At 45.8% G+C, this 71,915-nt stretch overlaps 1 protein-coding gene and 1 non-coding gene across 3 annotated transcripts; both read right to left on the bottom strand.

Moving 5' to 3' along the window:
* Positions 1–14,460: 14,460 nt before the first annotated feature.
* TRNAV-UAC (transfer RNA valine (anticodon UAC)) lies at positions 14,461–14,533 on the bottom strand. The gene has a single exon. It is a non-coding gene; the product is annotated as a tRNA-Val (tRNA).
* Positions 14,534–33,903: 19,370 nt separating this feature from the next.
* On the bottom strand, positions 33,904–36,925 carry IRF2BP2 (interferon regulatory factor 2 binding protein 2). 2 transcript variants are annotated; one of them, XM_028104557.2, is made up of 2 exons: positions 35,723–36,925; positions 33,904–35,075 (listed from the first exon to the last, which is right to left on the bottom strand). In XM_028104557.2, exons 1-2 carry the CDS (start codon positions 36,717–36,719, stop codon positions 34,360–34,362), a joined length of 1,713 nt encoding a protein of 570 aa, XP_027960358.1. In that variant the 5' UTR covers positions 36,720–36,925; the 3' UTR covers positions 33,904–34,359. The 2 variants fall into 2 exon arrangements, with proteins under 2 accessions (XP_027960358.1, XP_027960357.1); XM_028104556.2 differs by having other exon boundaries at positions 35,675–36,923.
* Between the last annotated feature and the right edge of the window lie 34,990 nt (positions 36,926–71,915).

Here is a 71,915-nt window from a genome sequence, read left to right on the forward strand (position 1 = left end):
TTCCTCTCCCACTCCCCCTGCTTGTGTTCCCTCTCTCGCTGTATCTCTCTCTGCCAAATAAATAAATAAAATCTTAAAAAAAAAGAATATTTTGGGGGCCTGTTCAGCATCTTTTGGGGAGGAAGAGCTGCTCTTCTATTCCACAAGGTTCCATTAGAGCTATAGATCAAAGGGTCTTTGGCTACAATCATCCTGTACCCCAACCACAGAGCCTGAGGGAGGACAGTCAGAACTCTTCCCCTTCAATTATTGTATATACAACACGAGAAAGAATTTTTCTACTGAAGTTGCTTATCTGGGGTGGCCAGGGGCCATATTTCCCATGGTGGGGACAGGGCCTTCCTTTGCTGGAAAAGAAAAAGATCTATGGATAATCAGAAATAAAATATGGATGGCTACTTAGAATTCCTAGTTCCAGCTCAGAGACCCTGGTTCTCTTTGTTACTGCTTCAACTCCATGATCAACCTGGTACTTCAACTGTATAAACCAAGAGCCTCATATTTGTGTGACTGTGAGCTCTGCATTTTTTGCTTGCAATCAAAGAAGGGGGAGCTGTAGACAAAAGGCGCACAGAGGTGAAGTAAATTACTTTTAGTGAATAAAACAGTATTAGAGACAAAATTTTGAAAAGTCAAGTTAGAAGGAAATCATGTTAGAACCAGAACATACTTGAAAAAGCATTTCGTGCAAACTCCTCATTTTGCAGATGTGGAAACTGACTTGCAAATGGACAAGGTAAATTGCATGGTGTTAGGCAACTGGCTGGGGGTGGGCTCGGGATTTGGCTGAATTCAAGTGGCCTCCCACTTTTCCTGGACTCTTCCTGGCACCTGCCCTACCTTCCCATTTAGGTAGGTGGATAGGAGATGAGTGCATTGCAGATGAATGTATAAACAATGGGTAGATAAATGGGACAGATAAATTGGTAGATGGACAAATAGAGGCTAATAGATGGAGAGATAGAAAAAGATTTAGCAGATTTAATTGTATAATAAAAGCCATTGGAAAATTGAGATTAAGCTAAGAGATGGCATAGTCAAAAAAAACACCAGACTAAGAAAACATTCCAGATTTTACATATGGTCCTGTGCTCACTAGCTGTGTGAACTTGGGCAAATCCTTGAGCTTCTGTGAATCTCAGTTACACGCATAAGGTGGTCATAAAAACATTGTGAAAAGCACACATGTGAATCTTTTGCTAACTGTGAATTTTTTTAGGATTTATTTATTTATTTTAGAGAGAAAGAGAGAGCGCATGTGAGCAGGGGGAGGAGGAGAGGGAAAGGAAGAGAGAGAATCTCAAGCAGACTCCCTACTGAGCAAGGAGCCCAGTGTGGGACTCAATACCATGACCTTGAGATCATGACCTGAGCCAAAACCAAGATATGGATGCCTAGCGCCTCTAACACAGTTCTGCTTGGTTTTTTTTCTTTCTTGTAACCCATTCACATTTCCTACCATCTTGGAAGTGTCCTCTACTTAAAAAAAACACACACACACACAAAGAAGAGAGACATTAGATCCCTACTTCACACAATCAAAGAAGTTGATTCAAGTTACATTTCAGATCCAAATGTCAAAAAAATAAAATCAAATCAAAAACCAAAAAAGAAAAACCTCTCAAATTTTCTGACCATGGAGCAGGGAGAGATTTTTTAAAACTAGACCAACCAGAAAAAAAAGTACATGACCCATAAAAGAACAATTGATAAATTAAAATTCATTAAGCTTTGAAATGTCTGTTCATCAGAAGGTCCCACTCTCCAACTCCAATTTAATTAAGTTAAACATGTGTTGGTGTGCGTCCCATTTGGGCATCACCACCCCTGACGTGAGGTGCTCAGCCAAAGGTTGTCACCACACTCAGGACGGCAATAATTTAGGATGTCATCGCCCTGGAAGGATCTTACTGTTCCTATCAGGGCTTTAGCTAGATGATTTAGGGACTGGGAGATGGAGTTTGGGGGAATGTGTGCAAATCCTTTGCTACCAATGGAAAAAGAATTTAATACACATGACCAAACAGGTGTCATGAACACCCTGAGGGAATGGAGTGCATCTTCTTTCTTTCTAGATCATAAGAGCCTTGGACAGGATCTGACACAAAAAAGACCCTTCATATGTGAAGGGACAAAAGATAACATTGTCCTCACTCAGAGGAGAGAGCTATTGCTTAGCTCAATTTCACCAGGGACTTCTTACCCTTTCATGTTCATTACTCTGTGGCTGTCTTCTCCAGGCTCTATTGGTTATGAACATTATATCCTCCCTCCCCCAAAAAAGCAATCAGCAGAACACCCCAACCACAGTGACAGTTTGCAAATTACTTCCAACCTTACGTGAACATACCTCTCGCTTCTGTTTTTGGTCTGACCTCCCTAACGCTTAGACCTCATGGATGAGGACTCTGGCTCCCAATATTTGTCTCATTCCTCTCTCCAAGTTCGAGAAATGATTCGCAGCCGTGAGGCCTCTACCCGCCACCGTCCGCAGAGCCCTGCTTATGATGGGCCAGCACGACACACTTCACAGGCATTGTCTCATTTAGTCTCAGCAACCGATGAGGTAAGCACTATTTTTGTCCCTATTTGACAACTGAAGAAACTGAGGGACAAAGAGGTGAAGTCACGTGCCCAAGGTCACGCTGCTGCCATGTGGCCGACTGAAGACCAAGTCACCTGACCCCAGAGCTCTAACGCTTACCACTACCCTTCAACTACCTCTCCTTAGGCTGTAGCCCTTTGTTTGGGCCTCTTGGATGCCCTATGTCCCTCAGCTGCAGGCTTTCACCCCCTCTTAGCTTTGATGAGCTCAGAGCTCTAGGTGATAGCGTTCCCTCTATCAGCCTGCACCCCAAAAGTCTCAAAAGAGATGAGACGAATCCTCAGAAAGCAGATGATGCTGGGGTGTGCCTCTGAGATCTCTCCTTCGGGACAGAGGCTCTCATTCCCCCCAGATGCTGGAAGAGTTGGCTGCTGACGGCTCACAACTGAGACTCTTTCCAGGAACCTCTCCTGCCTGATGGGAGTCACTAAGATCCCCCACCCCACACACCCACCTTTCCAGAAGCAGGCAGCCAGTGATTGGTGGATGCAGCATGCAAGCCCAGCCTTCTAGCCTCAGCTGGGGCCAACTCCAAAGGGCCATCCTGACTCCAGAACGATTGCAACTACTTTAGAGTTTCAGTCCTCCCTGTCCCTAGGTCAGCTTCCTCGGCTCTTCAGCAGGCCTTAGTCCCAAGAACACTCTCCAATAAACGTCCTGCATGCTCCTTGCAGCCTCAGACCCAGATTCCCAGGAATCCCTCCAAACATAGAAGTTAATCAAACATCTCTGAGCAATGCTTTATCTCCTGATGGCAGAGGGAGGCCTCATGCAGGCTGCGGTCTCAAATCTCTCCCAGTGTTCCAGTTTTCCTGCCCACCTGGTCTCTGGCACTGCTGTGTGCATACTGGCTCTTTCTTTTATTATTTCAGTTCACTACAATTTTCTGGTGTTCACTACTGTGTCTATGGGATTCACCTACACCTACAGCCAACAACAGGGCTGTGCTCTTCCTACAACATCTCCCCTATCCCTGACAATGCCTGGAGTGCCCCAGCCTGGGACCCAACTCATGATGATCATGCTCTCGACATAGCCTGCACCTGTGGGTAATGGACATGCTTGCAATTTTCATGCATAAAACATAAACAGACACAGACAGGTGTAGGAGTCTCGCTGGGTCTTGAAGATGGAGTGTGTCCCTACAGGTAAACCCAGAACTCTTTGGCTAGTGTCCCATCTTCTCTCTTAGCTTGGACCCTCGTTTCTTCCATTATCAAGATGCCATCATACATTCTGAGAAGCCTCTTTGTCTCCTACTTCTTTCACTTGAATCTGTTGTGCACTCCACTGCCAGATTTATGTTCCTAAAGGAAGCTCTCACCATACTCCTCCCTGCTTAACCACCTTTGTGCTGCCCACTCCCTACCGAAGGAAGCCACGCATGTCATCCTAGCATCCCAAACCCTATCCGACACAGCTGAGATCCCGAGGCAGCCAGCGTTTCGCTTTGTGATGTTGCTCATTCTCTTTTGTTCAAACGCTCATCAGGAAACCTCAGGATCCATGCAAAGAGCTGCCAACAGTTTGGACTATACTTCTCTAATAACTTCGGCTCAGTCTCCCTTAATTTATGGTCGTTTGTATACTTGGCTTCTCTTCCCTCCAAGATTATGAGCAGCTCGGGAGAAGATATACTACCAATCTTAGTGCTAGGACAGTGTCAGACACATAGTAGGCTCTCAAGAGAGATTCACTGAAGTGACTTATCATCTCCCAGGGGAAACAGATTTATTCTCTTCCCTTTCTCCCTGCCTTTCTGCCAGTCTTTATATTCCTGAAGCCCATTGATGTCGACGTTATAGGATATAATTATTTAGTCATATTAAACAGAAAACAACACATGGCATATTGAGACGCTGCCCTGAAACACGCCTTGGGAGAAGGATGATTTGAACGCTAAGGTAGAGCGGAGGGAAAGGAGGTCACTGCTTTAACCTAAAGCGAGAGAATGTGCAATTTTGAAACAAAGATATTCAAACAGTGAATTAAGCCGAGGGTTGGGAGGAGTCCTATAAAGTAGGCTAGAAATCAAAGATACAGGTGGTAAATGTATTAATTTTAAAAAAAAGCTGAATATTTTTCTGAAGGAATTCAAAGCCTAGTGCACTGCCTTTTGTCCTTTACTAGACAACTGGACACTGGGCCACTCCTCCTGGCTTGTGGGGTTGGGCTCAGGGTCTGGCTCTGGGGGCCCTGACCATCTCTCCCGGCCAGTTCAGGTTGCTATCCTATCCTGCCCCAGGCTCCTGAGTCCCAGCTCCGCGGACAGTGACATCATTCTATCACAGCACAGCCTACAAACATCCCTGCCTCCCGTTCAAACACATCCCCTTTTTCCATGGAGTCTTGTTCCCCTGACAAATGTCTGGAAGCTTCTGGTGGGAAGTCAAGCTCAACTGACCTTCAGAGATAATGAAAAAAGGGTAAGACACAAAGAGTTTCTTAATGAACACAGTAGTGGCTCTGAGTTGCATTTGGACCTGCTGACTTATTCTTCCCCTTCCGAGCTTTGGCCCTCAGCTCTAGGTCATGGGTATTTCCCTCCAAGGGCAGCTCTGTTCCTGCTGGCTGTCAAATTCTGGAATTGGCCCCGGTGGTGAGAAAGGAGGGAGCTTCTCTCCCCTACTTTTCTAACAAACTGTCAAAACGGACACAGGCCTGGTGTTTAAACCTCAAGCCATCCAGGATGGGTAAGGTATTGAGAAATGCTCTGGAATAGATTCAAAGTCAATGAGGGGACAAATGTGGATAATGGTAGTTGCAAGAAGGATTTGCACACTGCAGAAAATTTATCCCAATACATATCTGTCTATAACATCCCTTGTTTCTTTATTGCAGAGTTACCTTTACAAGAGAGTCTCTGATCCCAGACTCAGACACGTATCAGTGGAGACCCAGTGGTCACTGTAAGCACAACAACCTGCAATCCCCAACATCCACTCTTGTGCCCAACACTTCTCAGGCTCCAGGGCCACCTCCTTCATCTCTGTCCTTGAAGGAGAAGGCACTGCATCTGAGTACCGAGTACCGAGAAGGTGTGTTTGCACCACTGCTGATTTTGGAGATGACCATGACTTTGCAGTGTACAGAGGATTAGGGCAGCAGAAATGCCAGGATAAGAAAAAAGACAAATTCTTTACCTTGTTAATTCTTTCCCTCCTATAGCAAGGGTGTAATAAATTCTTGCATGATGAAGAATTACTTCCCAATAGTGCCAAAAGTCCACCCTCTTCTTTTCACATTCCAATTCAGGGTTCTGGGGGTACACGGAAAAATTACACAGTATGCCTAAAAGTTGTGCATACATTTCGGCTAACATTTTGCAATATCACATAACTTAGATTTCTTTAATTTTGTACACAAATAGATAGAATATATCTGCTGTGCAAAAGCAGTTCTTAACATTAGCAGCTAAATGAACTTTGCTAGAATTGCAAATAGTTTTATTTTTCTAAAAATACACATGGAGGTGAAATTAAATCTTTAATAAATATCTTTTAAAAATGTTCAGATCTATTTAAATAATTTTATTTTAACTTTTGATATTCACTAAGTAATTTGTATTTTGCATTTCGGTTGCAATGGATAATTTTGACTATTCTGGAAAAAATCAGTTTTTTGAAAACATAGCTAAAATAATTAAATTTCGAGCTTCTCACATTAACGTTAATCTACATATTGATTAAAATATATTCAAATTTTGTACATTTTAATATAATTACATTTATTTTTAATCTGTTAGATTATTGCTATCAAAGGAACACAGATTGTGACAATCTTGATTATAAGAATATAATTAACGATTTTGCCGAAACGAAGGCAAGAAAATGAATCTTTAAAAATAAATATATAATCATTTGTAAATTCATTTCTTTATTCTTATTACTCATCCAAACATTGCTTGCCAAACAACATCCCAGACAGTCTTGCAAAGGATCAGATTCCTCCCCCTTTGATATTTTGCTAATATTTAGTCATAGAAAAAAATATAGCTCTACAAATACTTTTATATTTTGTGTTGTGAAGGCATATCAAGGGGGAGGACAGAATATTTTTTAAATGGTTTATTGGCTTGACTTACAACTTTCAAATAACTAGACATACAGCACAAGAGCACCAGGCCCGGGAAGGTTGGGAGTAGGCAGCTCTCCAACCTCTCTGGCTGCTGAGCAAACCGTGTTTTCTAACTTTATTGAGTAGCTACACCTGGACGGGCACCCTACTAAGTGCTCTCATGTACGTCCTTCATCCTGGCCACAGGCCTTTGGAGGTAGGCACCGTTCTGATTTAGATGGGGAGGCTGGGATGCAGGGAGGGAAGTTACTGGCTCATGGTCACAGCGTGATGACCAGATGAGTGGTCCCTCACCCTGGCCTCTGGGACTCCAAACCTCTCTGCAACCATCCCCGCCACTTCCTGCTTCCCCACCTTCCCTCCCCCTCTCCGTGGCAAAGGCTCACAGGCCACATCTGTTTCTTGTTTACTTCCTAGAGATCCTCTGATAAATGCTTTAATTGTGTCACCTGTTATATACCTCTTTAAAACTACCTGCATCAATACATCTGTTATGGATTTCAAGCTCATTAAGTAATCTAAACACGCCGTATGCCATGTGCAGACACTTGATAAATTACATTTTTGCCACCATTGTATTTGTAAAACTCGTGAAACAGCTGAAATGCTTAATACATTTCACTGCATTAAGAACTGAATTAATAAACACTGGTATAACCATTCGATGGAATATCATACAGGAAGTGAGAATATTGGTGATGAAGGCTACCAAAACATGGAAAACACTTAAAACAGATACAACGGTAAGTGAAAAAAAAAGAAGCATATAAAATTACACATACCATATGTCAGAATTAGGTAAAAATTAGTATATGCACGAAAACAGACACACAGGAAAAGAAAAAGACAGAAACTTACCACTAAATGCTAATAGTGGTTGTATTTAACAGTGGTTATTAATGTACTAGAGTGATTTTTTTTTCATTTATTCTCTTTTATCTTATTTTTAAAATGGTTTGGGATTAGGTTAGTTTCATACTGAAAACATATTATTTGTTTAGAATGCATTTTTTTCCTGCAAATAATGAGGGATTTTGGCTCAATTTCGTATGATCTGTGCTACCACCTAATCATTTGCATGACATGCCTATCTCCCTGGCTCTGTGCATTCTTCAAGATGAAAGCTACCCTGGCCGAGAAGGCTCTCCGTAAGTCTGCCTCTTGTTGGCAAGATGCATTTTACAGATCAAGTACTTTAGCCTTTGTCTTATAAATTAGGAGGAGCAGAGATGAAAAGGACCGAGGGTCTTGAGGTTTTAATACAAACTCTGCCAACAGAAAAGTTCTATCACTTTCTAAAGGCAATGCTGTCCATCAAATGCTCCCCAGGGACATGGAACCGCACCACTTGGTCAGAGAGCTCCAGATAAAAGCAGCTTGTGCTCAGAACGCCTCCTCTCTGTAGTGACCAGTGCCTCTGGGCACGTCATATCTCCCAGGCCTTTGAGGGAATTCTGGCATCCTCATAGGGATGGGCCAGATTGGGAGCGAGCCTTGAGGGCCATAAAAACATCTGTGAGTAGCTAGGAAGAACCCCTCAGAAGCTGGGATGAAGGTTTCTTTAAAAAGCCCTGCCACGAGCCTGCGTTACACATCCGCTTCACCTGAGCCTGTCTTGGGTTTTAAGATCAAGATCCCTCACCCAGTGGTAAGTGTCAAGAACAGGAAAGACTTAGTCAATGGAAAAATCAAAATCTCTGCTGTCTCTTCCCATTCTTCCCCCCTTCTTTCCTTCCTTCCATCCAAAAACCCACTGTGTGCCAGCTACTGTCCCAACACCGAGGACCCAGAGTCACATTAGACATGGCGGTGGCCTGGAGGAGCTTGAGGTCCACCCCTTCCCACTGAGAGCTTGGTCCTGGGATGGCCCAGAAGCTTGTGGGAAATGCAGATTCCCCCCACCCCTGCCCCACCACAGACCTACTGACTCAGAATCTGGATTTTTAACAGATTCCCTAGGTGACAGACAGGCACACAAAAGGCTGAGAAGCTCTGGCCAACAGAGCTCTGGGAAGGCAAGCCCAGTGTTTTTCTGAGTAAGGTTAAGAGTGGACCGTGTTACTTAGCTGGTTTTGCACACATCATCCAGAATTACAGGTGAGTGTTGCAGGGTGCATTGCTGTCCTCAATCACGAGGACAGTGATCACCTGTGGGAGCGGAGAGTCCCTGTGGGAGGCTTTGTGGAGGGGACAGGCAGACAGGGAAGCGGAGGAGAGAGGAGGAGGTAGGCATGAGCTTCCGTGGAGGAGCAGCCAGGGGACCGGGAGTGCTGGCCGAGCACATGTACACAACAGTGGACGTCCTGGGCCTGAGCAAACAAGTTTGAAGGGATGCCTTCCTGGTAGCCTCATCTGAGCAGGATGTGCCTTCCCTTTCGGGCTGAGAAAACCAAATTGCTTCCCGTGCTTTGCCTCCTGAGCCTGCAGATGGCCTCTCAACAGAGGAAGGCCTTCAAGGGCCCTGGACTCTGCCAGGGGCATGAGGAGCAGGAAATCCAGTCCCTAGTCCTGCTGAGAGAAGGATCCTTGGGGGCGGCAGAGACTTGCATTTTTTGTGTGGGGTTGTTTTGTTGTTGTTGCTTGTTTTGTTTTGTTTTGAGAGAAGGAAGTTTTCTTTGTGCTCAGGTCAGCCTCCCCTCTACCTACATAATTAAACTTGAGACAATACACAAGTTTCAGAAAGGATGCTTCAGGAATAAAAACGATGTCGGAGTTTTGACCAAGCCTACACAGTTCTTGCGTGCCTCCAGCCCTTCTCGGTGACAAGAAGTGGCAGAAGTATCCAAGTTTGGAGTCTCACCTGGGTCTCCAGAATGCCCAGACACTGTCCTGGGCATGCCTCATCACACAGGTGTTATAAAGAATGCCTGTGATCTTTCCTTCCTTTTGGCCCTCTGACTTTCTATTGCCTTGGGTGGAAACCAACGCTTGGCATTGTAAGTTATTAGGCAAGAGAGGCAGAGGTGAAGATTTATGTCTTCCTTCCGTCGGAAATTATATATATGGACAACATATTTCATATAACCTTTCATAGAACATACTCTGTATTTTTTTGGCACATGCAGGAAGAATTCAAGTACATTTGTTCTAGATGGAAATAAAAACAGTGAGTTTCTTCTTCCCATAGTTTTTGAAGAAACAATTTATAAGGTGCCGATCTCTTGTATATGAGAGCTGTACTTCCCAAACTAAACACAGAGCATCAGGAATCAGTTGAAAGAGGGGCACCTGGGTGGCTCAGTCCGTTATGGTCCCAGGGTCCTGGGATCGAGCCCCGCATCGGGCTCCCTGCTCAGCAGGAAGCCTGCTTCTCCCTCTCCCACTCCCCCTGCTTGTGTTCCGTCTCTTGCTGTGTGTCTCTCTCTCCAATAAATAAATAAAATCTTACAAAAAAAAAAAAAAACTCAAGGTGCCAGCAGATTTGGTTCGGGGTGAGAGCCTAACTCCTGGCTTGCAGATGGCTGCCGTCGTAGTGCGTCTTCATGTGGCACGGAGAGCGAGAGAGAGAGAGAGAGAATTTGAGCGAGCTCTGGTCTCGCTCACTCTTCTTACGAGGACACTAATCCCGCCTCACCCTTGGGGCCTCACCCTCAAGATGTCATCTGAACCTAATCCCTTCCAAGGACCCCACCTCCAAATACCATCATGTTGGGGGCTAGGGAATCAACATATGAATTTGGGGGGGGGACACATATTCAGACCATAGCAACTTCCAAATGTTAAAGACAAAGCATGAACTAACACTGCCACAGAGGTTTTCAGAGCCCTGCACAAGTTACCCGATAAATATTCGTTTATGCACCCACAAACACTTCCCGGCTGTTAGTTAACATCACTTGGACACAAGCAACATCGACTCACCCTTATACATAAAATCACAGCTTCCCGTTGTCTCTCCATTCAAGAAAAACCTCTTCATGTGGCTGACAAGAACATCTGAAATTCAGGTTTGTTGCTTTTCCAACCCAGCTCTCACCACCCCCTCTTGTTTTCTTTCTCCGCAACCTCACGCACTCTCTGGAGTGTGGGACGCTGCCCCTGGCTTGTGTTAGGGCCTGTCTTTACGACGGGGCAGGTGGAAAGTTGTGCGGAGAAGGCGGGATTTGAGTTGGGTCAAAGGACAAGTAGAATTTCCATAGGAAGGGCCGGTGGGCGCGCACACACACACAGGGCGTGTGTGGCCAGGGAGCAGTCTTGGAGGAGCGAAAACCTAACGCTTGGGCCGAGAATGGACAATCTTCTATTTTACAGGGTTCCTGGGCAGCTAAACATCGACTTCCTTACCAAGAGGAATCGAGTCTAGCTTTTCCTCGAAGGTAACTCTGAGGGCACGTGACTAATGCAAAGCCTAGAGGTTAGGCTTCCTGCCTCTTCCTCCAGTGTGTGCTCTGGAAAGTTTACTTGATATTTTTCTCTGTTGTTTTCGCAGAAGAGGAGCCCATACATCTCCCCCAGGCTCCGCCGGAGTAATTTTCAAAATGTGTACAAAACGTCCGCGACACAGCAGGTAACCATCTGGTCTCTGAGCCAGATGTGTGCGTGCTCGCGTGGCTGCGGGCGCGGGCGCGCATGCGTGTGTGTGTGTGTGCGCGCGCGCGCGCGCGCGCGCGCGCGCGCTGGTCATGCTGAGTTGGAAGGGGGATGCCGCGGGACAGGCTGAGTGAGCTGCGTTCCCAAACATGGGCAGTGCCTCAGTTCTGAGGCTGACACACCACAGTGGGGTGCATTCCCGGGGAGTGGCTAAAGCCAGGGTTCCCTTTCACCCACTGCAGACAGAGCGTAAAAATATCTCCAGTGGGCACTTTTCCCAAACGGGCTTGGGGGGAGAGGAAATTCACTTTCAGGAGAAATACTGCCTATTTAAATAAAACGAAGTCCCCTGGAGAAGGGGTGGGGGTGTCAGACTTAACTGGGGTTCATTTCCTAGCGTGTTTAGGAGGAAAAGAGTGCCTGGTTGCCTTTGGGAGACCTGGGGGGAAGGTTGAGGTCCGACACCGCTCTGCAGGGGAGGGAGGTCGACCCAGGGAAGGTGAAGTTCTCCTCTGGCCAAGTTGCCAATTCCTCTTGTGAGGCCTGGGGCCAGGCACCCGGCAGCTGGCTGTCCCCACCCCGCACGGGGACAGCTCTGGACAGAGCCCCAGGCCCACCCTAGCTCCTGCTTCCTGCGACAGCCACTCGGGTGCCCACGCCTCAACCAGCCTTATTTTCAAGCCACCCAAAAATAACAACATTTGATATGAGGCCTCTGAAGGCTTTGGCTAGGGTCATGTTTCCAAATTCTTGACTCAAGTATTGTAAATGAGAACTGCTTTTCTTTTTTTTCCAGTCAGGCTATTCCCCCCCCCCTTTTTTTTTCTGGAGATGTTGGGAGAACCCCAACCAAGGAATCAGTGCTTAATGGGTCACAGGGTATAAATAGTAGTGTTGAGACCATAACACAAGGCTCTTTGTACTATCATGCAACTAAACCCAAAAAAAAAAAAAAAGAAGAAGAAGAAGAAGAAAGAAAGAAAGCTTCTAAACAGACCAGTTAGCATACCAGCATGGGGCTCTGTGGGGGTGTGCGGCATTGCTGAGCACAAGCTACATTCTATATTTGTCCACTCCAGCCTTCCACTACTGACATCTATTTACAGCCTCGCAGTGTACACAGGATACCCTATTCACGAAATAGGTACTCACACACACACACAAAAATCATTCCGTATATATTTTTGTGCTGCTGATAGTCCATAAACATAAATTAAAACAAATAAAGTCAACCCCAAAGGGAGAAACCTGAGCTCTGGGCTCACCTCCCCAGCCCCTAGCTCTGTAAAGGTCAGTGGGTAGGAAGCTCTTCTCATCCGTAAAATGGGGACAAACATACCTGTTCACTGAAAGTTGGCTCTAAGTGATATGTGCTGTAGCTTTGAAAATTAAAAGATGGAATCTGGGGGCTTCTTTGCTTTGAGGCACTCTTTAAATACGAGATATTATTCTAATTAAGCTAAATTTTCATCATGGGGTCAGTGCTTTGATGAAGTTAAATGGGATGATCCAAAGTATTTATTAATTTGCTACCAGTCATTGTATTTGGAGACCCTGAGGGATCCTGAAAATTGATTAATTATGACAGCCCTGACGGTGTATTTCTGGGTGATTATGGCAAGCCTTGGGTGGTATTATAAGGGATGCCAATTTTCATGTGACAGTGAAATTCATGGCTCTAACATGAGTACTATTATACCAGTAGAAGGGACCAGGCTGAGGGACATGTGACTTAGCAGCTGACAAGTGCAATAATTCTCAGAACTCCGTGGCTCAGAATGTGTGCTGGCTACTAAGAACTGGGATTTTAGAAATAGAAAGTTCAGATTACAAGCCTACTGGGCAGAAACTTGAACTGGTGCTGGCCACATGCCCTGGGTACTCGGGGGTGGGCCAAGGTTCTGGCCATTCAGCATCCTCTGTTTGAATTCTGAGCCTGTAAGCAAAAAGGTAAATAAATAAAAATAAAAAATCTTCTTTGGCAAAGAGCCTCTTTCTTTTGTGGGCTCTCCTATAGGGCTCCTTGGGCAGGATTTACCTCTGGGCTGCCATGATCTCAACTCCCCATCTTTTGGTGGGTGGTGCGTGGGGTGGGGGGGACGGGGTGGGAGGGAACACTTTTGTTCAAGTTGTTGGATTAACCAGGAAATGAGCCAGAGAAAAAAGCAGTGGGGGGCTGAGTGGGGTTCACGCTGCACTGGGGAGGTAGCTCAGAGGTGACTCCACCTGTTAATGAGGTTTAGTGTTTCAGTGGCTGGTATTTGAGTCAGTGGCCAGGGGAGAGAAGCAGAGAAGGGTACAGACAGCATTGCTTAGTCCTAGCGCTCCCACAGAACCTGGATACAGCTGCGCTCTGATACCAGGGACCAAGGAGCACACGTTGAGTGCCTACTAGGTAGTGGACACGGTGCCAACAAGCACTTTCCACAGATCATCTCATTCAAAGTGCACAGACTTCCTATGGGACTGTGCTATTCTTATGCCCAGTCCACACACAGGAACAGAAGCTTAGAAGAAAGTGTGTCCAAGATCACACAGCTAGTGACATTGTGGAGGCGGAATTGGAACCCAGACTTCTTGATATCAAAACCTAGGCTATTCCTGACTTGGCTAAACTTCTTCCTTTCCCATACCTCTCAAGCACAGCACAATGCAGCCAGGATTCATGCTATCTTAGGGGTGAAGTCAGGGGAGCCTCCAAGAAAAAAGGTCACAGTACCGTACAGACCCCAGGACCGGCCCTGGAGGAGAGGGCTCCTGGACTCCTGCTCCGCTCCATGCTCTCAGTGCCCTGCAGCCCTGCTGGACAGAAATCAGGAATATCTGGCCCTGGACCTGGGGACCTTCGGTGCGAGATTTCAGCTTATTCTCTGTGCCATAAATTGATAAAAAGAATACCTGCATTTCGGGACGTTTGTACATACCCAGGAAATAGTATTTAAAAGGATTCTGGGGGCATCTGGGTGGTTTAGTCGGCTGAGCATCTGACTTTGGCTTGGGTCACGGTCTCAGGGTCCTGGTCTTGGGCCGGAGTGGGGCTCCCCTGCTGGTGAGGAAGCTGCCTGTCCCTCTCCCTCTACCCCTCTCCCTGCTCGTGCTCTCTCTCTTTCTCAAATGAATAAATAAAATCTTTAAAAATAAATAAATAAAAGTAAATAAAAGGATCCTGATTGGCAAAGATGAAAATAAGCCTGTTTTCTTTTGCTCAATTTCATCCTCCCACTTAAATGGGGACTAAGGCAACTTTGGGGTTCCCCTGGGGATCAAACCCAGGAGCTTCTGCATGTAAGGCAGATGTGCTAACCACTACACCATGGAACCTGAACATTCAGCCTTTGCTTTAAAAAAGCATGTACAACAAACAATCACCCTTATCCATGGTTTCACTTTCCCTAGTTTATTACCTGCATGGGGCCAATTGGTGGGGAAGTAAATGATCTTCCTGACACGTCAGTGGCCTGATGCCAGGTCACGAACCCACGTCACTCACGTCACTTCATCTCATCTCATAGGCATCTTATCATCTCCCGTCATCACAAGAAGTACAATAAAATGTTTCGAGAAGGGGATCACATTCACATAACTTTTATTACAGTATATGCTTATAGTTGTCCTACTTTATTATTGTTGTTCATCTCTTACTGTGCCTGATTTATAAATGAAGTATGTATTTATCATAAGCATGTATGGATAGGGAAAAAACAGCATACATGGGGTTGGGTACTATCCTCGGTTTCAGGCATCCCCTGTGGGTGTTGGAAGCATCCCCCTGGATAAGGGGGACTGCTGTACTCTGCATCCTAGCCTCCCAGGGGCTACCCTGGTTAACTTCCTCAAGCTGCTGTGACCACAGCCCTAGACTCTTATATGGCGAACTTTGAGACACAAACTTCTCACCCTAAATCATGCCAACTTCTGCTCCTGCCAAGAATTTCTGAAGAAAGATCAGTGCCCTGAAATCTTTACTGCCCCTTCATCGATGCCAATTCAACACAGCATCCCTCAGTAAACACCCGAAGAGGTTATCTCGGATGCTTTCCTTGGATTGATTGCTCCTGTTTTCAGATCCCCCGGTCTGCTCATCTCTGCCTTCCCGGGGAGACTGAGAGCCTCCCCAGTGCCTGGAGCCAGCACAGCGCCTGGTGCCCGCGAGTGAGCGGGTCGCGCTCCTTGAATGGGGGCCACAGCGGCGGAGTCAGCCAAGCAGCAGGGCCCGTGCCGCACAGGTGCAAACACGGATCCTCAGCCCTAACTGGTACCTCGGCAGCCTGGCCCGCTTCCGGTCAGAGGTGCTTTTGCATCATCTCCTCAAATCCCTGCCTGACGCCTGGGGGCTGGGGAGGACGGGACAGCTCTGATTTTTGCCCCAAGGTGTGTCCCAGTCTCACATCAAGTCATTCTTATTCTCTTATCTAGGCATTTGTCATCTGCCAAGACAAACCCTGCTCCAGTTTGCAGAATTGAGACATATTCGCAGCCTTGGAGTCATCTTCCACGCCCTCCTTACCCCTGCCCGAAATCAGATCCGTCTCCAAACCTTATCAACAAATCTCTTTGAAATTCTCTCCTGGCTCCTTCTCCTTCCTAGCAGCCACCCTGGTCCAGTTCCACAGAAGGGGAGTAATGTGACAGCCTGTCCATGGCCTTAACTCCCGGGCCCCTGGTTCTTCCGTTCTCCCTCAGTACCCGGGCCAGGGCTGGCTTCCTTACGGCCTCCCTATGCTTGAGTCTCTGGGCCCTTGGAAGTCCCACCTTCCCCCATTTAGTCAAGTATGATTCCCCATTACCCCCCAGTAATTAACCTGCAGTGAAAGAAGTCACAGATTCTTCTTCTTGATCTCAAAACACTTGATGCTAATTTCTGCTCTCCCTGAGGTCCTCTTGCCTCCCCTCTGCTGTGCCTCCTCTTGGGCCTTGCTGGTGTTCGTCCATCTTCGGCATGAAAACCTCCTAGTCCCTTCCACCCTTGTGTGGCCCATTCTCTTCTTGGAACTGCACACCCAGAGTGTGGACCAGGCCCCTCTGCACCTGCCTGAACGCTGTCTTAGAGCAGATCCATAATTCAGGGTGCATTGCTTGAAATTTCCAAATAGATTCTAATAGGGTCTGAATCTTATTTATCTTGTGTTCCTCACAGTACCTTGGGAGGGAAGAACTTATGGAAGCTGGTGCTCAGGATTGATCTGTGCTGAGAAAAAGTAGGAACGTGTTAATTAAGAAGTGGGCGACATGTCTTCTTTGGGGAAGAAAGGGCTTGCCCTGGGGATTTTGTTGGCGCTAGCTGCTGCTGCTACGTATTTTCATTTCTGCTTGTTCTCTCTCCTTCTCCTTCCCCTTTTCCTTCATGGTCACCTGCTCTCTCTCTCTCTCTCTCGTGGGCCAGTCCTTTTACGGTAGGCTACAAGACTGCTAGATCTTAAAAAAATTACAACAATCTAAAATCCTCAGTGCCTTCATGTATCGTTTGTCAAACGAATTCATTCATGAAGCTTCTGGTACCTAGAATCCACAAAAATCCCATGCCACCGAAGCCGCATACCTCCTTCTTTGTTCTTCATGCCTAAACAATGGCCTTGCAAGGTTTTAGTCCTAAAGCACTTGATCTGTTGCTATTTCTTCTCTGTTTTCTCCTCCTCCTTCCACCTCTATCCTATCCTATTCTATTTTCTTGTGTCTTCTTAAAAGTGATTTTGAAATAAAGTTCCATAATTATTCATTATATTCATTGGACATGATCATATTTGCTATAGCAAGAGGCAGTCCACGGAGATGGATCAGTGGGAAATGGGTGACGTAGGAAATGACCTCTGTATCGCCTATGAAAAAAATTCAACATATTAATAGGAGCTGAGATTGTTGGTGCATTTGTTATTAGAATTGCCGAAGGTGATTATATATATACATATATATATTTCTAAAAATCACCTTACCTTCTGGATTGAAGTTGCAGAGTCAAGATGTGCGTGGGTACTGATCTCTCCCCTAGAGCACTCTGCGTTGACTTTGAACACCACCGACCACCTACAAGGGGGCGGTCAGTGGAAGCTAAATAATAATGCTGCACCTTGTTGGCTCGTGCTGCTACAAGCCACAGTAGAGCCAAGGAACCTATGGGAGAGCCCCCTGAGAAACCCAGGTAGAATACTGGGAGAGGAAATGAGAAATAGACCACAGGATACATAGTTCCATGCAGAGACACTGTGTGTTTTAAAGCTAATAATTTATGTTTTCTTTGCGATAGCAATTCCATATTTTATTCAGCATAGCAATCACCACAATTGATTCATAAAAGCAAAATTGCCTAATCAATGGACTAGAAATACAGTCGCTGTGAATATAAATTCTTTCCTCTTCTAATGATCCCCAGCTAATCATTTCAGCTCTTCTGGCTCGTTTTCCTGATTAAACCGGGAGAATAAAGACAACAGGAACATGTGACTCCCACATTAGCAAACTAAGCATGAAGAATGAGAATGAACCCGTGGGTAAGCAAAGGGTTTGGTGGGATTTGTTTAATCCATTCCATGGCACATCTTAACTAATATTCCCTGCACTGGCAGGGCCCCCGAAAGTGTTACCCTGAAACGCTGAACACCAGTGGTAAAAGAAGATGGGATTTAGGGTTAGAGGGTCTGGATTTCAATGGAGGCTTCACCGAGTAACTTTCAGCAAGGTGCAACTTTTCCTTACCTCAGTTTTCTGTTCTGCAAAAGGGTTTCTGATGCTCTTGTTTCAAAGACCTGAGAGAAGCAAAAGGCCTTGTAAATCACACAGCATTACTGCGCGAGTGTTCAGCAGCTTAATTGTTTTTGCAGCACAACTTAGAAAGCTATGCCTGTTTCTGTAGGCAGCACCCTCGTCTGATCCCAGCGACGTTTTGCCCCCAGTGTGTCTCTCCCTAGCCCGGAATGATATCCAGGCACAACTCTGCTGATTTTTTTCTCCTGAAGTCTCAGGTCCAACTGGTGGTATGCCGCTTCCTTCAGCACAACATTGGCACATATCTGCTCAAGCAGGGGAAGATTCTCCTCGCCCGGTGGCTGATGGGAGGGCCAAGTGCACATGGCCAAGCTGGGCGGGCCAACAGGCACGCCCCATCCACCCGTATGAGGAGAACACTGCACAGGAAGGATGGGTGGACTTCTCAGCAAGGGTGCAGCACGATCCTTCCCCTGGCATTCTGTGTGACGCGCCTGTGCCAGTAATTACAGTGGCATCTTGGTAGAGAGGGAAGTGGTACAGACAGAGGGAGGAACGGGAGAGGCATTTTATAGTTTGTGAAGATATAAGTCTTGCCACTTATAAAAACAAATTACAGGGGCGCTTGGGTGGTTCAGTGGGTTATGCATCTGACCCTTGATCTCAGCCCAGGTCTTGATCTCAGGGTCGTGAGTTCAAGCCCCGTGTTGGGCTCTAAGCTGGGTGTGAGCCTACTTAAAAAAAAAAAAAAATTACAGATCAAAATCTCAGAGGCAGCCCCCTCACCTGGGCTGTCCCAACATGTCTTCAAGCCACCTTCTTCCTGCATTCTCTGTCTGGGCCACGCCATCCCTGTCAGCAGGGCGTGAGTCACTCTCCTCAGCTGCTGGTGGCTCCCAGTGGCATCCCACAGCTCTGCCCATGTCCTCACAGTTGTAGAGCTGACTGCTATGAGTTCAGTTCTGGTCATCGCTCCCTCAATGGCAGACAGGCAGACCGATTCAGAGCAAAGAAGTCTGAAGACACGCACATTGACCAGTCTTCCGGCCTACCGGCCACCACCCTGCCCCTTCATGCTGGACTAGCTCTGCCCTGACATCCAGGCAGGGAAACCCCTGCTTCCCAGAAGCTGTCCTCTCCTGGGATGAGGGCTGCTTCCTGTGACCCTGCAGGTTGAGACGCTCAGCCTCAGGGGTCACCACTCCCGTGGGCTGCAGTGGTACGTGTGCCCTTGGATTGAACACACAGCAGCTCTGCTTTGGGGGCTGAGGCAGAACACTAAGGTTAGCTCCCAGCATCCCACCCCTCAGCCACTGGTTTTGCCGGGATTGATTCTACCCCAGGCTCCAGGAAAGGTCCCTAACTAGATGGCAGTCAGGGCAAACCCCCTCCCTCTGCCCTGGGATTGGATAGAGCGAGGTAGATCTAAGCCAATCAGAACAGAGTATTCCCTTGGTCACGTGATGACGTCAGGACTGAGCCAACCAGAGAGAAGCTTGGTGCTCTTTCCACACCCCCCACCCCTGTTCTGGGAGGAATGCCCCGCTCTCTTTCTTCTTGGATGTGAATAAAGAAGTGTGTCAACCATGTCACAATCTCAAGGGAAGCCTGCCTGAAGATAACATCAACACAGGGAAGGTAGAGCCAAGAGACCGAGAGCGACGTGGTCTCAAACCTGAAGTGAGTCAAACTCGGAGCTGGCCTGCCTGTGGATTTTTCAGTTCCAAGAGCCAATGAGTTCCCTTTGTAGTTTGAGCCTATTTAAATAGGCTTGCTTGTGACTTTGCATTTGAAAGAATCATAACTGATAGAAGGTCATGGTCTGGGGAGGCCCGCAGAGAAGGAGCGAGAACTTAGAAGTCGAGTAGGCCATCCTACCCAGTTGTTTGGACAGACACTGGTCTAGATGTTGCCCTAAAGATATGTTTTATATGTGACTAACATTTAAATCAGCAGACTTTGAGTTGATTGCCCTCTGTCATGTGGGTGGGCCTTGTCCAATCAACTGAAGGCCTTAAGAGCCAAGACAGGTTTCCTGAAGAAGAGGGATTTCTCCTCAGGACTGCAATGTAGACACCCTTCCTGATTTTCCGGCCTATGGATTTCAGACTCCAGACTGCAACATCAGCCCTTCCGTGGAATTCCAGCCTGCCACACAACCTGCTTGAGCCAATTTATTAAAATCTCTCTATCTTTCGGTCTATATCTATCTATATAAAATATATATCACAGAACTAACAGGAGAGATACACATACACATGTATGTACAGGTGTGTGTACGTATATATTCTGTTTCTCTGAAAAACCCTGACCAATACGATGGCATAAGACTTGTCCACTAAGATAGGGCAAGCACTAGTTCCACTGATTTGGTGGCGAAGTCTGCTTTGGGAGATGATGATGGGGAACACTTAATCTCTGAGAGTCTCAAGCACCACCTTGCAAGAGGTCATCACCATGGAGCCCAGAGTCTCAGCAGGTGAGCACGGCACGATGACAGGGAACTTGGGGCAGAGAGCCATCCCCTAGGATACGTCAGGAAAGAAACCAAAAGTAAGGAGCAGAAAACTTACCATGCCCTGGGGCTTAAGGCAGATCTCCAGCCCTAGAGGAGGCCTAGGCTGGAGGGCAGGACAACCAAGTAACACCTGAGGGTAGGACCAAGGGAGAGCCCAGGCTGTGGACTTGGGCAGCATGGGCCAAGAAAGGGAGGGGGTATCTGGAAGCCACGACTGAGGGGCCGTGGAGCCATTTAGAAGCCTTCTCCAGGGGCAGCGGTTTCAGGACAGGGCAGGGAAGGAGACTCAGGGAGTCACATGCGAACTCAGTGGCACAAGGTGATCCTGAGATGAGAGAGGCGCTCACAAAGTCCTTCGTCGTGCCTGCATTGGCCGGGGGACTGGGGCAGACGTGAGCCTTCTTGGTGGGACATAGGAGCATAGGGCAGAGGAGTTTCAGTATCTCCTCCTCTGTGCAGTGTCCCTTGCTTCCTCTCCCCCTCCCCCCCCCCCGCTACAGAGTGACCATGTCTTCCCAAACCTACATGGTGACCTAGAAATACATTCATTGTGGCTCAGGGAGAACAAAACAGCTCCCATATTAGCAATCCCACATGAAATCATTAGCACACATTGAAATAAGACCCTCTTGGTTTTACACACTCCCTTTACCACACCTTACATAGTAGCAAGGGTACCTCCAGGCTCTTGTCAGATGTCCCCAAAGGAAGAATCGTCTTTGGGGATCTGCTTTCAGACTTCTTTGTTTCTTGTGGGCTTCCTATGGGGACTGGCGTGCCGGGCAGCCTACCCCCAGGTTCTCCCAGCCTTGTGAGAAGAAGTTGGCAGTTTATCCTGGTGCCCGTGGCCTCCTGTCCCCCACTGTGGAGCCCGTGGCAAACCCAAGCGTAACAGTTCCACGAGGCCGAGTAGAAATGTGACCCCGTGGCTTGTAACTGTACCAAAGCCATGAGCACCAACTCCCAGGAAAGGCTGTGTCCTTAGGATGAGCTTGGGATTTAGGGGAACAGTATTGGGTCAATACTTTACAGATGACCAGAGAAAAGTTGTCTAGAAGCTGGTCTCTGTCTTGATATTTTTGTAAATTATCTGTAAGGGGAAGTGAGTCCCTAACTTCATGTAAGGCAAAGCTTCTATAGGTGGAGAAATCCCAGGGTGAGCAATAAAAGTCTGTCTTTTTACATTATCCTAGAGCCTATAGTGTATTTTCATGTTCTTGATTCTAGACCTGATGCTGTAGGGATTCGCATTCCCTCCCTGCCTGTGGTGTGCTGAGTGACACGTACATTCAGTTAATTTAGATACAACTGGCCTTGGCCCTTGCTGCCGGAGACAGACCAGACCTGGAGCACCCTCAGGCCTCTCCATGCCAGCTTCTCTCTGGCCCCTCGAACCTGGTGGCCTTCCTTTGTCCTCTCCCAGATCCCCACGTTGGAGCTGGGCGGAGAAGAGCCATGCAGACTTGCGACTGAAGCTGGAAGGGACAAATGGCTGGAAATCCATTCCCACCGCGGGTGGTGGGGGAAGGTTCCAAGGAGTGGCGTTTTGGATGGAGAACTCTGGAGGTGGAGGGGGGTGCAATTTAAATGGGCAGTTCAAGAAGGCCGATCAGAGAGATCCTGTCCACAAAGGGCCTGTGGGGAAGCCCTGAGTGTTGCGATCTCAGGTGTTGGGTGAGGGAAGAGAAGATGATTGGTTGGTCACCCCCCACCCCACTCTCCGATGCATCCTGTTCGGGGATAAAGAACTAGACTCTAGGTTTATTGGTGTGACTGCCGCAAAGAGACTTGACCTACGTCTTCACTTAGCCCTCACAATCGACTTAAGAAGTAGGTACTCTTCTTATCCCCATCCTACAGAGGAGGAGGCTGAGGTTTAGAGACAGCACAGAACTTACCCAGGCTCTCGTGCCTTTGACCACTTCACACTGTTCTTAGCAAAATCTTTCACTAAAGAAACCACTGCAACCAGCTTCAAAGGCCACCTGGGGAGCCGTTAGGGAGCCATGCTGCTGCGCATCCTTCCTGCCACCCCCCCTTCCCTCTCTCCTCCCGTGCCAGGAGAAGGTGGGGGGCCAGAGCTGGCACAGCCAGCACCCACTCTGGGTTCGGCCATCAGAACCCATTCCCACCATTGCTGGGGGCCACCCTGAGGAAGGCTGTCACCACCCAAACCCAAGGAGAACCTGCTTCCTGCCTGCTTCCTCCTGCTTTACCTGCACCCCCAGCTCCTACCCTTGTAAAAGCATCTCAGGATACGTCACCCTTCTGACTCAGACTCTGGTGTGGTTTGTGGGCATATGCACCTGATCTTTTCTTCCTGGTTTTGCTGATCTGAAGACTCAGAAGTTCTGCCTGGACCCTCTTGCCTGGCTAAACCGTTTCTGTAGGATCCCTGGGCTTGCTTAACCATCCCAAGATCTGTCCCACCGAGCTGAGCTCTGTTCCTTCTCCCGGTCCCTTCTGGCAAGCCCTGCCCTGTGGCTGGCCCTGCTCAGTTACCTCCTGCATGCAGGCCTCCTGGTGCTCCCTCCCCGGCAGAATGACTGTGTTTCCACTGAATCTTCCAAATATGTTTTTATGACTCTTATCTTATTGTTTACTATTTTGCACCCCACTTCCCTCATAGGAGGCTAAATTTATTGCTTTAACAAATATTTACTGAGAACATTCACACGCCATACACTATGATGCCACGGGGGATGCTTTGCTCTGTCTCGTGGGGTTTACACTCTAAGGCATGCAGGGATCAGCTGAGCCCAGTGTAATTCTAAGAGTCTTTATAAGAGGGAGGCAGGAGGCAGTGTGAGGACAGAAGCAAGAGGGTGGAGTGGTGGCAGGAAGGGGTCACAAGCCGAGGAATGTGAGCGGCCTCTAGGAGCTGAAAAGGGCAAGGAGACCCTGTCAACATCTTCAATTTAGTCTTCTGACATCCAGAACTCTAAGATAGTAATTTTGTGTTGTTGTTGCTGTTGTTGTTTTTAAAGATTTTATCTATTTATCTGTCAGAGAGAGAGAGAGAGAGGAGGGAACACAAGCAGGGGGAGTGGGAGAGGGAGAAGCAGGCTCCCCACCAAGCAGGGAGCCCGACGCAGGGCTCCATCCCAGGACCCTGGGACCATGACCTGAGCTGAAGACAGACGCCTAATGCCCAACCCACCCAGGCACCCCAATTTTGTGTTGTTTTAAGGCACCACATTTGTGGTAATTTGTTACAGCAGCAATAGGAACATTGGGGTGGAGACCTGAAGGGAGTGAAGGAGTGAGCTATGACTACATCTTGGAAGACCATTCCAAACGGAGGAGAGCAGATGCAAAGGCCCTGAGGCAGGAAGCAGTGGGGACGGGGTTGTGTGGCTGAAGTGGAGTGAGCAAGGATCTGAGCCAGGTCTGAGAGGCAGCACGGCCTCACGGGCCAGCAGAAGACCACGCATTTGACTCTAAATAAGATAGAAAAGTATCGCAGGGGTTTGAGTGAAGGAGAAGCAATATCAGGCCAATATTTTTAAGGTTTATTCTGGCTGCTGAATTGAAAATAAACTGCAGAGAGGAAGGGCAGATGCTGGAAGAACAGTTCAGAAACTTCTGCATTGCTTCAGACAAGAGATGATGACGGTTTCGACCAGGTGGCAGGAGGTGATCAGATTCATGATTACGTTTTTTTGAAGGTAGAGCCAAGAGGATTTGCTGAAAGATTGGATGGAACGTGTGTGAGAAAAACTAAATTAAATAGCCCTGCAAGGTCTGTGGCCCAACCAACTGCAAGAACTGCCGTTGAGTAAGACAAGAAAGCCTGGGAGCAGGGGATTCGGGGGCTGGATGAGCAGGACTCGGGGCAGGACATCAAGGGCAGAGGTCTTTGGAGTCAGCACATAAATATTATTTTGAAACCATGATTCTGGACGAGATTACCGAGAGTAAGTGGACAGAGAGAAAAACCGTCTGCGGACTGAGCCCAGGGCACTCCATCCAGCGAGGTGAGTCAGTGAGCTGGGGGAATGAAGAAAGGGGTTTCTGGAAGCCAACGTGAAGACACCGGTTTAAAATAACTCTCGAACTCCAGCCCCAAGCCCAGCACCATGGGGTGATCTGCCCAAATTCATCAAGCACTTCATACGTGCTGGATCCCACGGTATGCGTGTTATAGACCCCTGTCATTCGATCCCCTCAACAACTCCACGAGGTAAGTAATATCCTTAACCCATTTCACAGATAATTAAATTGAGGTCAGAGGGTTAAATGCTAAGGTTAGGAAGAGGTGGAGCTGGGGCTGAAGGTCAAGAGCCCCCATTTGCCCCACGAGCTAGATCTGCGGGGGGGGGGGGCAGGGGGGGTGGGAGCCAGTGAGTGAATGCAAACAGGACTACACTCAGGTAGACGGTGGTTCTCCTTGTGTGACTTTTCCTCTTCAAACTCTCAACGCTTGCCCATGCCACCATCTCCTTTCCTTCTTAACTGCTTGCGCTTGGCCTTATCCATGAAGAGCTCCGACCGGACTCATTCCATCGAAGTCCCCAACCTCTCAGCAAACACACAGATGAACAACCCCCAGCTTAGTCTGGTCACGGCTGACACCCCACTCAGGCAATGTGTGTCGTCGAGACTCGAATGAGTTCCTTCCAGGGCCACAAATGAGTGGTGGTCATGATCTTCAAAGGCTTACTTATGGAGATAAAGACCCACGTGCAGAGAAGTGTGATTTACAAGAAAATGAAACGCTTTTTTACACATCCAACGTTTTTACCGAGGTCAAAATTCAGTGAAGGTGTGTTTTTCTTTTTCATCAGACATCATTTGTATTGGTTGATTATTTTAAAAACCACGATAGGCTCAAACGTATCCTCACCCCACCCCCCACCTGCCACCAGGTGGCAAATACCACCCCTGCCTTTAGAGCCATCCGTGGACTTGGGTTAGCCATTTTGGTGGTTTATGGGGAAGCTGGCCCTTCAGTAAATGAGTCTGAGCATAGAAACTTTTAAGAAAAGTATTCATTTCCTTCATCTGTGGTCTGTATTTTTATTTTATTTCCAATAGAACTGTACATCCCCCAAGGGGATGACACCTTCACGAATCATCTGCTGCTACGCTTTACACTGGGTGGGTGTCCTAAGTACCCAACTCTAGCCAGAGAGACCATGCATCTTCTATGATGACAGCAGGGGGAGCCCCTTCTCTCCAGTGTTTCAAGGCTGATTGCTATTTCCCCCTTTGACAAAATAACCAAGAATCTATATTTTTACTGGTACACAATCACCGTGCCCAAGTACCCAATGGGTATCACGTACACCCAGTGCCTTCTCACGTCCGGCTGACAGATGAAAAAAGCTGTCATCGAGATAGTCCAGTCTGATCCCTTTGCCCCTACTAAGTACATGGTAATTAAAAAATAATAATAATAATTACAAATAGAAGCACAAAACTTCATTGAATTGCCTGGAAATGGCCACGCAAAGCCCAAGAACATCTGGAGATTTCCTGACCTCCATTCCAACATTGTGTATCTGGTACAGAATTGGACAGTCCTGAGGCGGGTTCTCATAAAGCCTCTCTCAGCATAATTCCCTCTCAAAGATCTTTGTGAAGGAGCCGAGCAGGTGACTCGAGTGTCACCGTGTCAAGAACAACAGTCACAGGAAAAGAGCAAGAATAGCTTCCTAGGAACCGACCTGCAACCTGAGAAGCCTTCTGAGTTCCTCGATAAAATATAGAAGGAGTGGGCTGTTTTGTAGGAATTCATCTCAAGCTTCTCAAATGTTTTTGTGCCTGCTGTCTGGAAAGAAATATACCTTGGTGAAGGGAAGTCTTTTGCCAGAATTGTGTCTAGGTATTCTCAAGCCTGGAGCATGGCTTGCTCGCTCTTTCTTTCTTTCTTTTTCTTTCTTTTTCTTTCTTTCTTTCTTTCTTTCTTTCTTTCTTTCTTTCTTTCTTTCTTTCTTTCTTTCTTTCTTTTTCTTTCTTTCATTTATTTCTTTTATTTATTTTTAGCTTCCCATCCATCTTCTGCGATCACTTTTAAGCAATGACAAAAATTATTATACAACACTTAGTCCCTCAGCCCCCACTGCAAGGCTGGTAACAAATGGCATTTCAGGGTCATTTTTTAAAAGGATGAGGACTATCCTTATTATATGTATTTTTTGAGATTCTACTGCAGAGTATTAGATTTAATAATTAACAAAAATGAGAAGTTAACGAATGGCGGGGCACCTCAAGCGCCTAATGGCACCACGAGGAGAAAAAAACTTCTTTGCTGTTGTTCTAACTGAAAGAAAGGTTTCTCTATAAAAAGGCAACTCCCTTCTAGGCAGTCAGTTGTTACAGTACTTTATTTAACTTTGTAGTACCCATATGGGCATGTCCTGAGGTCTGCTTAATAAACACATTTTTATGGACATGCACTGGGCCTCGGTGTGCTTTCCCCGAAGACAGATGTCCCTTAACTATGAGTGTTTACTCCACCAGCACGGAACATTTGCCTTATTATAGCCACAGTCGTAGGGGAAAAAAAAAAAAAAAAGGCTAGCATCATGATTTCCAAAAAGGGAGTGACATTTGGGGCAGCTCTTGTCATGCGGCCTCCCCAACTTAGAAAATCCACCCAGGACAGCCGGCAGAGCGTCAGGGACCCTCGCAGCCGCAGCCAAGGCTCTTGCTGACGCGCGGCGGATCTTTTCTGGGCAACCGAGGGCTCGCCACACCCCTGAGCTGGCTGGCATGCCGCTCGCTCGCCTCGCGGGGCAGGAGCCAGACCTTTACTTTATTTGGTTCACGACGCGGTAACCGGTCCAGGGCGCGCGGCCGGGGACGCCCGCGGGCTCGCGGGCGCGCGCACGGGCCTCGCGGGCACGCGGGCGGGGGCGCGCTGCCGCCGCTCCTCGCTAATTATAGCCGCGCAGCTGGCGCGCTGGTGGGGCGGGGCGGGGCGGGGCGGGGCGGGGCGGGACCGGGCGCCGCCACCCCCGTGGGGTCCCGCCGCCCGGCTCCACGTGCGCAGAGCGGGGAGCGGGGAGAAGGCGCTGCGCCGGCGGCCCCGGCAGAAGTTCTGGAATAAATAAACACGGGCGCGGCGTGAGTCAGGGTGCCGCGCTGGAAACCGCAGCGAGGTCTCCTCGTGGGCGCAGGCCCTGACGCAGGCTGCTGGAGAGTCAGGGAGCCTCCTCCCCTTTCCTTCCCCTCCAGTAAACAGGGCTGGGCAGCGCTGGCGGCTCTTTTCCTCCTTTTCAAAAACGCCACTGTGAGCCACAATAAGAAGGTGAAAAAAAAAAAAAAAGCAAAAGCTACAATTTGACGATTTTGACCCGGCCCCGATGATTTCAAAGGGCCTCTTGGTTTGTAGGAAGATACTGAGGTCCGGCGGCCCCTTTCATGCATGACGGTTGCATGCTGGGCATGGTGAGTTTCTTGTGTGCAAGCACTTTGGACTTCGGACTGTGTCCCTGTGTCAGAGCCCTACCGAGATTCCAGATAGGCGTTCTAGAAAGAGACCCAGTCCTCCACATAAGAATTTAGCCCTAACTATAGTTTCCAAACTCGTGCAAGGAAACCGACGCGTGGTTAACTTTCCTCCATATGGGCTCTTCATCAAGCAAACTGACATGCCCTCCCTATCTGTGGAATAGTCTTTAAGCTCCAAGAAAGCTGAGGCCTAGACTCTCAGCTGTTCAAAGCTTAGAATGATGTGCCTACTTACTAGGTGTCAGATACTAAGGGCGACAGCCCATATGGTGCTTATTAACAGAATAGTATTCCAAAACTTCTCTAATGACTGTGACCCTCTTGTGAAATTCTGATTTCAGTTGTATATGGGGTACAATAAATCTTTATCTTTTATCACCAAAAAAAGTTAATGGAATGGCTGTTTGGAGGCAGAAATAACAAAAACGGAGGTAAGAGGCTTTTAGCCTGGGTTAAGGCACGCAGCGCCTGTTTCTGTTTTGCAGTGCACGCATAGTCTCCTCAGGCTCTGGAGAACACGGGAGGCCCCAAGCCACAGCTGTGTGCAACAACATGCTGATTTATTCAGACCCAGGCCATCCCTACTCCTACGTTTCACTTCTCTGCAGAAGAACTCTTACTGGTGTGGTTAATATTTTAAAATCAAACAGTAAAAGAAGGTAAAAGCTCAATAATCTGAAGCTCTTTTAATAAACTCTTATTATATTTTAAAATAAATTTAGGCCCTGAGTTCTGATGAAGCGATTCTGGACTTATTTTCCCTGGCAATATAAATAGCCACATTTACAGTTCACAATATTCGATTCGAACTGTCATGGGAAAGAGGTTTTCCAAAAGGCAGAGAAATATGCAATGACCGAAATATTTATCTGCTAAAGTGGCTACCCGAGTACCTACGCAACCAAAAGTGCCTCTGGTTGTCTGTGACGCCTGTCCCCTGGTGGGCATCTGAATGTTAACTGGTAGTAGTGATACGGAGAATGAAATAGTCACTGCTAAGTAAAAGTGGTTAAGTGGTGGGATCTACAGATTATATACACAATTCATTTTCCCCAAAATGCAAAGTATATTTAGAAATATTCAAATGGGACATTATTACTCTGTATAGGATGTCTTATCTCAGCATCAAGGGCTTCTTCTGAATTGCTAGAGGAGGCTCTTTGATTATGCAATCCAGCTTCTAAGGTCCATTCAAAAGACGAGATCAACCAGTGCACTGATGCTTCCAATTTAAACTAGGAATCCTGTAGTCTCTTATCCAGACCTTGTCTGACCTAAAAGAAAATCACCTCCTAGAGGATTTCCATGGCTGACTTTGTGACAAATTTGATGTGTACTGAAGACGACCCAATGTCTACATGATTCCAAAAATGATTTTGCCCATGGTGTACTTTTTTGCCCTAAAATACCTTCTCTGTAGCTTGTATGGGTTGGTTTATGCTGCTTAATGCCATACAGAAGCACACAATATTCTGTGATAAAGATCAGTGCCGATGTAGATTTTATATTCTGTAACTTAAAAAAAATAAATGATACTCAAATTTAAAAAGGAAAGCTTTTGTAAAACAACCATTTGAAATTGTACTGACATAGTGAAGGGGCAGGTAACAACAGGCTAATGGGTTAAAACAAAGTTCACTCTTAAATTAGGTACGAATTAGTTAATGGTAAATAGGGAGTGTGGGTATCCCTAATTATGGATTTACCTGGGGATTAATAGAGAAATCCACAAATAATCCATAAATCCAGTCACTTTCTACCTTCCAACCTCTGAATTTACAAATTGACTTTTTGTATATTTGTGTGCCTTTTAAATTACTGCTAGGAGTTCGTAACTGGAGGAAAATGCAGGCTGTCAACAGGAACAGCAACAAAGGCCCTAGATTATTAATAATCTGGGAAGTTATGCCATAATTTTTATTTGATCGTAATCAATACTGTTGCTGTTGGAGGCCTAACCATTGGCACTGAAGGAGTTAAACAGCATCCCCCACCCAGCCTCTCATTTCTAGGACCCCAGATGATGAAGTAGGTAAATATGTATTCCATTCATTGGTGCCTCTGACCTTGGTCTGTGACAGAGGAAAGGCGTGTCTTCTCACACTGTTCCCTACAAAGAAAAGGCAAGCAAATGAGGGTGACTCAGGACTTCTAGTGGCCTACACACGACTGAACATTTTTCTGAATGATTCCACGTATACACTTTGGAATCAGGAAGAGAAACATTTTACTCTTCACTAACCAAATAAAACCATCTATAAATCATATGCAAAACAACTTTGAGTAACGAGGGACTTAAGTCTAGGAATTAAAAGGAGTTCTGTATTTTCCCTTTAACTTTTTCCCTCCTTTGGGGAATAAACAAAGACATCTGCCACATCAAGAGTCTGGTTTGTTTGTTTGTTTGTTTTTTTTTAACTGGAAACTGAATGCAATCATTAAAGTTTACTTTGGGAGGAGCTTCTGAAATTTTAAAAATTACTTCTGCAAGCTGCAGTCTTTTAAATTTTACTAAAAATAAAATTTAGCATTTTTAAGTTAAAAAAATAGTTCAACGTTTCTCTTAATCTGATTACTAAATGAAACATCGTGTTGTGTATTATAAGCTATAATTAACTTATTAAGAATATGGTTTCTTGAAAACTGCCTTAAGCAGGCTACTAATAAAAAAAATTATTGACATACACATAGTGATGGGTCCCCCAAGTTACCGGACCACCCCTACTGAAAATATATTCGGTTACACATTAACTGTTGCTGTTTAATTTGAAACACATAGTCAGTCTGTGTGTACCCTATCCTCAAACTCTTTGTCAGGTTCACAACTTCCTTTTGTAGGAGTCTGCCAAGCCATTGATCAATAAAATGAGTAAAGGCTGCAAACATCTAGGAACTGTCTTATGATGTCTTGCAAATGTGTCCTGGTGCTTCCCACCTCTTATCTCTTATTTATAAAATTCAGATTTCGGGACGTCAATAAACCTCACACCTGGCTTTCGCTCTGACTTTATTCCACAGCTTTCCAAAAGGTAGGCTTTTTTCCCCCCTCTTTTGTCTTCAGTGCATTTCACACAGCCCAACATGGCTGTTTCGTTCCAAAGCTTTCCAGCAACTCCGTGTCTCGACAGCCTTTTCAGTGTTGTCAGGATCTTCCTTCGAGTCTACGATTGCAGAGTGGCTGGCTCTGCTGCACGTTGAAAAATATACAAGTGCTTTCTGCCCGTACTTTGTTCAGCTCTTCTATCTGTTTCCCTTATCCAGTTGCCCTTTCCCCCAGGTCCCTAGCACTTTTCCCCCCCCACTACCATCAGTTGCCTTTTTGTTCTGGGTCTTTTTATCTCCTGTTCTTCTCCTGCAGTTCCAGTCAAACCCCAACCCCAAACCCACACATCCTTTGGTCACATTGCCCTTAGTGATTAAAACAGTAGCCATTCTGAGCTTGCTTTAAAAAATTAAAAAAGGCCTCAGAAAATGTTCAGTGCTCCCAATTTTATTTTTATTTAATGCTAAAAGTTAAAGGAAAAAAAAGGTACTGTAAATCTGACAAATGACAGAATGCAGGTGATTTTTCCATAGCGTGATTTTAAAATATAATAATGTTGATATCTGAGATTACACTCACTTCAGCTGACATGAGTTTCATCATATATAGAAAAAGTATCACCTTCAACTTAAAAAAAAAAGTAAAGGTTAAAAGGTGGCACACTTGAAAAATACTTGGTGGCCAAGGAAAGGTATATAGTAAAAGTTGTAAACCATGTGTACGTTCTCATAACTTTTAATGTGAGGCCACATGAAAGACAGCACATCTGTTATATTCTATAAATTGTTAAAGCAAAAAAAGGGAAAGCTTCAACACCCCATCCCCTAATATTTTGAGTATTTAAAGCACAGCTGAAATATTTAGGATCTTAAATCTGATACTGCCCATGTACAGTAAGTAGCTTTCTGACATCTTTATCCAGCTGTGGAGAATCTCTGCACTGCCATCAGGTACAACAAAACATCAAACCCATGTCCCAGTGTTAACTTTTTAACTTAAGAGAATGCCAGAAAAATAACCCGGATCAACATTTTACAGCTGCAAGCCTTCCACGAAGGCCACCCAAGGGCCAGGCGGACTCATGCAGACCTTAGTTTTTAATGGGAGTAACCTCAATACACAGCTCTTTAAAGCTATTCCTGTTCTCCCCCCTCCTTACACACCAGCACAGAGAAACCATAGGTTGTCTTTTCCACAGCTGGATAGACTTATTCAAAACAGCAGGATGGTTCTTTATTAATCTTTTTTGGAAAGCTTATCTGTATTGAGATTGCAAAGCATACAGATAGCTACCACGAATTAGGTCAAATGACTGATCAACTTGTAAAGTCTATGAGGTCAAATTCCAGTTTATAATAAAGTGCTTAGATACACATTAATACAACAAACCATAATAGTTGAATTCTTTACACATATCTTTATGGGCATGTAAAATTGACTCTGTGTTTCTGCCTGTGTGCATTTACATAAGAGAAACCAGTCTGATCTGAGTCATAGATGCGCCAATTAAAAAAAAAAGTGTAACAACAAACTGGTTAATCATGCAAGTCTGTTTGTAATATAACAATGACCGGTAACATGAATTTGCACAGCATTAATAATAGGTGCACTCATTAAAAACACCACAAAAAAAATACTGTATTTGGTGCAGTATCTGATTTTCAAGTGTTAATAACTCGACCATTAAAAAATATTTGAGCAACTTAAAAAAGAAAGACAAAACCGTAACTAAAAAAGAATCCAAAAAGGGTAACAATCTCTTGTCTTCAAATTAAAACAGAAGCTAGGTCGTAAATGATACACATAAGTTGTAGTAGACCTTGAAGCCATGATTCAGCCTAATTAGAGGGCCAAGTTACAAACACCTGAACATAAAAGGATTTAAAATAGTGTTCCTGTCAATGTTAAATCGTAACAGCACAAAAGAAAAACCAGTATCACTGTGAGACAACTATTTCTAATAACAGATGATTTATTGGTTTAAAAAAATCATTTTACTGATGCAAAATAATAATCAAAAGAAATTAGTTTACAAAAGGTTTCTAAGAATAGTTTGAGAGGTGGGGCCTGCCTATTATTAAAACCCTTTCTTTAATTTTCACTAGTTTATCTTTTTTTTTTTTTCCAGAAGAACAGTATTATTCACTTGGTATTTCAAACACACGTAAGAAGGAAATTACAGGTTTCCTCCACCCCCATCTGGGCTGTCACTGATATGCCCACGGGCAGTCCTGGCAGCACCATGCGCTGTTACTGTCATTGTACCATACTGTATTTAGCACTCACTAGAAACAGGGTGTAGGTGATAGTACCAACAGCAATAGCACTACAGGTAAAATGATAAAACAAAACAAAACACAAAACAGAAACGAAACCAATCCCACAATCTCCAAGTTCACCTGAACTGTAACTTCTCTTGCGACTCTTTTCAAAGGAAACGACACCACCACCAACAAACAGAGCTCTAGGGTGTTTAAAAAGATGAAGTGGCGCTGCAGAGCCAGGCTCCGTTCAAAAGATAGCAGTGCCATCTTGTATACACCACCATCCATTATCACCGCCTTCAGTCACTGAATTGTGTATTATGTAACCAACTAGCATGCAGCATTGTAATCTTACAACTGATCACGTGGGCAGTGAACAGTGGTCAACTTTGCCTTTAAAAAAAAAAAATCCCCCCCCCACCCGCCCCCAAAACCACACAGTCCTGAAAATCTCTCAGCAGCAACTCTCAGGCAGTCATCAATATCCCAACAACTGAAATTTAAGAACAAAACAGAGAAAGATTCAAAATCTACTTTCCTACTACTCTGAGAGGACAATGTTTTGGGGTAAACTTGGTGACATTTCTCAGTGGCATGCCGCCCATTTCACAACAGTGCCCCCTTCGCTCATTCCCTTTCCTTCTCCACCAACTGGCCTCCAGCCTGAGAGAGGGGCCAGCAATAAGGAATAACAGACAGTAAGGCAATCTTACAATGTCAGAAAATGTATTTGGCTTTTTTTTTTCTTTTTAAAATAAGTGCATACAAATACAGCTAGAAGCATTTCGGATTTGCCAAGTGCTCTAAAAAAGCAGCGCAAGTCACAGCCTACATTGAACGGTAACTGTCACCAGGATAATAAAGCACAAAGATATGCTAATAACATTAACAAAAGAAGAGAATGCCTTTATAAGTACATACCTTTTGTCGTCAAAAAAAAAAAATATAGAAACACAATGTATTCAAAAAAATCAAAATTATACAGCCATGTTTATGAAGTCTACATTTCCCTTGTCTTGGATATATATATATATATATGTGTGTGTGAGTGTGTGTGTGTGTGTGTATATATATATATATATATATATATATATATGGAGATATATACACAATTCAAGCAGTTTTAGTTAAGGGTAATTCATTGGGTTTTTCTGAAACCGGAAAGTCACGAGTCTCTCTCTTTTTTCACTTTCACATCTCCAGCAAGGATGGTTGCAATTTCCCCTTGCATAAAGGCCCAGGGGACATTGGAGCCCACAAGAGGGCATTTTTCCCCACTGGGACAATAGACCTCTCCACTAGCTCCCTGCTGTTTGATGCTTTGTCTGGAGCAAGGGAAGCAGAACTTGTGCGAAGGGACAGACGGGCACTGCACAAAGTGGGTGTCCTCCAGCCGCTCGTGGCAGAGGGTGCAGCACAGAGGGGCACTGGCTGCCAGAGAAGAGTCTGGGAGGCTGGCAGGATGCACTGGCTCCAGTCCTCCTGTGCTGCCTGCCCCCTGGCCCCCCACCTCTCTGGGGCCTAGCCTTCTTTGGTTCATAGAGGACGGAGAGGGTGGACTGCTGCTATTCCTCCTGGTAGTGGAGTGAACCTGGTTGGCATCTTTCGAGGCATGACTGCCCCCTGCATTGTCTGCTACTAAGATCAGGGCTGCCATGGGCGACTGGCCGTTCTGAGCCGCTTCAGGCGGTGTGGTCCGGTTGGAATGAGGTGAGGCAGTGGGTGGCGGTGGAGACACAAAAGAGGATGTAGGAGTAATGGGGATCTTGAGCCCTTCTGTGGGTGTGGACAGCCATGGCTGTGCCTCTCCATTGATCTTAGGGGGCCCGACTTCACCTTCTGGTTCTGGAGAAGGCTTTCTTTTCCTTGCTGTTCTTGCAACTGGCGGGGGGGTGGGAAAAGAAAAGGGAAAAAAACAAAACAAAACAAAATAAATGGATGTGCACGGAAAACGACATGTCTTTTACTAACACCAAACAAGACTCACTAAAGAATTTCTATTTTCTCAAAGCTTTTATAGAAAGATCTCTCGAGTTTCAAGTGCACATGCAACTCACAAGACTTTTAAGACTTACGGGGCTCTGGGGCAGGATTTTAAAAGGCCACAGAACAGAGCAGGTACGTAGCGGCCTGTTTTTACACGTGCATGCACGTACCCAGGTTGAACTGTGCATACGATTGCTAATGTCCCCCAACAGGTTAAAAGGTGGCCGGTGCCCTCATGCTTCCACCCAAGAATGTGCTGGGAAAGGAAAACCCTGTGTCAGTGCCTATCAGCCCAGTCTGACTCATCTCTGTTATGCTGCTTCAGCACATGAACACGTTGCCACTAAGCACTGGTTCCGCCTCGGGCAGATCAGGAAGTTGGGGGTTTGTTGTTTCTGGGCTGGGGTAGAACCGGTGAATGGGAAGAACACCCCCTCCTCTGCTCTGCGTCCCCCTCTCTCCCCTAGGTCCCCTCACTCCACAGCCGCCCCTACCTGCTTTAGACCCGTTGGCCCCGTTGGCCTCGAAACCCAACAACCTGCCTGCAGTCAGGGCCGGCTCCTTCTTAAACTTGCTCTCGAAGGGCCCCGAGTGGCCGTGCTGGTGCAGCGCCAGCAGCGTGTCTCGCACGGTCTTGGGCCTGTTGACCCAGTCCTGCTCTCCGGGCCCGCGGCCTTTGCTCGCGCCCTCGGCGCCCAGCTCGGTGGCCCCGGCCGCGGCGGCCAAGCTGTCGGGCGCGCCGCGATGCGAGGGCGGCGGCGGCTGCTTCTCCTTGGCCGCCGCCTCGCGCTGCTCGTGCTCCACGGCCGCGCTGCTAGACACGGACGCCGGCCGCTTGTGCGAGCTCAGTTCGGCGGGCTGCGCCGAGCCCAGGCCGGCGGCCGCGGCCCCGGACACGGCGGCCAGCGAGGCGGCGGCGCGGCCGCTGAGGCCGAGCGCGGCGGGCAGCGGCGTGGCCGAGCCGTTCATGAGCGGCACCAGCGTGGGCGGCACGGCGTGCCCGCGCCGCGGGTTCGGGCTCTGGCGGTTCAGCTCCGGGGGCTCCTCCAGCTTGGAGAAGCCGTTGGGCACCAGGATGCCGTTTACGGGCGGCGGCTGCGGCGTCGGCGGCTGGGCCAGGCCTGTAGCCGGGCGGCTACCGCCAAAGTCGGAGCCGAGGCGCGGGGGCCGCTCCGCGGCGGCCGCCAGGGGGTAGCGCTCCAGGGCCTGCGGGGCGCGCGGGGTCGCCTCGGGGCCGCCGTGGCCCAACTGCTGCTGCTGCAGGAGGATGTCCTTGGCCGAGAGCGGCGGCGGCTTGGCGGCGGCGGGGGCCGCGGCGCCCGGCGGGGAGCGGCCCTCCGGGAAGCAGCCGTGCGCCCGCTTGAGCTGCCGCGCCGTCTCGATGACGAACTCGACGCGGTCGGCGCCCTCGTAGTTGACGCAGCCGCGGCACACGGGCTCGGTGAAGTCCCAGATCATGGCCCAGGGCATGCGGGGCAAGTCACACAGGTAGCACGACTGCCGCCGGGACGCGGCCGCCACCGCCACCGCCGCGGCCATGTCCGAGGAGCCCGCGGCGCTGGAGGTGGAGGAGGAGGAGGAGGAGGAGGGGGCGCCGCCGCTCCCCGCCGGCACCACGCGCGCCCTCCTCCCCCCCCAACCCCGCGTCTCCCCCACCAGCGGCGGCGGCGGCCGCAGAGGCGGCGGCGGCGGCGGCAAAGCCCGCGAAGGCTCGGCGCCCGCGCAGCGCCCCCGGGGCACGAGGGGCGGCGGGCGCGGGGCGAGGGGCTGCAGCCGCGGCAGCACGTCCCCCCGGCCGGCGCGGGCTCGGGCGGGCGGCGGGGCGGCGCGGCGCGGCGGGCGCGGCGCTGGCGGCGGCGGCGGCGGCGGGAGCTCGGCTGGGGCCGCGGCCGGCCTCCAGACCGGGGCGAAGACGGGCCGCGCGGGCGCGGGGGAGCGCAGCAGGTCGCGGCGGCGGCCGGCGCGGAGTGCGGGGCGGGGGGCGGGGAGGTCGGGGGGGCGGGGGGCGGGGGGCGGCCGCCGGGGCAGGCTCAGCCCGAGCGGCGGGGCATGCCGCGCCGAGGCGGCGGCAGCGGCCGGACGGCGTGGAGCACGGGCGCGGCGCGAGCCCCTGGTCGCTCCGCTGCTCTCTCACAGCTCCTGGCGTCGCCGCTCTCCAGCGCCCGCGTCAGCGCCCAGCCCGCCTCAGCTCCGCCGCCGCCGTCGCTGCTGCTGCTGCCGCCGCGGCCGCTCCACTTCTACAGACTTGATTCTTCGACAGCCTCGCACGGCGCCTGCGCGGGCCCCCTCCCCTCGCGCGCGCGCCCGCCCTCCCCCGCGCTCGCGCCCTTCCCCTCCCCCCTGCGCGCTGAGAGGGAACGAGCGCCGCCGGGAGAGCCGGCTCCGCGGCGCCCGCCCGCGGGGCAGCGCCGCCTGTCCGCTCTGCGACCGGTGTCCCTGATGCGAAGGCGGTGGAAGCGTGGTTTGCTTCCCTCCAGCCGCTCGGCTGCCTCCACTACTCGGTCACCATTCCTCCCCTCCAGAACGTTTGAGACAAATCGTGCTAATGCTCGTGTTTTGAAAAGCAAGGCCACTTTGTGACTTGGTTCTGTCAGTCTCTTGAGGATGGGGATTTTAAATCTAGCGTGGTTCACAGTTTTGTTTTTTTAAGGAGTTACATTTGAACTCCACTAAGTGCTTTCACACTCGCATTTGCCTGGGAAGGACACACGCGCCGGCGGTGCCCTTAAGTTTTACTAACAGAGAGGAGTCTGTTCCCAAGCCAGGGACCACGTCCACAAGCCGTTCGGCGGCACCCTCCCGGAGGGGAGCGGGAGCGCCGTACCCCTCCCAAACCCCGAGACTTCCTCTCAGCCCCGCCCACCCTCCCTCCCGACCGGGAGATCCTCGCGGCACCGGCGGACCCAGCCGCCTTATGTAGGACCGCGCGGCGGGCGCGTGACGTGGGCGCAGAGCCGCGGGCCCGCGTGCGCCGCCGCCGCCGCCGCCGCCGCCGCCGAGTGCGCACGCTCCGCGCGGACGTGACTCGGCGCCGCTGGCACTGGCGGCCTCATTGAACGAATGCACATTCCAGGGATCCGGGGTCTACGGCCAGCGCGGTCGCGTCACCGCGCAGGCTCCGCCCCCTCCGCCGACAGTGGGCCTCTAGGCCCCGCCCCCGGGCCCAACCTTGGACTGGAGGTGGCGCGGGGCGCGAGCGCAGGGGTCCGCGCAGGCCGTGGGGGGTGCCTGGCTGGCCGGCCCGCGGACCCCGCAGGCAGCTGTTGCGCGGGGCCGGGCCATCGGCGGAAGTCCCCGGCGCCGTAGTGAGGCGGGACCGACCGCGCGGCCCAGGCCGGGTGTAGCCCCTGGTGTGTGCAAACCCGCCTGCAGCGAAGGCGGGGTGCGGCCGCAGAGCCTGCTCGGCCCGCCGCGCTCTGCCACGGTTGGCAGCCGCAGACTGTGCCCAGACTGAAGTGAGCACTCGAGTTTCACACTTCTATCGGGAGGAGGAGCTGGTGTGTGTTATGGTAAATCACTTTTGGCTGGTCGTTAGTCTTACTGACTAATAGACGCGGGCTTAGTCACTCTCAGTTGGGACTTAGACACTTCAAGTCTGTAAGGGCGGCCCTTTGGAGTTTCTTTTGTTGGAAAACAGGCCCACATCGCTCCCTGAGACTGGAATGGGCTGGTTAAGTGTGGGAAGAACAGGGTACTAATTATATTATCTTTCCTACAACTGGATTGGTAGGTGGAGAGAGAAAAAATCCTGCTGACGTTTCTCTCTAGTTGTTGCTATTGAAAATGCCAGGTTGCTTCAAAGGATTAACCACAAGGAAGAGGAAAAACACCCTTAGCGATACAGTGGAGGGAGCTGCCTAAAGCACATGAAGAAACCTGTTCGAAAGTGGCACAGAAAACGTAATGCCAGACCTAAATGTTTTTACAGGCCAGCCCTGCATGTCTTCTCTTGGGGGTTTCCAGAGAAGGTGTGCTTGCCATAAAGGTCTCCCCATCTGTTCCGGGATCTTGCTTGCAATTGCAATCCTGCCTCACTCTCTTCTAGCTGGGAGAATTGGGCCTGCCCAGATCCTTCCATGGAGCCCCTGGTGCCAGTGGGCTTGGTCACTCCTGGTACCTGCTGTCTGGAACCTCTTTCAGGACCTGCTCCTCTGGTCACTCTCCATGGAGACCCTGTGCCACTCCTTGTAGCATGTGACTTCTCTCCCTGGGCCACTGCCCAAAGTGGACGCGGTCCAGTCTGTGTGCTGCAGAGAGACTAGCCATCTGAACACCCCCAAGAGATGGCCCCCACTAGGCAGTGACTGGAACATTAAAAACAACTACAACAACAACAGCAACCCTGTGTTAGAGGCCTGGCCTAATTATACTCATTTACCTGCAAGCTGGTACTGTAATACCCTGAAGGAAAGCCTGCCGTTTCATCCCAAAATAGAAATAGTGAGCTACAAATTCTGCCTTGAGAGGGACTAAGTAAGGATTTTTGTAGAACGGAGCTTTTCTTCTCCAAATGAAGGACATTTCCTTTTTATTTTACACTAGGAGTTTAATGTCGAAACCGAGTTGTTGTAACTTCCCTAATGAAATGCCTGCTGGAGAATGGAAAGGCTATTTGAGTTCTGGTCTCTCTTGCCATAAAAGGCTCCGGGATCAAGGGGGTTAAGGCTGGCCCTGGATCCGGGGCAGCAATTCCTTATATTGTATCAAAAGTCTTTCATGCTGCCTGGCCTTTCATGTAGCTCTGAAGCAGCTTTATCGATCTATGCTAAGTAAACATAGCTTTGTTTTCATCTTCCACCCTCCGCCCTCCCTCCCGGCACAGACTGGAGTTGGATCTCTTCCAAAGCGGCTGCTGCAGCAGCTACACCCGCCTCCTCCACACACAGAAGCAGGGTTTCTAGGGTGAGGCAATGCGTCTGCAATTCGCAGAGACAAGGCAGGAATTGTAATTGTAGTTCATCATGTGATGACTTATGAAAGAGGAAGTTGGTATGTTTTAGTCACGTAGACTCTGCCCTCTTGCTTAAGGCTGCAGGTCCTTTCAGAAGAGCATTATGATAATCTTTGCCATTCAGAGTCAAGGTTACCAGGTTGGCTGCAGGGTGCTCCTACACATTCATATGTGGACAGGCATGTGGATGCTGCACGAAGTGTTGGTGGGACAGTGGGTTGAGGCTGGCTTTTAACCAGCACGCTGAAATGCTGCAATTTGTCTTATGAACTAAAGGAAATGTTCTATGGGGAACACTTCTGCTGAGATTAGATTAGTCCTTTCCTGCTCTAATTTCTAAGATTTATTTTTTAAATAAAAATCACAGTTAAGGAGCAAAAGGAAGACTGTTCTGTATGATACCATCAAAAGGCAGGAATAAGGGAAGTGATCGGATGTTAAGCCAAAGGGAGCAGTTCTAAGAAATAGCTCAATGGGTGGAAGAAATCTGCCCTCCCCGACACTGCGATTTACATGGCCCTCCACCACGTGAGCGTTTAAACATCTAAAATCTGAATCTGGTCCCCGGAGCTTACTCCAGTGGAGATGCTCTTGTTAACATACCACAGCCCTGTACTGACAGTCCACGGGGCAGTGTAAAAAAAAAAAAAAAAGTTGTTCCTTCCAGAGGACCCTGAGGGAACTCTGCCCTGAGGACAAACAGCCGGGGGAGGGTTGCAACGTGTGTGCTGTCCACGAGGTGGTATTCCTAGAGACTGCTGAGTTCATGCACTTCACCCTATATTCACATGTGGAATCACAGCCTTCATTCTTTAGAGTGCAGTTTCTATTAATAGCATGATGTTGCAACCATACTAGAGCTTCTTAAACTCTGACCCTGGCATATTTGGAGGAGGAAAAAAAAAAAAGGCAGCCGCGTGTCATTGGGATTTCTGTGGATAACAACCTCAGCTCCTTGTACTTGGGCAAAACGGCCATAAGATCAGAAGAGTGCATGTGCTACTCAGGGCTTTTCTACTTAAAAAAAAATTATAAATATGTACCTGAACAGATCTGTTTATATGAATACGTCTATACATACTATGGAGAGTCATGACACAAATGAACCTTCTGTAGTAGATAGGAGAGCCTTTCTTCTAAGTAATAGTATTTTATGAAACAGTTCTACTGGTTTTCAAATTGCAAATACACTTTTTTAGAAATACTTTCCCTCTGTTTGACCTCTCCCTGTAGCCTGCCTCCCCTGTGCACAGAATGCATTCAGATATTAAAGAGACTTTTGCATGTGGAGGAGATAAACTCTCTGTGGAGGGTCTAAGAATCAGGCCAAATAAAATCACAGGAGCTCTTAATCACCCACATATTATACACAGAAGCTGTTAGTCACCAGCCTATGTGTAAACATATGTATAGGTCCCCATTCAGAGTAAAAATTGGGGTCTTGATGTAGGCTAACTACTTACTGTGTCAGAATTTAAAGAGCTAAGTGAAAAATACAGACAAAGGAGAGATTGAGGTCACACACTCGCTCAGTCTGCAAGGAAATTTGTAGGAGAACTGGAAGGGATTCAACAGCCATTTGCTGCCAGAACCCTCCTATTGACTTTTTGGAAAGAGCATGATGAAATGTACTTTTCTGGAAAAAGGTCTGAATGTGGGTTTAATGGATATTTAAGACACTCACCAAAATCCTTTAAAAGATATCACGAGGAAGATGCTGACAAAAGGGGTGAACTAACTTCAAGGATAATGTTTGAAAATATTAAGATGGTAAATTTTCTTTCATTAGCTTACCTACTTAAAATTTGACTTTCCTGCATACACATTCAGTAGTAAGGGGACTGAAAAAATGGAAGATGTTACAATTCTAAAAGGTTAAGGATAATATGATTGCCTTGTGTTTATTATACCTTTCATATGGACCTACAAAAAAGATAGTTCAACCATAAATTCTATTATCTTTTCATCCTTTTTCAGAAATAGAAACCTAAGGTATTGAAAGATTAAGTGATTTGCCTACAGTAGCATTAAAGGTGAGTGTCAGAACTGAAATCCAGTCCTGTTGTCTAATGATACAGTCTAGAAGATTCTACTTGCATTTTGAGTTTTTAAAAAAATCATGTAAGCACAGTGTAGAAACCTAGCAGGAGAGTGTTAACATTTGTGAGTGTTAACAAAAAGAATGTTAAGATGTGCCAATCTCTGTATTTATAGGAAAAAAAGCAATTCTAGGATAGTTCACAGGACATGCAATGCAAAGAACAGCCAAGAATCACAACAGATAGAGGGATATGGTAGGGATGAGAGACAGTTGCCACCACGCCGTGCCTGGTATGGGACTCCTTAAATGGCAAGCTATTTTGTGACGGGCTTTATGAACCTTAGATCAAAATCGACGTTGGTGGTAGGATAAAAGACTTCCATTCTGGGATTCAGTTGGGTGAGGATATGGTTTGGGCAGTCACCAAATTGGAATACTGCACCTCCAGCTCCTTATGATGTGCTTCCTTAAGAACAAAATGGAAAAATCTCATGAAATCGTTTTATTCCTGTTATAGGATTCCGGTCCTGGCTACTTTGCACTCAGACAAATAAACACAAGGGGCTAGGGGGCCCTGAAAAGAAAAAACAATAACGTGAAGTCAGATATTCCATAGCATTTCATGATTATAAAGGACCTATAGGAAGCAAAATGATCATAACTTATTCCAAATAGGCTTTCATTGTCGTTGTATTTCTTATGAAAAAGAAGTGAGCCAATATGAGTTAGACTGACTTTCTCCTGACAAGCTGAAAAGATATTTTGCAAAAGAATGCCAGTCAGCGGGAAAATTTGGCCTTTATCAATTGGGTTTCAATAATCTGTTCTGGTGGCTTACTTGCTCTAGTCTAATGTGTTTAGAAACAAAAAACCAAAAAAAAAGAAGAAGAAGAAGTAGAAGAAGGAGTTCCAGTCGAAGATGGCGATGTAGGAAGACCCCAAACTTACCCCTCCACAGACCACGCTAAATTATACCTACTTATAGAACAGTTCTTTCCGAAGAAGCACTAAGGGCGAACCCAACAGCTTCTCCACAACAAAGGATAGAACAGGAAAAAAAAAAAAAAAGTAGTACTGTCATTTAAAACAATTATTTTATGTGTATAGGTGATAGTCTAATAATACCCAAAGATCTAAATGTTTAACAGTAAAATTATTTCTCCATTTTTTTGTGTGTGTGGTCAGTTTTATGTACAGAGGAGACACAGAGGGCTCCTTGTGGAAGGAAAAATGGAAGAAAAATTTAAAAGACTCATCGTGGACTGTCATTTATTAATTGGAGTGAGTGTGCATATGCATTAGCACATCCGCTCCTGTGCCCACATGGCAATGCCTCTTTGCCAAGGGGAGTGCAAAACCACCTAGACAATTAAGATTCACACTCAGAACTGAGTTGACACAGGGAAGAAGAAAACCAAGTACAGCTGTCTGTGAACAGACAGCCTGAGTTTGTGCCCTAACAAAAGACCACTGGTAGACAGAAATAGAGAAAAAGATTTCCTAATATGACTGCCTAAATATAGTGTGTTTACTAAAAAGCTGGTCACAGACAGCAAAAATGCAAGTAGGATGAACTTTGATGGACTTGTTGGCCCACTTTGTCAGCCCTTCCAGCAAATTCCTAAGTGAGGAAACCGGTCTGAAACTTGCCTGGGAACTACACACATGGCGAACTTCCTAGGGGCTATCTCTTAGCATTTCAGAGATTGCTAGATTTTGAACATTTTTCAGATTGCTTTTATCCCACTACCTACCGATCTACTTATATTTGCATTAACAGATCAATTCATTCTTCTTTACCATGACTAAGATGTCCTGTCTGCTCCCTTTATCAATTTATTGGGGCACCAAGGCAATGAAGACTTTGCCTTCCAAGAAAACATGCAGGTAAACAACGGCTAGAATCCATGTTTCCCAGACTGCAGTTCTTTCTTTAGCCCACTGGTGGGCTACCTCCTATTTCTGTTTTCTTCCCAGGTTCTTTTTTTACATACACGTAAATAGTTGCACAGGAAGTGGCCGAGGAACCTTAGGTTCTGTTCACACACCTGGCAGATCACCTGAGACAGGTCACTTGGACACCCTGGGCCCGGCATTTTTCTCTACTGGGAGAGAAGATGCTGAACTCGATACCATTTCTACTCAGACCCTTTCCATGGTGCGCGATTTCACGGGAATACAGGGGAATTTGACAAACCCAAGCCTGACAGTCTTCTGACACACGTGGCATCACGAAACAATGCAGAGAAATGACCAGTGAGTGTCTGCCCAATATTTTGGGGCATTGTGCCATCTAAATAAAGTTGTGAGGTTAAGTGGCTACCAGATCATCACATCATCTGAGAACATTATGTCTGCTTGGTTTGGGCTCCGATCCCGGGCTAGGAGTGCCTAAGCCACGGTCTGTACTTAGTTTAAGTTAGCCAGGGCAAAAGCATCTATATCAGCATTCATATGCCCAATTAAAGTGTCTCAAGACTTAACGGGAAATATTTCTTTCCACAAGAGACCGCCTTATTTTATTTTAAATATACTTGTATATCTTAATATATATGGGCAAAGATTATGTATATACGTATATACTTCATATAAAATGGGTGAAGATTCAATATCCTATTGACAGCTCCTTCAGATTACTCAAGAGGACGTCAGTTGAGAAAAACAAAAAACTTCCATACACGGATAGATCAGCAGGATGTGGAAACTTGGCTTGAGGATTTTTTTTGTATTCTCACCCAAGATTCCTCAGCTTAATAGCTGTGCAGCTTCTCTGCTGGCTATATACTGAATTTATAAAGGATGTTAGGGGAGATAAGTTCTAGGAATCCTGATATTTTGAAATTTGTTAACTAGGTCAAATATTGCATTCATAACCTGTGTTTCATTTATTTGGGTCTGATTATGAAAAAAACCTAATGAAATTTCTTAAATTCTGTATATTTCAAAAATGGTGTTGGTGGGAAGCACTTATATGTGGATGTTTCATTTCAACTCTTTTTCCAAAACCAAAAAAGAGCCATATTCCTTGCTTTTCATATATAAATTACTCAATATATTTGAAAATGAGTGTCCCAGAATCAGACTTCTAGATTCCATGAATTCAGAGTGTGGAAAGGAGAACCAGCCCCTTTTAGCTGTAACAGGAGACATTCTTTTAAAAAGCCTGGAATGCTGAAGCCCTCTTATACTGAAAACATGTCAGGACATGCCTTTTTGGGATGCTGTCAAGTGGTTTAGGCTCAGAATTCTACATTCCATACTTTTGAAGTTGTTTTCTGTTGGCAGACGACCTCTTGATTATTTTCATGTGGTGGGTGTTCAGGCCAACCTTTCCAGTTCCCCGTAATTAACCCCCCCCCAAAAAAAACCCTGAAACCTCATACCCTGTGAAGCGGCCATATTTTAGCATCAAGTTATGGGTCGTGTGAGTGCTGGGCTTATCACAGTCAATCCTATGAGCCTTGTCACAGTTTGTCACAAATGTCAGTTCCAAATCGGGTACGCATGACCTAGAGTGCTTTATCCTCCTATGCTCGTTTCTACTTCTTAGTAGTGTCACCATGTTAAGGAATGAAAAATTACACTTGCTGTGAAAAAGTTTTCACCTTTAAGGAGCTGTCATTTCCCTAGTAAAATCAAATAGCAATTTCTATTTACCTCGGCTCCTTTTGGGATCAAGGCTGGGAATGGGTTAGCGGACAGATAAACGAAGGAACTGGTGAATGGAGTCTCTCCCGACTCAGAAAAGTGCAACTGCCCCCTTGTGCAGGAGATACCAGTTAGGTGGAAACCAGTTCTCCCACTCCATAGAGCCGCTGTTTTCTAGGAAGCTGTGATTCCTGGGTTGGAGAATGACACTACAGTCCAGTACAGCATGAACCTAATTAAATTAAAAGTAAATACTCCCCCCTCCTGGCCTCCGAACCATCAGGAATTCATTTCACAGGTGCTTCTATCTGTCGATCCCGAACAAAGGTAGCCCACTTAAAACCCCGTCAACATTTGCCTTGTTATAGAAGACACGTTAGTAGATGTTTTGATATTTCTCGAACTCCAGCAGGATTCTCAACATGCCCCCAAATGGAGAGGTGTAATCTTGAGTGATGGTTAAAAAAAAAGTCTCATTTCATTTCACTTTGTGGGAATTAGTTCTTAATTGTCTGTTTTATTGGGAAATTTCCCAGAGATTTATACACTATGAGAAACTAGTCTGGAAGAAGCCAAACAGGACAGACATAACAGTCAGAGGTCTTTTAAAACATTTCAACTTGCAGACCAAGAATACAACTTGGAAGTCATTTTTATGCTTTTATTATGGTATATAAATTATGATATTTTAGGTGACGCCAATAAAGCCAGCCTAGGGAAGAAAATCAGTTTCTTTCTTCAAGCTTTCCAGAGGTAGTATAAGTTAAATAATTCTATGGTAGAGTTTCAACACCTCCAATTGAGCACTGTTGTTTACGAAGTAAGAACAGTAATCCTCACGTAAAAAGGTGGTATTGCTTCCCGAGACAGCAGATGGTGTTATTAAATACACAGGCAAAGTCTAAGGTCATAAGGAACTAACAATTAACCAGAAATACGATCTGTCACACTCGTTTAATGGGTAACCTACCAGATATATGCCACTCGTATTATCGTGAGTGTTGGGAGGTACATCGTCAAGCTTCTGAGCAGTTACACAATCACTTTGGAAATATTGTGATTATATTCTCCTTTAAGCATTTAGTGAAACCAACAAGCTAGAAAGAAAGTGAAAATTGGTGTGATTTCCTCATAATCTTGCTTTTGGTTGCCTACTTTAAAAAAAAATACTTTACTGTTTCAGATTGCACAAGCTCACAGCTATCCCTGAATATAATTGGTCTACCCAAACTAATACTTGTCAAGATTTTGGATTTTGTACTGCTAATTCGAGTTGTTCCAAGGCCTCTTTACATTATCATAGGTATTATTTTTGCCCCTGCAGATTTCATAGTGGGAAGGTGATGAGAAAAGATTTGGCGGTACATGGTGGCAGCACATGGGGGGGCAGGCTGAAACCAGGAGGGTGGAGGAGGGGCATTGAGTTAGGAGTGGGGGCGGGGAGCAGGGGGCAAAGTGTAGTCAAACACTTACCAGTGAGTAATGAGGGCATGATTAAAATCTGCAAGTGGACTCAGTTTTGATTATAAATCAAACACAAATATATCAGTAAAGTAAGATCTTTACATGGACAGCCCAATTCCTTATGAGGGTTTTCCAAGGAGAATTTGCCACGGAGAATGTGTGAACAGTTTCCTTTTCACTTAGGCTTTTGAGAATGAAGAACTGAATTCTAAATTCACGCAAAGGAAAAATGACCAACAGGGCAACCACCAAGTCTGAATCACAAAGAGCAAACTATTTGCTTAGAATTTGGAAGGGTGAGCCTTGGCCCATAAGCAAGAACTCCAAAGTGTGTCAAAGAGTTGTGACTCCGACCATTGTGTCGACTGATCTGAAAACCACCATCTGGAAAAGCTGAAACATCCCCGGTGCCCCAGGTGAATAGAAGATGAACAATGGAAAACAAGGTTCGGAGGCCACTGGTTCCTCAGAGTAAGTGGGTGGATCCCAGTCTGTGAGCAAAAACCCGTTCTTAAAGTTCCCTGCTGCTGGATTTGGTGAGGAAGTCTGAATCACAGAAAATGCATGCTAATAAGATTTTTTTTCTGATGCAGTTTCACATATTTAAATGTGTATATTTACATTTCTCCACATTTAAATTGAGTCAGAAAAGCACAGCGTCTGAAGGCACAGACTCCCAGTCTGAGACCTTCATCTACAAGCTCAGGGAGCTCGATTCTCCACGTGGCCAGGACTCCTGCTGAAACTTCCAGCAGCCCTCAGAAAAGCCAACGAGGTACCCTTGGGCTGAATGAATGAGAACTTTCTGGAGAGCGGAAGACTGGTGGAGGTCCAGCTGGAAAAACATATGGCAGCAGAGGCGGAAAGAGGGCTTCATGACCGAGAGCTTTTATAAAAAATGTCTGGAGGCTCAAGGCAACCGTTACAACCCAAGATCTTACTAAGCATGATGGATATTCTTACTTCTAGGACTGCCTCCAATTTATCTGGATCACAGCCAGCACTGCATCCTCAGGCGCCCCTCGGGATGGTGCCCAATGAAGAACAGCATTGCACCACATCCTACCCCCAAGGCCAGGACCCCCTGCCTGCTCCCCCCACCCCCACCCTGATAGAGCACTCAAGATGGGAGCTCACTGTGTCATCCTGAAAGAAAACAAAGTTTGCAAATCACTCCAGTCCGTTTGTTTTATAACAGGTCAGGAGGGAAAATGACCATGGTCAATTCTCTTCTTACCCCCGTGTGAACTCAGAGCACTTTCGAGCTGCTCAGTGAGCAAAGCCAGGCAGTGTGAGTTTCTGACGAGGACACCATGCCAAGATGGCTTCTCCAGATACAGGCACAGCCTTGAGGTTTTATGTCAGTCCCTCCCTGCCCAACGTCATTTCCAAAATAATGGAAAGGAAGATTTGATTTTTCCATGTGAATTCTCCATAATAATCTTCTCTTATCGCTAATAACCATTTGTGTCTGTTACTGAGCTTTAAGAACATTCTACATGGAATGCTGTATCCCTTAGAAAAGACATAAATTAGGAGTTGATTATTCAGAATTATATATATAAAAAAACACTTTATAAAGTCCATAATTTACCGTAGGGTTGTAAAAAAAAAAAAAAAAAAATAGTAAGTTCCCCTAGAACGCTGAAGTAGTATTAGGTTTTTAAAAATGAAAGCAACATATACTTTTTAAAGATATGCACAGAATGTATTGGGGAGGTAGACATGTGTACCTCTTTTTATCAGTAATGTAGTTATAGCTGACACTATTACTTTTCTTCAACAGATAATACTGTCTCCCTTCCTGTGTCCCTGATGGTTTTTCCACCACCATTCTCCTTAAGAGAGGCAGTTGTAGAAGCGGCAATTATTGGAGTCACAAAACTCGGGGCCTGACTTTATTACCCAATCATTATGACAATTATCCTTCTAGTTTTCCCTTTGTCCATATATACACATTTCCAAGGCATGTTTTTTCACTACTGGAAAGAGAAAGGCCAGTGGATCACTTACACACACTCTATACTGATGAAGCAATGTCATTAACTTTTGATAAAAGAAGCAGCAAATTATAGCCCTTTATGCTTAGATTGTATTTTCCCTCTTAGGAACCCAAAGCAAAAAGTGTTTGTGTGTATACGTATATATTACTATATTGTTATGTGATTATTATATATTACTAAAATATTTTTAAAAATGTCAGGTTCACAGTGAGCTTTCCATCCATCTGGCCAAGGGGGTTGGGGACTGTGTGCCTAAGACTACTTGGGCCTAATGGAGAAAGGGCTTTGAAGCCCCAGAATTTTCTAGATGTTCAGAGAGAGGAAACAAAGTCACTTCTTCTCAAGTAAAGCTTTTCTCTTTGTAGGGCACCAGAAATGCAGAGATAGATATGGGCTGGCTGGGGGTAACTAAATGTGTGTTCTTGTTAATGGGGGCCCCGTTCCCCCTTGGCTGCCTGGCGCTATGTCACACGGTACAAGGAGCACCAAATCCCTGTCTGCAGACTCTCTGGGGTTGAAGTCCTGGGAGCGTAACTCATGCTCTGTGACAGGCACCACTTCTGCCTCTGCAGCCCCAGTAAACACAGGCAAACCCCTTTTCTGTGCTTCATTTCCTCTCTAAGTTGACATACAGTTGACCCTTGAACAATGCAGGGGTGAGGGGCGCCGACCCCCCTCCAGTCGAAAATCCACATGTAACTTTTGATTCCCCCCAAACTTAACTACTAATAGCTTACTGTTGACCGGAGGTCTTACTAATAACACGCACAGTCGATTAACCCGTATTTTGTATGTTATGTGTATTATATGCTGTATCCTTACAATAAAGTAAACTAGAGAAATGGGGCACCTGGGTGGCTCAGTCGGTTGAGTGTCCAACTCTTGGTTTCGACTCGGGTCGTAATCTCAGGGTCGTGGGATCGAGCCCCACATCAGGCTCCGAGCTTAGCAGGGAGTCTGCTTGGGATTCTTTCACTCTGCCCCTCCTCTGCGCGCTCTCTCTTTCTCAAATAAATAAATAAATCTTAAAAAAACCCAAAAAACTAGAGAGAAGAAAACGTTATTAAATAAACCATAAGAGAAAATCCATTTATGGTACTGTCTTTTATTTCTGGACTAATAATCCGCATGTAAGTGGACACTCGCAGTTCAAACCCACGTTGTTCAAAGGTCAACCGTAAATGTGAGATTTACTAATATGTCCAGAGACCACGCAGTATGGGTAAGTATCACCCAGTGGTTAAGAGTGCAGGGCCTGGAGGCAAAGAGCCAGGGTTTTATTCCAGTTCTTCCACTTTTACCAGCTGTGTGAGCCTGGGCAAGTTACTTAAACTTGCTGTGCCTCCATTTCCTTACCTGTGAAATGGGTATAAAAGCAGCACTTGCTGCAGAGGTTGATAGAAGGGTGAAATGACATACCACATGCCTTGAGCGGTGTAAGGCACATGACAGGCCCTTGATTCACCCTGTGGCTTTCGTTATGTTAGGTATTTCCGGACAAGACTGAAGCAGACATTTTTTTTCTAAAACCAACCAGTTCTTCTACCTCCCGTGGCCAGCCTTGAGGATCTTACTTTAGGAACAAGCCCTGCTACTTCGCATCCCTCCACACCCACCACTCCAGGAAGTAGTTATCACCAAAGCTGCCAATGACCTCATTGTGACCATCTCCAAGAGACTCTTATCTCTAATCCTTCCTGAGTCATCGGCCACTTCTGCCATCACTCCTTCCATTTTTTTTCTCACTTTGGCTCTTAAAGTAACATCCTGTGCCTACAGAACTTAAAGAAGGCAAGAACTTCAGAAGTTCTTAAGGTGTGTGTTCTACTGCCCCTTGCTTTACTCCAGGCTACAAAGTCCTCAGTGCTTGGCACGTAGTAGATACTCATTAAACGTTTGGGGCCCTGCCTTGAACTGCGATGTTGAAGAACTTCCTCAGTCTCTGTCCCCTTGTGTTGTTTTCTTGATATTTGGGTCCTTGCTGCTCTCCCTGGAATCTCTGCTAAATGAAGGAAATCCTGGAAGGCCGTCTGACTTCTCGTCCATCTTTTTCTTCACTTGAGACCCGAAATTCTTTATAGTTAAACTTCCCTTTCTTCAGGTTTCCAGTTTTTGGTGGAGGGTATATTGTTACTCCTTTTTCCGCGAAATGTAGGAATTAAGCCCCTGAAACATCAAAATCACACACAATTATTCTGAAAACAACTCCTTTGGGGATGTACAAGATGCATTCTAGCAAGGGAATCATATTCTCCCAGAGGCAGAACCCAAGAATATGCATTTTAAAAATCAAATTCCTGGGGCGCCTGTCTGGCTCAGGCGGTAGAGTATGCGACTCTTGATCTCAGGGTTGTAGGTTTGAGCCCCACGTTGGGTGTAAAGATTACATAAAAATAAAATCTTAAAAAAAATAAAATAAGAAATAAAAATAAAAACAAAATTCCTTTCTTATACACAGTAAAGTACCATAACCATTGGTTCAATCTCACCCTGAATCCCTTCTGCCACACATCTCAATTCAGGGCCATTTGAACTGAACAAAGCTTATGTACCTGTGAGGATCAAAGTTACTTAATATATTAGCTTATAATATTTTCTAAAAAAAGGCAGATTTCCCCTTACATGCACACACCTACACATGCGTGCATACTTTCACACACACACACACACACACACACACACACACACTGAAGTCAACTGTACATGGGGTTTTTAAAAATTACCCATTATTTTGGATTATTCACACCATTAGGCATAGCAGGGCCAATGATACTTTTAGGGAAAAGTTTTAATTTTTAAAACATTTGAAAATGTTTTAATTTTTAAAAAGATTTTGTTTATTTATTCGAGAGAGAGAGCGAGCATGAGCGGGGGTGGGGGGGTGGGGGGTAGGTGCAGAGGGAAAGGGAGAAGCAAACTCCCCCACTGAGCAGGGAGCTTGATGTGGGGCTCGATCCCAGGACCCCAGATCATGACCTTAGCCAAATGCAGATGCTCAACCGACTGAGCCACCCAGGCGCCCAGAAATGTTTTAATTTTAATTGCTTTTAAAATCAGAAGGGAGAAAATAGTATAACAATAGTGAATACATATTAATGAATTCAGTCTTGATTATATTTGTCTTTACACCACTGCAGTTGTAGGGCATGGTTTTTAATGGAGGAAGGGGCCCACCAAGGCAAAAATGCCCACAGCATTTCTGGGAACCACAAAAGTTATAATGCAGCCCTGGTAATGACCACTGACCTTTTTAGGTTCCTGTGTTCATATGAAGAATTCCTGGAATACTTTCATATTTTTAATTTATACATTGCCTGAGACTTAGTCTTTGGTTTCTTTCTATTTATCTTGATCCCCCAGAGACCTCATCTCTTGCATTACTTTTGTTCACTGTCTCTCTACTAATGAATTCCAAATCTCTCTCCCCCTCTATCTTTGTGTCAGATTCTAAATTTGAACTTCTCACTGCCCATGGGGTATTTTCCACTTGCGTACCTCATCCCTGGCTCAAAACCAGCAAACACATCCCTGAGCTCACCTTCCCCTGCTCTTCGGCTCTCGCTCTCTGCTCGCCCGTCTGTCTATTAGAATTACTACTAATTTTGTAGTCATTCTGAGCCAAACTTCAGCTCAGGTCCTCTCTCCCTCCCTTATCTGGCCGGCCCTTCGGTCCCATGCTCGCCGCTGTTCCTATCCGAGTCGCGCTGTCCATTCCTCAGCTCTGCTTTCCTTGCCTCTCATCCTTCCCACTCGCGTTCCAACATGCATTGTCCGACTTGCTCCCACAGCGCAATTCCTAACCGTCCTTGAACTGATCTTAGCGCTCTTTGCATCATTTTCTCCCGCTCTGCTCCATAATTCCACTACTTCAACCCAAACTCCTTACCAGTTTTTAAGGCCCTGCCTAGGTGGATCCCTATGTTCTGACCAACATGTCTCTCTGCTCATGAACACCCGCCAAAGATGACAGTTAAAGACTCCCCTCACTCTCCCATGTTTGCCGTCTCTGTCTTTTGTTTAGCTCTAGATTCATTCATTCACTCATTTACTTGGTAGTCTGGGGGGACTGATCCGTCCTGGGCATGGTCACCTTAAATGTCCCCTTCCTACCTATTCTGACCCTATATAGCTTTCAAAGCTCAGGTCAGGTCCCCATGTATGTAGCCCCGGGTTTACCCATGATCACCGGTCTCCTTCCTCTGTACCCTCAGGGTACCTGTGTAGTGTCCCAGAATTTAGCCCTCACTGATGCTTGTGGTGTGGGATGTCTCGACAATGTCATGGGTGCTATTTGCCTGAGTCTTGTGAAAGCAATAATCTTTATAGACAATCTACCTTTTCTATCACCCAACTGCATCTGATGTCAAGCCCAGGGCTGGGCTAGTGGTGCCAACCCATTGATTATTATCAGTTGTTTCAAGTGTTTACTATACTATGATCCAGGCACTGTATATGCTAGACACTTTATATACACTGATCCCTATGAGGTTGATATTATCATCCCTCTTTTACAGGTTGGAGAAACTGAGGCTCAGAGACATTAAGTGACTTGGTGAAGTTTACATAGTTGTGAAGTAGCTAAATTAGAATTTAAGGCCTGACATGATCCAAAAACTGTGCTCTCACTCTCTTTGTTAAATTACCTCTGCTTTCGGTTGATTTGTAAATATTCAAATCTACTCATTTTCTTCCCAGTGATAATTATGTTTGTTTTCTATCTCCGTTTATATATGTATATTCTTTTTTTTTTTTTAAGTAATCTCCAGGCCCGGCATGGGGCTTGAAAGTACAACCCCAAGATCAAGAGTTGCATGCTCTATGGAGTGAGCCAGCCAGGCACCCCTCTCCCTTTGTATTTTTAATAGCCTGCTATTCTATCTTTTGGGGGCTCTCCGCTTATATCAGACCCACTAAATCCTTCTAGAATCTTATCGTAAATGGCCACCACATATTGGTTATTTGGGCGATATTTATATAAAATAATTGTAAGCATCAAGCTCATATGTGGACCCACCCAGCCAGTAACTTTCTCTCATGCAATGTAGTATTGCATTGTAGTATAGACAAATCTCAAGATTTAAAAAAAAAATCAATAAACATACAATGGAAAGAGAAGTTGGGAACATAGAAATAATATCTCAAAACGAATACATTAGATATAAAAGTTCACAACCAGGAATTCTACAGTTGGGTTTGCGGTAATGTTAAGTCGTTAATCCTGTGTTCCTCTGTTGTTTCTCTGTGTACCCTAACCTGGTGGAGTTCCTGTCAATTCTTAACACCATTCAAAGCTTCCCATAATATTAAGAAAACAAAATAATAAATTAAAATTAACTTGCTTTATTATAAGATAGTACTTTTAAGAACTTTTTGGGGGGCTGAAAACCCCTGGAGATATTTGTGGTGAAAGCATCATAGCAGAACAAAATCTGGGGTAGAGCATGCCATTTCATTACTGGGAGGTGATAAATACTTGCTAACTAGCCCTTCACTGCAATGCCTCTCCTTGTGACAGAAAGTGTCACTTGCTTCCTGTGACAGAAACTGTTACCTATCTCCCACTGTCCATCCTCTTTTCTCTCTTGGTAACATTGTCCCTATTATAAATAGTGATTGCTTTCTTCTTCTTCTTCTTTTTTATTAAGATTTTATTTATTTATTTATTTATTTTAGAGAGAGAGAGAGAGAGAGAGAGAGAGAGCGCACAAGCAGGGAGGCGGGGAAGAGGGAGAGGTTGAAGCAGACTCTCTGCGGAGCTGGGAGCCCGACTCCGGGATCATGACCTGAGCCGAAGGCAGACGCTTAACCGACTGAGCCACCCAGGCGCCCCAGTTCTTTTTCTACACCTGGATCATTCTTTGCTCTCTGTTCAAAAATAACTCAGCCAAATGGATTTTCCTGCTAAAGCTATGATGTAAAAACAGAAAATTTCACTCTAACCTTTTGTTTTATTTTGCTTGTTTTCTTTTTATCTGTATCTGTTTGCCACCTTTATTCCTGAAAGAAGAATTCGGGAATTATGCAATACTCTAAAATAGGGATTAACAAGAAATGTTCCTGGACAACTTTGATTTGTAAGAGAAACAAAGAATTTATTGCTGACTTGGTTACTAGTGGCGGGGTAATCAGAAAATCTATGAAGGAAGCTGGAAGCTGACCTCTTTTAAAGTCACTTAAAAAAGCTGAGGTTGATTTTGTAGTTCTTGGTCAGAATCTCACAACAATTTACTTGTGTGTGTGTGTGTGTGTGTGTGTGTGTGTGTGTGTGTGTGTGTGTGTGTAACGTAGTGGACATCTGCTGCTTTTTCCTGCTCAACGTCCATTTCTTCCTGTGATACTGGGATCCTAGTTTTCTTTAGGGAACTACCCCTCCCTGACTCCGAGTCCTGGTAGTTCTTAACACCAGATTATGGAGTTAATCTAGAGCATTCAAAGCCTTCCATAATATTAAGGTGAGCAGTCCAGAGGGCTGGCTATTTTGGCTTCCGCCAGTTGGATGATTATTTGCCAACCTTCCAACGGAGGCCAGTGGGAACAGCGCTGCAGGCCAAACGGGACTCTTTACAACTGTGTGTTTGTTAGGGGGAAACACTCCCAACACAAATGATTGAAATGGAAACCGGATGTGCAGGTTTCCCGAATAAAAGCACGCACAGGTAGGCCATTCCGGCTCAGTCACGAGGAGCACAACAGGATCTGTCGGGACGGTCGCTGCAACCTCTGTTGCAGAGAACGAGCGGCGAGTAGCCCAAATGAATGGGGGTGCCGAATGGCACCTAATTTGCAGCGGGAGCTCGGCACCTTTCCTCTCTTTGCTGCTTCCCCGGAACAAGGAGAAAAAGACATTAGGATGAAGGATAATGTGCTATCGACACATAAAGATGAAAGAGAGGACACGTGAAATGTCACTCATTTGAAGGTCTACTTTAGCCTACTCTGTCTTCTTAGCCCCCAAAACACACTGCACATTATTTTACCCGTCCATGGCCCACTCTGGAGCCCAGGGCACCTGGGCGCTCCCGGTTTATCCTTGAGCCCAGCCGCGTGAAGCTGTGGCCCACCATCCGAAGGGGGCTAACTGGTGTGTTTTACTGTCTCTGCTGGGAAGAGGGCATAGATGTATCAGATCCCTGTGTGATGGATGGAATTGCATCCCTCAAAGAGATTCGCTGAGGTCCTAATCCCTGGGAGGTGACCCTGGGGGTTGCTCAGTCCAGGGTCACTGTGAATGTGACCTTATTTGGACATAGGGTCTCTGGAGATGTAATCAAGTGAAGACGGGACGGTTAGCGGGGGTTAGCCGGGGCCTAATCCAACCTGACTGTCGTCCTGACCAGAAGAGGAGAAGAGACCCCAGAGAGGACACCACGTGACACCAGACACGGAGATTGGAGCGATGTGTCTACGAGCCAAAGAAATGCCAGGGAGTGCTAGCAATAGCTGGAGGGAAGAGCAAGGCACGGGACAAATTCTCCCCTCGAGCCTTCAGAGAGAGCATGGCCCTGCTGACACTTTGATCGTGAACTTCTAGCCTCCGGAACCGTGGGAATAAAATCCTGTTGTTTTAAGCCCCCCCAGGTTGTGCTCGTTTGTTACAGCGGCCGTAGGACACGGATACACCCTGCTGAAAATCAGGAAAGGCATGCTGCTGTGAAACCCACTGCACAGAGGAGACGGTCACCCAACAGCTGTCCCACGTGGTCATAAGGATCAATGCCACCTTCCACAGAGGAGGTGCAGCTGTCCCAGGATTCGAGATAGCTGCTCTAGATGCAGCTGCGCAGATGTGCCACTGGACCAGGGACATGTTGAGGGCAGGACGCGTGTCTTGTTCTCCTCTGCATCCCTCGTTCTGTGCCTGAAAACCAGAGGTGCCCAGTAACCGTGGAAAATATGAATGAATTCATGGGACAGTGTTTTCCGGATGAGCGATTAGCATTACTTTCTGACATCACAGAAATGTTTACGGTCCTCTTCTGTGAAAATGTAAGTGGCCAAGGCGTCATATCGGATGCCTTCATTGGCGAAACCCACAGATCTGATTTGGTCCCCGGTGTTCTAGGCGGCAGATGTAACCAGTAATACCTTTTAAAAAAAAAATCTGAAAATCCCACCGATATTGTGATTCTGCTGCTCAGATGTGGCCTCAGTTTCTTGACTTTTTTTTTTAAAGATTTTATTTATATATTTGAGAGAGAGAGAGAGAGAGAGAGCGCATGCCAGCAGGGGGAGGAGCAGAGGGAGGGAATTCTGAGCAGACTCCCTGCTGAGCATGGAACCCTACACGGGGCTCGATCTCAGGACCCTGAGATCATGACCTGAGCTGAACTCAAGAGCCAGATGCTTGACTGAGTAAGCCACCCAGGCGCCCCTATTTTCTTAACTTTTAGGGCAAGGTGTGTTACTCTCCATTTAAAAATCAGCCCATCCAAAATGATAGCCTTCTGTTTTGTGCATGAATTCATCTTAAATGCCTCTTGAGGCTCTAAGTGAAAGGTACTATCACCAGCAACAATCAATAAATGAAATAAATACCAGATATATAATCAGCCACATGGGCTCCTGGAGAGACATGGAATGTGTGGGGGTTTCATTTGCTGAAAGCCCGGAACTGAGGTACATTTTAATGTTGAATGAGAGCTTTTTTAATAAACTGTAAAAGGCTATAAAGAAGTCGGTCACTATGAGTACTATTTTTCCCGTTCCATATCCTTGATTAAATGACTAACCCAAAGATTCAGTAATCAACCTTTTCTCTTCCCTGGACTGTGATTTCTTTACCCAAATGAGTAAGTTATGGCTAATATCCCAAGATCCCAGCTAACTCCACTTTTTCCTTGGAATCTATGATTCTATCAGCAGGAGTGTCTATATACCTAAGTTCCTGAAATATGAGAATACATTTGGTGACTGTACTGGCACATAATATTAAATTGTTTGGCATAAATTTTTCAGACTATGTTTTGTATAATATAGAAGACAAAGTTAAAAAAAAGGTAAAGGGGGGGAGTAGAACATGAAAAAGTATCAAGCATTTAAGAAAATATGTATATTATAATGATAACTAAGATACAACTTGCCTAAAGAGGAGAGGAAGCGTATATTTATGATTCACATGAGTATATGCCATGCTCCTTGAAAAGCAGATTTTTAGAAAAAAGAGCAGAAACTTCATGATGCACTTAGAAATCCTAGCTGCCTTTTAAATGTAAACAGCAAACTCAATTTTTTATTATGTAAAAGAAAAAGTGGAACTACCCCTAACTTCCTTGCATAAACCAAACGTCATATTCAAAAATGACCATTGTTGAGTTCTTTGGAATCAACAACTTTTTCTGTGGCTAACAGTGTTTCTTGATATTCCTGAAATCAGCTAAAATGCTGGAAAGAGCGTGTAGAAATACAGAGTCAAGAAGCTATTAACAGAGGATTTTGAATTCAACGGAATCAGCATTTCTTGTATAGTTTATTTGCTTTTTTTTTAAGACAATAAGCCTTTGATTTAATGTGTGTTCTAGCCTTGAAATCAACTCCCTGCAAAGAAATTCCTGGTTCAGTGCAGGGTCCATTAGAGTGCCCTTGAACCTTAGGTCACAGGCCACCAAATGTGGGCAAGGCAACACAGACCACTGATAATAGAGGAATCTCTAGAGTGAGTGCTCCCAAGACGCAGGAGAAAAACATGAAAGCAGGAGGAATTCTAAACTCTAAAGATGACAAATACTTAGACTGGCCCAGGCTAAAGGAAATGAGGCAATAGGACTAAAAAAACAAGAACAAAAACATAAAACCCCAAAAAACAAAAACCCAAACCTGTCATTTCTCTCCATAACTTTCTTTAGATAGTCCTTACATGTTTTAAGAAAAAGTTTTAAAACTTTTTATATTTTAAGAAATATATAACAAGAGCCGTTCAACATGCTTATATCCCTTGCCCTAGTGATTCTGCCTCTAGATATTTGTCTTAAAATATCAGAAGTGTGTAGAATGATTTTGAAGATGTATGTTTAACTGAAACATTATCTGTAATATTGAGAAACTGAGAGACAAGCTCAATGTACAAAAATAAGGAAAAAGTTTAAAAAATTGGATTCAATCCATTATGATGGAATGCTTTGTCGATATCTTAAAATCCTATTTCCAAAGATAGCTGTTCATAAAGGAAAATGCCCACTCTGTAGCACTCAAAAAAAGGGCAGATACACAATCATATATTCCATATACTCATAATTTTAAATATGTATATGTGTCCATGTATATATAAAGAAAAAAATTGGAAAAACACACCAACATGTTAACTATCTCTAAGTGGCAGGATTTGAGATTACAGCTGATTGTTTCTGCCTTTGTAAGTATTTTAGGTATTAGTATTTTTTAAGTCTTTTAAGATTTTTCTACAATGAGCCTGTATTACTTTTAATATCAGAACTATTAACTTTTAAGGTTAGGACATTCATGGACGTTCCCTTAAAATGACAGTTTCCCCCCTAAATCAGAAATGTGGACATTGTGTTTTGGGTTTAATGGAGCAAGATGCAGAATTATGATTCAATGCTAGATTTTTTACACATAAGGACCCAGTCAATGAATGGATATTTACAGAGCACATACTCATTCAATCAACCAATGCTTATGGAGCACTTGCCCTGTACTGGACACTGAATTCATGCCCAGGAGCCAAGGGACCTCAGGGAACAACCAGGGGTGGCTGGTGAGGGCGAGAAGCTCTTACTCTGGGTATTCGTGAATGTCACAAATCACTGAGGAATGAGATGTTCCTAAAGGTTGGGCAGATTTGCCCAAGCTGACTCCCAAGGAGTTGAACCTTTGCTCACAAGTCCAAGACCCAGACCCCCCTGCTCAGCCGCGCTCACCGCTGAGCCTGGAGGCAGAGTCTGCAGGTTTCCAGCATGACGTAATGGCTGCTTCGTCACCTGCGGTCCTGTCTCGGAAGCTCTATTGGTCCTAGTGGCTTGGTTTGTAATATCCTTGCACAGCCTTGTACTTTCTTAGCATTCTGTTTAACCATTGACAACTTGATATTGTGACCAATGGTTACGGTATTTCTCCGTATATTAGGTTGACAAGTTGTTGATTTCCCAGATCAGTTCGCTCTCCTTCCCTTCCTCTCTCCGCCCACCTCTCTCCAGTTTGCAAGCTTCTATTTCCCAGTGGCTTTATCTGCATTTTGTAAGTACCCTGAAATAGGAGAAAGCAGGAGCTCTGGGACCACGTGGCCATCTCTGCACAATCAGATCCTCGGGGCTTGCTATTCCTTAAAGTCACTGAAGACGGAGCCGAGGCAGCCCTTCCTCCCCCCCAATGAAGGCTTCCCTGTGACTACCGGGGGCCTGAGGCACATTGCCCAGGGTCACATGTGGTCTGTTTGCCCGGAGCCCCGCGCTGTAAAGGGCAGGTCTGATTGTGAACATTTTAGTCACTTTCCAGAGAGCCTCCTGGTGAATAGGGAAGCATGTAAGCAGGTAGTTTTCTGCTGCAGAAGCCACCCAGATGTGCCTTCTTCCTAAATGGGCCACCGCCCTTCCCAGCCCCCGACGTTGGGGTTTCACGTGAGTCACCCAGAGGGGCTGCGAGCCGCTCATTAAGCCGCACCAGCGCGCCCCGCAATTTCGTTCTGTGTAGAGCAGGGTCCACCACCCATTCTGAGTCTTTCCAGTCAAAGTGGCTGTTTTTCTTCAACCTTTCCCTGCCCCTTGGGTTAATGAGAGTCATTTACAAGGACAAACGTTTAAACCTCATTAGGAGACAGCATAGCCTAGTGGTTAATAAGCACCCTTGTTTCAAATCCTATCCCAGTGGTGCGCAAGCATTGTGTCTTTCAGGAAATTTACTTAAGTTTCCTCACAGGGGTGTGGTCAAGTGATAATTAGCGTTGCCCCTTGACCCAGTGCCTGGCTGGTAGGAAGTCTGCAGTAAAGGTAGCTGTTAACAGTTATTACCCGTTCCCTACACGACAGTGTCCCTAATACAGACTGTGCGCCTGCGCACGTGCGAGCGCACGCGTATTTGGTGCGTGGGAAGAAAGGAAGGCTGCAACTGACAAGGCTTGCTTGCAGAGTTGCGGTGGTTGGACTTTTCTTCCTTGGGAAGATAGGAATGTGACATTTCTTACATATCATATGGGGAGGTGACTTCGATGTTTCTTTCGGCTCTTCCTCATTGGAAAGGGCATCTGGTGACAGTGAGCTGTTTTCGAGGTCTGCCTGTGAGCTTTGCTAGAGTTAAAAATAAGTGAGAGTGAAATTTTGTTTGTTCTCTAAAGGAAACCTCTTTCCCCCTCCCAACAGCGCTGACAGTGTAATGTGCGTTCTGACGTACCCTCTCCTTATTGTACCCTCCGTGCATTTCTTTTCCCCATTTCTTCTCCTTTTCAGAAATAAGATTTCTAGAGCAGTAAGACAGTGCTTCAACTATCCCAAAACAGGGAAACTGTGAGATGGCTCTTAAAGGATATAAACTAATACTAATCGCATTATATGTACTAATCGTACCTCTATATATGGTACATACTACACAACCACCATAACAATCCCAGCCCTCTTTGGGAAAGAGAGCTGAGCTCTAGGCAATGGAGGGCTTGTCCTTCAAAGCACGAGAAAATAACTAACTAAATAAATCAATAAAATAAAAATTTTTTAAAAGGAAGGAAGAAACAAAAGACAAGATGTTTTGGGTGGAAAACTTTCTGAAATGTAACTCAGTCTCGACTGCTTTCTGAAAGAGTCTGGGAAACTTACATTTAACACCCCTTTTTCTTTTCTTGGTCTCAAAGTCGTCATCATGAGAACCGATTCTAATGCTACTGTATGACAAAGTTATGTGCTTAGGCAATTGAGATAGGAAGGACATTTGCCTGCACACGAAGAAGCCCCAAACCACTGTACCTTTTAGAATTCTTGAGTCTGCTATCCACAATTTTCCATTCCCCCTTCTGTGGGCTGTCAGCATTACTTCTGGTCAGCGTGTATGTCTATAGCCAAAGGCCTCTCTACTCCTAATTTCCTAAGTGCTGGAGGGGTGAAAGCGAGAAAATCACACTGGTGAAGCCTATGTGTACAATAAACATAAATATTTCCTGAGTCAGGGTCTAAGGGCTACTTCCCCCAAGAGAGATGTACATGTCTAAGAAAAGTATTTCTCAAGTTTTGTTTTAATTTTAAAAAATTCCTTGTTTCAAAGCTCTTTTCTGGATAAGTGAGGTTATGCAACGGCCGGTCCTATGTAAATAAAAAATATACATATAAAGTATTGGTGGAGCTACTCACTCCCGGCTCTGTCAGCCATTAGTCAAGTGCTTGCATTCAGATCATATATTTCCTCGGCGCCCTGAAGTTTTGAAAATTTTAATAGCTCTGTGGATGGAACTGACATGAGAGGAAATGATTTCAAGTCTCCTGCAGTGATTTTTACACTCATAAAAGTGTTCTCAATGTATCAGAGGCAGTGTTTGATCCCAGAGAAATAATATCCTCAGAAATCTGACTCAGGTGCCATCTCCTTTTGGAGAAAGTTTCCTGTTTTCCCAAATGCTTTATAAGATGCATTTTGCTATGACTGGCCGTTTCTGTTTAAGATTCTATTGGTCACACATGTAACCTAGGCCACTGGCAGGCCCTCGGGATTTCCTGGCAGAAACCGTCGTGAGTATTAGAAGTCAAGGGGTTGGGAGCAGTGAGTCACCAGACACTGCCACATTCAACTGTGCGATGCTCCTGATTTACAACTTTGTCCCATTTCCTCGGGTTGTCCCCCACAAGCAGAAGCGATTCAGGAGGCTGAGGAACGCAGAGCAGATTGTGGCTGGGCTGGCCTTCCAGAAAGGTCCACGCAGTGGTCCCTGGACCCTGGGAGGCCTCCGCTCCCTGCCCCCGCCCCCCCACTGTTTATATTAGCTATCACGCACGGAACAGTCAGGTGGTACGCTGCTTTGCAGTCAGCAAGTTTATCTTGTGTTAAAGTTTTACCAGTAGAAACCAAGTCGTGTTTACCCCCGTTCTGCGACAGGTCATGTACAAACAGCACCTGTGAACATTTTCAGCACACATGCTGGACTTTCTCCTTCATAGTTCTCATCACAACAACTGTTGGGAAAGCCAGCAATTGTCAAATATCTGGCAAATGTGAAAATCCTCACCAAAAATGGCTGTCACTGCTGTCAAGGTGCACGGGACATTACCTCTGCCGTTGTCGGAGCACGTTCGTTGATTGTGGACATCAGTCCTAGCATAAACCCAAACTCAGCACACACGTAAGAACTCCGAATGCAGCTAACAGGCATTCCCTCCATGAAACAAGAGTCCTCGACGGTAGAATTTTTTTTTAAATGTGTCAGCATTTAAAAAGATTCTATAAACTGGATTTCATCGTACTTCCCCATCTCTTTATTTAATATTTATGTATCAGTCACAGTGTGTGAAGCGCTGTTCTAAGTGCTTTAAAACACTAATTCATTTAATATTCAAACAACTTTGTGAGATAAGGACTATTACCCCACTTTACATTTATGTAAACCGAGGCACAAAGAGATTAATTTGTCCAAGGCCACGTTGCTGGTTAAAGGATGGAATGAGAAGCTGAAACCAGACCAGGGCAAGCAGAGAACCCCTGTACTATGCTGCCCACCCCACCCCCTGTGGTTATAAGTATTGGCAATACTGTTCTTTTTGTCTTTCCAGACAAATTGAACCAAAGTTGAGTTTTTAAAATATCTATTGTATTAACTTGCTAGGGCTACCATAACAAAGTACTGAAGACTGGTCATAATCTGCTAGCCATTAGTATGCTAGACACTATTCACAAAATGTCAAAACAAGGGGTGCCTGGGTGGCTCAGTCCGTTAAGCGTCTGCCTTCAGCTCAGGTCATGATCCCAGGGTCCTGGGATGGAGCCCCATGTTCGGCTCCCTGCTCAGCGGGTAATCTGCTTGTCCTTCTCTCTCTGTGCCTCCTCCAGTTTGTGCACTCTCTCTCACTCTCTCAAATAAACAAATAAAATCTTTTTAAAAATGTCAAAACAAGTTCCATGTGCTTTAAGAAGAGATAATATTCAAAATGGCCATTGGGATGCCAAAGTTTCGAGAAGTTCTCGTGTTTTTTGGGGGGGGTAGTTTGTTTGACAAGTCTCTCCAATTTGAAGTGGGTACTATAACTGAGACATAGTGCTGAAACCACTTTTTTTTTAAATTGTATTTATTTATTTGACAGACACACAGTGAGAGAGGGAACACAAGCAGGGGGAGTGGGAGAGGGAGAAGCAGGCTTCCCACCGAGCAGGGAGCCCGATGCGGGGCTCGATCCCAGGACCCCGGGACCATGACCTGAGCCAAAGGCAGACGCTTAACAACTAAGCCACCCAGGCGCCCCTGAAACCACTATTTTACCTTGATTCTTCCCTTCCTCTTCTTACACCAAGTGTGAAGTTGTGGGGAACTCTTCATCTATCTATTATCTATCTATCTATCTATCTATCTATCTATCATCCATCCATCCATCCATCCATCCATCCATCCATCTATCATCTCAATAGACCACACATTGAGGAGTGAAGTAGTCATCTTATTAGTTAATTGCATTTTTGGCAGATGTTTAGAAAGACTTCATTTTAGCTTTGTCATCATAAAATGTGTCCTTTAGCCAACTGTAGAAAGTATGAAGTCATATAAAGGGAAAGAGCTTGATGGCAAGAAATCTTATGTAAGCCATCTTTTATGACTATGAGTAAATCCGAGATTACAGCGAAAAATCAGTGATATGTAGAAATAATAGGTGTGTATATATGTAATGTAAATGTGAAATATCCTACAGTGTCTGGCATGGAGCAGGTGGTTAAAAATATTAACAGGCAGGCAGGCATGTGGGCCCAGTTTCTCCTGACAAATGGCAGAAATTGAGACCAGCAATGATTTGGGTCCCTGTGATGATGAACCACATGTAACACTATAATTTTACTTCTCATATAAGGGCAGATATTATCCTGCCCCTCCTAATCCTAATTCAGATTCTCCAAGTAGAGCATGTGTGTCTTAGCTGGGTTCGTCATTTCTGCAACTACCACTCACGGCCGTGGAAGCGCAACCTACACCAGTCTGGAAGCATTAGACGAGCATGAGCGTGAGTAGGCCTCAGTATTTTGGGCAATAGCCAGGTGGCTACTGTGGCAGATCACAGTATTGTTCACAATTATTTGTTCCCTTTCCTTTATGTGTGTGTTTTTTTTTTAAGATTTATTTATTTATTTGAGAGAGAGAGAGAGAGCACGTGAGTGGGGGTGGTGGGAGGAGCAGAGGGAGAAGGAGAGAATCTCAAGCAGATTCCACGCTGAGCACAGAGCCCAATGCAGGGCTTGATCCCACAACCCTGAGATCATGACCTGAGCCAGAAACCAAGACACAGACGCTCAACCGACTGCGTCACCCGGCTGCCCCCTCCTGTATTTTTTTTTTTAAGATTTTTTTTTTTTTAAGTAATCTCTACACCCCACATGGGGCTCTAACTCACAACCCCAAGACCAAGAGTCGTGTACTCCACCAACTGAGCCGGCCCGGTGCCCCTCTTCCTTCTCCTTTAGAAGGATTATATATCCGGGGAGCCTGGGTGGCTCAGTCGGTTAAGCATCTGCCTTCAGCTCAGGTCATGATACCGAGGCCCTGGGATCCAGCCCCACATTGGGCTCCCTGCTCAGCGGGGAGTTTGCTTCTCCCTTTCCCTCTGCCCTTCCCCCCCTGCTCATGCTCTCTCTTTCTCTCTCAAATAAATAAATAAAATCTTTAAAAAAAAATAAAAGGATTATACATCCTTATAAGTCAAGTATGGTCCCCCTCTTCATTGTCCAGCTTGATCATGTGATTGACTTTGAAGGACATGTGAATAGACATGATACACGCCATTATAATCAGACGCTTTAAATGTGATTCTCTGGTTCAGCTTGGTCTCTTGCTCTGCTGACCCCTCTTAAGAGAACAACAGATTCCAGATGAGGACTACTCCTTCCACTGCAACCTGGAATGGGAAAAAGCATGGGACAGAGCCACAACAGACCCATAATCCACATGTATCATGAATGAGCAATAAACTGCTGATGTAAATTACTGAGACTTGGGGATTTTTTTGTTATGTAGTGAAGCTGACAAATACAGTCACACAAGATTTTGTTGAGATTTGCATAAATAAAACAAGGGAGAATGTTAGTGAAAGAAGATATTACATTTCAAGCCAGTAAGGACTACTTTATAAACATAAAAGAACCTGTAGCTTACATAGGATAATATTTGTTGGAAGAATGTGCCTTAGAAAATCATGATACCCCAGGTATATACCAAATGCCTGATGCAGATTAAGGAGAGCAGATACTTAATACAGACAGAGCTTGTTTCAAAATTGTTGTCTTCCAGAATTTTTGTTTATGTATGCATATTTGTGTGTATGTGTGTGAATACTCACACACAATACCATTTTTATTTTTGTACTCTAACCCCCCATTTTCTGAGTTCTTGATCTTGCCAGCTGAGGTTTTATCAATATTTTCCAGGAATGAATGGCTGATTACAGATTATAGCTCTGCCATCCAGGAGGGTTTTTGATAAGTGGTTATTGAATATAGATATTAGAACGAGAAAATTGGAGCGCCGTGACAGGATTTGAGCCTAAAACAATGCTTGTCACAGAGTAGGTGCTAAAAAGTACTTGCTGATTGAATGAATAAATTTTAAAAGCATGGAGTTTAGGTAAGATATTACCTTCATAGTGAGGTTTGTTGGCTGTATATACAATTATGAATTAACTTCCATCTTATCTCAAAAAGACTCTGGGTCAGCTCACCCTAGAAGACATGCCTCAGAGAAGTGATTTTCTTTTTCTTTTCCCGTTGGCCCACCCAGAAAGGGGAATCATGAGTAAGAAGAAAAGGTCTAAAATGTTTTGAGAACTTTTGCACTTTGTAATTACATTCTTTTGGCCCTTTTCTCTGCTTGTTGAATGTTTTTGGATTCTTGCTATTGTCCCTATGATTGATTCAAGCCTACTATGATGCTCTTCTTAGATCCCGATTCATGTTCTTGAAAGGACGTTTGTTGGAGGATCATGAATTGAGAGAACACATTATTTGAAATTTAGAAATAGGTGGATCCCAAAAGTATCCAAGGATCCATTGTCACTTAAAGTGAGCACATAACTGGGGCGCCTGGGTGGCTCAGTCGGTTGAGCATCTGCCTTTGGCTCAGGTCATGCTCCCAGGGTCCCGGGTCGAGCCCTGCTTGGAGGAGAGTCTGCTTCTCCCTCTCCTTCTGCCTCCCTCCCCCTTCATGCTCCCTCTTTCTCTCTCAAATAAACAAATTTAAAAAAAATGAGCGCGTAACTTAATTCATATAATACAAGGTAGGTAATTCATTGCTCCATTCCCATCCTTTCACCTATATATTCTCTCTTCTACAAGATCAGGCATATCAAGTGTGGCCTGTCATGCTGCTAATTTGTGGCTGATTTGTTTGCCTCTCAGTGCGGTTACAAAAGCTCGTGAAGTCAGGAGCTGGGGCAGCCATCTTGCAAGCATGAAGAGGCAAGCCTGAAGACAAAAGCCAGCAATGCTGAGGATGGAGAAGCCAAAAGATGGGAAGGAACCGGGTTTTCCATTTCAGCCTCTGAATTTACTGATCCTTGAACTACTCGGCCCCCAAACTTCTTGTTATACAAGGTAATAGGCATCATTTTGTTTAGGCCACTTTGTCAGGTGTTCTGTTCATGACAGCCAGAAGTCAACCAGAATGATCCCTTGGCCTTTTACCCTTTCACAGATGGATTGCTGTGCCCAGACATGCCTGGCTCTCAGCAGAAGAGCTCATGTTGGGCTCTCCACTATAGGTGTCTCTGGCCTCTCTGAAGAAATAATAAACTGCTTGTGGGTCCAAAGTTCTTGCGGCTCCTTTCCTTTGTCTAACATATAGGCCATAGCAAGCACTCAAGAGTAGCAACTGCTTATTTTTTCATAAAATAGGGGCTAAATACATGAATATATACTTTTGAGATGCTCCTACAGAGAATAGTTAAGGGCCCTGGGGGATGACCATACTCATGTGAGTCCTAGCTCTGTCCTCCCTCGGCTGGGGCTAGGTCTCCCAGGGAACCACGGTGTCACCTACCTTGTGAACCCGATCCCATGAGGTTGCCAAGGAGTTGACTTCTCTGCTTCTATTCTGTGTGAGGGGACACTCGGCATCAGTAAGTTGCCTAAATATAAAATAGTAAATGTGTTCTAATTAAATAAATTAAGTACTTGGGAAATTAAACGTAAAAACTAATAACCTCCCATTTACCCCCAGCAATCATTTAGGCTTACCCCTCCCCTGTTAGCTGGACTAAGAGGCCCCAAGAATGGGCTGAAGCTGCCATTTCTCTGTCCAGATCCCCTCAATAGCCTGTATGTTCTGTGAAGGCATTAGCTAGGTCTGCCTGGCTCACCCAGTGCCTACCTGAGCTTCTGTCTCCTTGTAGGTGCTAAATACCTACATAAAGGATGAATAAATGATGAGCTGTAATGCGAGGCCCAGGGCTATGAGAGGTTCAGCCATATCAGATCCTGGCAGGGACTGCTCCTAAGGGATTCCTGCTTCGTGAGCTCCAGGAGAACAGCAACAAAGATGAATTAGTACATTGTTGGCAAAAGGGCTTCACTGAAATCTCGCTGTAAATTTGTTGCAGAAAGGGCACTTGGGCATTTACTGTTAAACAAAGACAGGAATCTATAACATTAATTAGAACTTCCATTTACTGAGCAAATGCTGTCTCAAACACTGCTTCAGATATTAATTCATTTAAGCCCTCTGACCACCCCACAGGTACTGTGATTGGCAGCCTCTAAGATGTCCCCTGATGACCCCCACCTCTTGACATCCACTCCCTTGTATAATTCCCTCCCCTTGAGTGTGGGCTGGATTTATATACTCCGTTCTAAAGGACAGCGTGGTAGAAGTAATGGGATGGCACTTGCAAAATTAGGTGATAAAAACATTGCCTTCTATCTTGGGTGCTCCAGCTGCCATGCCGTGGGCTGCCCTGTAGGGAGGCCTATGTGGCCAAGAACTGAGGTTGGGGGTCTCCCCAACCAATAGCCAGTGAGGAGCTGAGACCCTCAGTCCAACAGTCTGCAAGAAATAGCATGCTGCCAACAATCACACGCATTGACGTGGAAGAGGGGTCTCGCCCAGTCAGACCTTCAGATGGGACCACAGCCCTGGACGACAGATTAACTGCAACCTCATGAGATCCCTAGAGCCAGAAGCTCCCAGCTAAGCCATGCCTGGATTCATAATCCAGAAGAATTGTAACATAATAAAGGATTATTGTAAGCTGCTATGTTTGGGGGTAATTTGTTGTGCAGCAATAGATAATATAAGGAGGTTCTAGTATTATTTGCCCTTTACAGAAGAGGAAAGTGAGGTTCAGAGTGGACAGGAAATGTTGGAGCTGGGATGTGGACTGATGTGGTCTGACCTCAGAGGCTACATGATTAATGAGAGTCAGTTTCAGATGGTGTTAAGCACATTGCTACTGTTTAGCCAGAGTAGGTACTGTGCAGAATCTTTTTTGGAAAATAATCTTCTTTGGAAAAGCTAGTATGTGTCCTCCCAAGCCAGGTAAAATTTTTGAAAGATTTCAAAAGCAAAAAAAAAAAAAAATTACAACATGCAATCGATCATAGAGCATTGCCATTTAATTTCTAGCAAAGATGACCTCCCTGCCTCCCAGCCCACCACCCCAAAAATAATCCCTCCAGCAGTTTCTTCTCTAACCCCTCACAGTTCTACAAAATACAGCAAAAGTGCATGCATGGTTGATTTTATACAAATTTTATAGAGAGTGTGCACACACATACACACATAGACACACACACACCGTCTATGAAAATTTGGGATCACAATTGTTCCTGTTACCTATTGATGTGTAGCAAATCACTTCAAAATGCAGAGGCTTAAGGCAGCACCAGCACTTTCTTATCTCCCTCTCATGGTTTCCGAGGATCTGGAAGGTGGGAAGGGCCTCGGCTCTGTGGTGGGCTGGTACCCTTTGCAGTTACAGCCAGACAAAGGCCTGGGCGACCTGGGGCTGCCCGGCTGCCCTCCCTCCTATCCTAGCTTGGTGATCTCAGGGCAGCCTCACTGCTCACGTAGCGGCTGAAGGCTTCAAGAACAAGTGTTCTAGAGACGAGGCAGAAGCAGCGACACCTTTCATAACATGGAGTCAGAATCACATAGTCATTTCTGCCGAACGCTGCTGGTCAGAACAGTCACAAAAGCCTGACCAGTTTGAAGGGGACGAGGCATAGACCTCACCTCTCAGTGGAAGAAGCGTCAAAAAATTTGTATACATATTTTTGTGTTTTTTAAAAATATTTAATTTATTTATTTGATAAAGAGAGACACAGCGAGAGAGGGAACACAAGCAGGGGGAGTGGGAGAGGGAGAAGCAGGCTCCCCGCGGAGCAGGGAGCCCGATGTGGGGCTCGATCCCAGGACCCTGGGATCACGACCTTGAGCCGAAGGCAGACACTTAACGACTGAGCCACCCAGGCGCCCCTGTATACATATTTTTGAATTGCCAGTGTGGTACTCTCATTTCTCTCTAATGTGGAGCGAGTACACACACCTGGAGGGGGGAGGTCCTGTAAGATAATTCGGGGAGGGGGAGGCAGAAAAAATATTAGAGCTTATATTTCTGTGCTTCAATTCACTCATTTTATTCCATTTTTGAATCTATTTATAAATAAACCAACACATATGTTGGGAAATAGGCTCAACAGTTTGTTTGTTTTTTTTTTTTGCTAATGAGGCGCACCATTTCAGAACTTTGTCAGACATTGCTAATGCCTTGTCCAGAGCCTGGCTCTCCTTCTCTACTTATTACAAAAAAACAATAACCGCCCCCCATATCAAGATCCACCAATCAACTCAGAACCTTTTTCTAGAAACTTCTTCATAGAGTTCTATTTTCTAACCAGTTTCAGGGGAGCCTAGCTTTTTTTTTTTTTTTCCATTCCCAACAACGCTGTAAGGTACAACCTCGTCCCAGGTGTCACAGCGGGATTTTGCCAAGGTAGGTGTGGCCTAAATTCAAGCAGTGGGATTCCTGGATCAAAGATTATGTACATTGAAAATTATGATTGACGTTGCTAAATTGCTCTTGGTAGAATCTTAGTAGTAGCAATGACCACCAGTTGGCAGCCCTCGTAGCAACATTTGCACATACCTGTTCCTCCACATAGCTTCACAAGCAGTAATTATTATAAAACTTTACAGTCTTTGCCAGTTAGGTGAAAAGCGATATCCTGTTAGCACTTGGACGGTGTGTCTTCAATTTCATGCAGAGTGCTTGTTGGGCATTTGTATTATTTTTCTTACACTTATATTCTTTGCCCAGTTTTCTGTTGGGTTATTCTGCTTTTTGTTTATTGATTTGTACCAGCGCTTTGTAATGTAAGGAAATTTGTCCTGTGTTTCTATTATGGGTTGCAAATATTTCCCCCATTTAAAGGTGTTTTTGTCACACAAAGGTATAGATGCTTTTATGGTATGGAATTTATGGTTTTTAAATTGATGGCTTCCTCTCTAGAAAGGATGT

This window comes from Eumetopias jubatus, unplaced genomic scaffold (genome assembly GCF_037043125.1).
Source record: "Eumetopias jubatus isolate StellerSeaLion01/CBP00866 unplaced genomic scaffold, mEumJub1_p1.0 scaffold_17, whole genome shotgun sequence".
Lineage (NCBI taxonomy): Eukaryota > Metazoa > Chordata > Mammalia > Carnivora > Otariidae > Eumetopias > Eumetopias jubatus.

Coding starts and splice junctions, on each gene's coding strand:
- IRF2BP2 (XM_028104556.2), bottom strand. CDS start 36,719: ATGGCCGCGGCGGTGGCGGTGGCGGCCGCGTCCCGGCGGCAGTCGTGC. Junction 35,076..35,674: donor GGCCAACGGGTCTAAAGCAG/GTAGGGGCGGCT, acceptor CCCCCCCGCCAG/TTGCAAGAACAGCAAGGAAA.